This window comes from Sminthopsis crassicaudata, chromosome 1 (genome assembly GCF_048593235.1).
Source record: "Sminthopsis crassicaudata isolate SCR6 chromosome 1, ASM4859323v1, whole genome shotgun sequence".
Classification (NCBI taxonomy): domain Eukaryota; kingdom Metazoa; phylum Chordata; class Mammalia; order Dasyuromorphia; family Dasyuridae; genus Sminthopsis; species Sminthopsis crassicaudata.
In genome coordinates this window covers 390,501,476-390,573,564 of record NC_133617.1, presented here as the reverse complement: position 1 = coordinate 390,573,564, position 72,089 = coordinate 390,501,476, and the positions used below count along the sequence as shown (strand labels likewise).

Genomic DNA, 72,089 nt, shown 5'->3' with positions numbered 1-72,089 from the left:
ATACGGGGTCTGCCTCCCACTTTCTATAACAGATGGTACACAGATACCTGCTGTGTTTGCGTAGTAGATTGGGAGAGGAAAAAAAGAGCAAGATCTTTGATATGGTGGTGATTTGGAAATCACAGAATAAAATCCATTAAACCCTCCACTTCAGAGAAGGGCCCCATAGTAGATATAGGTCCACTCATCTCTGTTCCCTCTTCTCCTCTAGATGCTATCTTTTTTGTTGTCGAGTCTTCTCCTCTTAGAGGAAAAGGGTAAGTGTTATTCCCATCAATCAAGTTAACTCTCAGGTCTAAGTCCTTGGGATGAAGGGAAAGAAGGATGACAGAATACACCTCAGTAGGTCCTGCTCTCCTGTTCATAGGAGTGGGCTTCACATCTGGAACTCAGATGTCCTGCCTCATCCCTTCCCATCTCACATAAAGTTGCCTCCAACCCCTGTTAGGATTACTAAGTGAGAACTCGGGTTGTCTGGACAGTGACAAGGTGAGAATTCAGGTTTTCTGGACAATTACAAGGTGAGAACTCAGGTTGACTTGATAGAGGGGGCAAGCTCATTGGCTGGGGTGGTTCTTCCCAGAAGCCCTTGCATTATCCCACGCCCATTCTCTGGGAGAATAAAAGAGAGGACTCTCAGAGAAAGAAGAAGACTCTCTGCATTACATCAGGCCTGACGGGGCTCTCTGCAGGAAGGGAAGTCACTTCTAAGGATAAGAGTTAACAGCAACTGCCTGGAGACAACGGTTCACTACAGGAAGAAGAATCTGTTTTAAAGATTTGAGTAGACACAGCAGATCTCTTCCCAGAGAGCGATCCGGCAGCTTCTAGAGACGACAGCTCGCTACATTTGGCGTCCACACGTGGGGCAAGGACTTTTGCTTATCCTGACAAGAGGAGCTAGACCAGACCTTCGCAATTTGGCGCCCGAACAGGGACAGACACAGTCCTGATTCCAGTGGAAAAGCTTCTGATCTAGATCTCAGTCTCTCTGACCCAGAACCGTGAGTAACGAGGAAACTTTGTTAAAGATTAAGTGAGCGTGCTAATAGATAAATAAGGAACTTAACTTGTTAAGGGCTAAACCAGGAATCTCTTATAGCTGAAATGGGGCAGATGTTAGCTATATTCAATCCCTGGACCTCAGCCGACTCATCCCCAGCCCCAGAAGCAACCTCAGCTCCACCCCCATTCAGGAGTGGTACTATAGAGAGTATAATCAACATAATTGAGGAGCAGAGTTTACTTGTAACCTGGGTACAGATTGCTAAACTCTTGGCTGCATTAAGACGCACATCCCCTTGGTTCTTAGAGGAAGAAAAGATAGATGTAGATAAATGGAAGCTAGTGGGATATGAAATGAAAGAATTTCAAGCAAAAAATGGGCCTCGTTCAATTTCTGCAGAAGTATTTTATATCTACAACATAGTTCAATTAGCCTTAAACTATCAAGCAAGTTGTAGGAGAAGGAAAAGTTCTAAAAATGAACAGAGGAGGAAGTGTGAGGAAAAAAGGAAAGATCAAGATCTTTCCCTAGAGCAAGAGGATTTAAATGAGGAATTATGGTATGATTCTCTTGAAGAAGCTTCAACCCTGCCTAGAGAACAGATTATTGACAGGCCCACATCAACCCCACCTTCAGAGATGGAGGAAGAAAGAGGGGAAGAGGCAGAAACACAAACAGAATTGCCTGTGAAGAAGCCTAAGCCTATGACAAGATTAGAAAAAGCATTGGTTAAAGCTAAGAGAGAAGGACAGGATATAAGTGATTTTATACATGCATATCCTGTGATTGAAGAGATTGATTCTGTAGGTAAAAAAAGGAGAAGATATGCACCTTTAGATTTGAATAAAATTAAGGATTTGAAAAAAGGTTGTACCCTTTATGGGGCTACATCAGCTTATGTCAAAATGTTACTAGATGGTTTGTCTTATGAAGTCCTAACCCCGAATGATTGGAAATCCATAGCAAGGACATGTCTGGAACCTGGAGATAATTTATTATGGCTTTCGGAATTTCATGAATTATGTAAAATTCAAGTCAGATGCAATTTGGAAATAGGAGTTAACACACAATTCACTTTTGAGCACTTGGCTGGTGAAGGTCGGTATGGAGAGAATTCAGAACAGACTGATTATACCATGACAATATATGAACAAATTGCTAAGGCTGCAATAAAAGCTTGGGGTGTCCTTCCTGGACAGAAAGATCATGGAGAGGATTTCACTAAAATACAGCAAGGTCCCAATGAACCTTTTGCAGATTTTGTGGGACGTTTGCAAACTGCTGTCAAAAGAACTATTGGAGAAAATTCAGCTACAGAAATAATGACCAGACATCTGGCTAAGGAAAATGCCAATGAGATTTGCAAAAGAATTATATGGGGATTAGACAAAGATGCTCCTTTAGAGGAGATCATAAGACGCTGTGCTACAGTGGGAACAAATGCTTTTTACACCTGGACAATGATGAATGTGGAAAGACAGGGTCCCTCCTGGCAAGGGCCTTCTAGAGAAACTCGGAGATGTTTTCAATGTGGAAAAATTGGACATCTAAGAGCTCAGTGTAGGTATGGAGATACAGTGAGAAGACAGGGTGAGAGAAGACCTAAAACCCCATGTCCAAAATGCAACAGAGGACTCCATTGGGCATCAGAGTGTAGAATAATTCAGGGAAATGGGATGAGGGGCCCAGGTCCAGGGCCCCAGGCAAAAAAGACTTGGGGCATGATGGCAGCTGATGTTACACCTAAAGAGCCTTTAGAAGGCCAGGACTCTGATTTAATCAATCAGCAGAAAAGCAATCACATGGTAGAAAGGGATTACCTGATAACTGAGCCAAAAGGCAATCAGATTGCAAAAATGGATTACACTTGGGGAGAATACAGGCCTTTTAAACCAACAGGGCCGTGCCCAGTGCAAACAACTCCAATGTAATTGTCAGATGATGAGAAGAGATTTAGAAAGTGGTAAATAGAAGGAAATTAGATAGGTTAACTGCCTGGGAGAGAGGGTTTGCTTGTATTTCTTCAGCAGGAGAAGGAATCAGATGGGTGCCAACGAGTCATATTCGCCTTGTCCATCAGAGAGAGACAGAAAAAGAGAAAGATCTCAAAATAAAGGAGAAGATCTAAGAAACATCTGACACTGAAAGAGCATGGATAATAAGAAGACTGTTAAAGAACTTTAAAAACCAGCAGGAATCATTAGACTTCCTCACACAAGATGAGACTAATGGACAATGGACTTATGGACATTTATAAATTTTCAATTTATGATTATGTTATATACTTCTAGCATGTGTTACGTTACTATGTTACTATGTGCTTATGTAATTTATGTAATTATCTGTAATACTTCCCATATTGATGGATTTATGTTTCAAGGTCATTTATGTAATTATCTGTAATACTTCCCATATTGATGGATTTATGTTTCAAGGTCATGACTGTCCTATGTTCTAAATCAAAAGAAAGGGGGAGATGTTAGGATTACTAAGTGAGAACTCGGGTTGTCTGGACAGTGACAAGGTGAGAATTCAGGTTTTCTGGACAATTACAAGGTGAGAACTCAGGTTGACTTGATAGAGGGGGCAAGCTCATTGGCTGGGGTGGTTCTTCCCAGAAGCCCTTGCATTATCCCACGCCCATTCTCTGGGAGAATAAAAGAGAGGACTCTCAGAGAAAGAAGAAGACTCTCTGCATTACATCAGGCCTGACGGGGCTCTCTGCAGGAAGGGAAGTCACTTCTAAGGATAAGAGTTAACAGCAACTGCCTGGAGACAACGGTTCACTACAGGAAGAAGAATCTGTTTTAAAGATTTGAGTAGACACAGCAGATCTCTTCCCAGAGAGCGATCCGGCAGCTTCTAGAGACGACAGCTCGCTACAAACCCCCTAAACACCTGTTCATCCAAGCCCTGTCCCAACCCCTAAAAACTATCCAGATACTCTTCTTCCCTAAATCTAGGGATTTTCCCCAGGACCATAGGTAGTGCTGGGTGGATGGGAAATGGTAATGGAAAAGTAATCCCATGGGGATTCCAGAATCCAAGAGAAAGGGGATTGGGAAAAGGAAACCAAAAATATTTAGGCAGACCTGGCTTGTGTCAGTCTTTCCTGGGGGAGGAAGAAGAGTGGGAAGAAGTGGAGAAAGCCAGTTCCTCTCATTTGTTTCCCAATTTTATGCTTTTCTAAATTTGTTGGACTCCCAAATCAAAAGACTTGGGTTTGGGTCCTGATTTTGCCACCAACTAGCTGTGTGATCCTGAATATATAGTCATTACCTTCTCTGAGGCTCAATTTCCTTAAATGAAATAAGGGAAATAGATGTTGGCTCTAATATTGTGTGCTTTACATCCACTGTCTCTCATATATGAATTAAGCAGTACAATGGTTCTATGTGACAGATTAAAAATTGAGTTACAGACTATAGATGTGGCTTGTCAAAGATTCTACTGTGAATCGGTGGTAGAGTCAGACAAGAGCCCAGGATTCCTGACTCCAAGCCCTGTAGTGAGTCTTCTTAGAAGAAAAGGCTAGACAAGGTGGCAGAGAGGGATCGGGAGCGTGGGTAGCTTCGTGGGCTGCTCTCATGACCTCATGTTTATTGGCAGTGAACAGCATTGTCCCAGAGCCTCGCATTGTGGGAGGCTGGGCTTCCCAGTGGGGAGAGTGGCCATGGCAGGTGAGCATCCGGGAGCAAGGTCAGCACGTGTGTGGTGGCTCGCTCATCAGCCACCAGTGGGTACTTACTGCTGCTCACTGTGTACCTAGGTGAGTTACCCCTTTCCCAAGCAGAGTGAGCAAGGCAAGGGAGTACTGGTCCTTAGCAGGAATTGCTCCTCATGGATTATCACTGGATAGGAGAGATGGGAATGACATCAGAGAATGATAAACTGCCGGGACTGAACATCAAATCCAAACCTTTCATTTTACATCGGGGGAATTTGAGGACCACAGGTTGGGATGCATACACAAGGTGACACATACCTGTAAGGATTCCATTCCATCTTTTCTTGCCTTCACCAAAAAAAAAAAAGGGCAAATCTTGTTTCCATTATAGCCCTGCACAATTCTTACTAGAGGTCCCAGGAGCCAGGAACAGTAAGGATCCAAGCTAAAACAAAACAAAACAAAACAAAACAAAACAAAACAAAACAAAACAAAAATGGCATTTTAACCATCCAGCACTCTTGTTTATGTAGAAGGGAACTGAGGACCAGAATAGTGAAAGGAACTGTCCAAGACCCTACAAGTAGTAAGCAGTCCAGATCATCTGACTCCAAGTTCAGTGTTCTTCACACTGTGCTGGTAAGCACAGCAGAACTTACAAATCCAAGGGAGCGTTGTTCCTTTGAGCTGCTTCCTCAATGTGGTTCTGGATTCTACCAGACAGAATCCTTGCCCAGGAGGAGAGATATCTGGAATCTTATCCTGACTGTACAAGTTATTGTCCTACCTGGGTCTCAGTCTTTCTATTTGCAACATGAATGGATGGAATTTGGTGACATCTTAGTTAGGTGCCCTCTAGCTCTGAGATTCTCAGAATCTTTTCCTTAAAAATTTCCTGAATGAGCAGCTTTGTGGGTATCTACCTGTAGTCCCCATGGTAACCACTGGCAAAGGGTCACTCCTTTAGGAGGGTAAATTTATGATCCATTTGTTAGGCCATCATCATCATAATTACAATCATTTATAGTGACTGGAGCATTTAAAGGCATCCAAAATATTTTCCTCAGCAAATCCGTAAGTTAGATAATATAAGGGTTATTTATTCCCATTTTACAGATTATAGTAACTGAAGCTCAGAGGGGGCAGGGAACATACCTCAACTCCTACAAGAAGGGAATATCAGGGCTGTGACTTGACCTCAGGTCTTGTGACTGCAGACCTGCCTGTTTTTGCCTGCCTATTGCTTCCTGACTTTATTACTCTCCCCTAATAGTTCAGAGAATCCCAGGAACCTGCAGATCCAACTGGGGGAAAAGTTCCTCTATACCAAGCCCCGCTATTCCATCTTAGTTCCTGTGAGTCAGATACTGTTGCACCCCCAGTATGATGGGGATGCCCTTCATGGAAGAGACATGGCATTGTTGAAGATGAGACGACCTGTGCCTTTCTCCAAATTCATCAAGCCCATCACCCTGGCCCCACCTGGGACTCAGGTCCCACCGAACACCCGGTGCTGGGTGACCGGCTGGGGGGATATCAGGGAAAATGGTGAGATAGAGGGAGGTGGGGGCTGGGGTTGGAGCGGCCCATTCATAACCTTGGACAGAGTAAACGAGCCCCCTGCCTTACTCCCTAATGACATATAAGGAAAGACCTTCTTGAATTAAAAGGCCTCAAGGGAACCCCTCTGATTCCCCAAAGGAAGCTTTCTTCCTCCTAGACCTGGCATAGTACCTAAAATTATGTCATTAGTTTCAATACTTTATTTGTTCCTCCTTTCTAAGTTTGTCTGAGTATAACCTTCCCTGGAAGAAGGACTTATTATAAAAGTAGAAATCTTCAGTTCCCTAGTACATGTTAATAACCAGTTCCCTAGAAACAGAGAAAGGGTGAGGGATCACTCTGAAATCAAGACCTGGAAGAGAATAAAATATGAGGAGGCCGAAGGTAGCCACCAGTGCTTGTGAGCTGGCTCTGTGCCCCTCCTCCAGCATGAGCTCCTCCCTGCCAGCTATCCCCATGGTGGTCACGGAGGACCTTGCTCCACATCTCCTGTCCTTGCCCGCAGTGCCCCTGCCTTCGTCCTATCCACTGCAAGAGACAGACGTGCACATTGTGGACACGCAGAGATGCCGAGAGCTCTATGACCCAGAGCCCATTAGGAATGAGATGCTGTGTGCTGGCTATCCCCGAGAGCGCAAGAACTTCTGTGATGTGAGTCACCCCAAACCCCTTCCTCACCATAAAGCTCAGCTCTCAGACTTTACAGGGAGCCAGGGGTGCTGCTATGGCGTTTCCAGCTCATCTCAACAAGCCCCCTGGAGGCCGTAGGACCACAGACCACAGAATCTCAATGGAATTTCAAGGCCATGTAGTCCAATCCCTCATTTTTCTGAGGGGCTGTGCAGGCCAAGAGAGAGGAAGGGGTTCTCATTCAAGAGCACACAATAACTTAGCGGTACAAGTAGACTCACTTACAAGTCTTTTTATTCCTCATCCAGAGATCTAGTCACTTCACCACAATTCCTCTAACCCTATAATTAATAATGATTAATTAATATCTGCCTAATCTCATTCAAGCCAGTTTGTAATAACTATTTAAATGATACTTCAACATTTATGGAGCCCCTTCCTCACAACAATCCCTTGAAGTAGATAGAACATCTATCCCATTTTGCAGATAAGAAAATCTCTACATATACCCCTTCTTAGCATTGTGAGTGAATTGGTTTAGAAATCAGGAGACATGTTCTCCAATCCATATTCCACCACTTACAAAAACCTAGAATACAAAGGAGACTCAGCTAGACTGCAGACCCCCTTCATTTCTCTTCTGCCTAACTTGACACTGACCCCTAGAGCTTTGGGGATAGGGTACAATCTCTCTCCCTGCAATTACCACCAATTCTGGTCTAAATATCTCCTTCTTTCTCCTTAGCTCATCTGATGATAGAGAATTTTTTTTAAGCTTAATTAGCATTTAAGGGAAATAAGATAAATCCAAATTAATCTATCATAAGGGAAATAGGACGGTGGTAGCTGGTACTAATAATATTTTGCCCACTCTGAGATTGCAGCACATAAAGAAACAAGAGACCAGTTCTTTCCGCTAATGTTTCTAAAGTGGTCTAAAGATGACTGTGTGGGGCGTTGTATGAGGATCTTGAGTCGGTTCTTTTTTCATTCTCTTGAATCCTGCAGCCAGACTCCCCTTCTTTCTATGAAGCATAGAATGGATGAATCACAGAACAAATGGATCTTATTCTAAGAGCTTTCTGAGTTGGAATTTTGCCCACATGGCTCCCATCTATCCCAGTCTTTTGCACACAAACACCTTTTTGTTCTGAATCAAGAACAGCACTCTTATCCTCTTTGCTTCTTGGTTCTATGCCCTTGGGAAGCTTCTGCCTTACTTACTGGTCCCTGCCACCAGGATCTGCCTTCTGACACTTTTTGAGGTTCTATTTGTCTCTGAGAAACATTGCTCACACTTCTTCCTTAAGAGAACTATTCACTACGGTCCTCACAAATTTACAATTGTCTTTGTACGTATCCCCTCTCTCATTCAGTCGGACCCAACTACAATTCTTGCAACACTTAGGAAAGCACCATCTCTTCAAGCTGACACGAGGAAGTCCATTCCTCTATGAGTCTTATTTCCTTCTGTACAATTATCTCTGCCCTGTCCATATCTTCAAGGGATTTGGATGATGGTTAACAAAATGGCTGGAGCAGGGTGCTACAAACTGAAATGCTGATGCTATCTTTTTCCTTCTCTTAGGGTGACTCTGGGGGCCCTCTTGTCTGTCAGCTTGGAGACAGAAGTTGGATCCAGGTGGGGGTGGTGAGCTTCACCAGAAGCTGTGCTGACCCCCTGCTTCCAGGTGTATATTCCAGGGTTTCCTCCTATGTGCCCTGGATCCGTCAGTCTGTACCTCTGCCCTGAGAGTCAGTGTGACTTCCCCCTGAGCTCTGGTGACCTCGGAATCAAGACACGGCTTCCCAACTCTTACTGTGTTTCTACTGATTCAAAGAAGTTTTCCTTCACCCCATCCTATTCTCTGCCTTGACCCCTCCTGTTTTCCTCAATTCTCCTTCTGTTCTCTCTCATGTGTCCCCAGTTCCATGTACTCAGCTCTATTATAGCCCTATTCCTGCCCTGGCTCCAGACTTCATGAAGGGAAAAAAATAATTAGATGGAGGGGTTCTCAGGATAAGAAAAATCTGGCATGCCAGCATCTCACTGCTGGTAGGGGAAGGAACCATCCATAGGTTCCCATCCTGGGAATAGGATGAAGCAGGAAGAGGGGAAAGAGTCAGGACAAAAGGACTATTGATGGAGCCGGTATAAATATTGCAGTCCCATTATCTTCTATAAAGTGAATAAACTGTTTGCAAAGAAACTTCCCTGTGGGTCAGCCCAGTTAGTCATCTCATAACTAGCTCTTTCCTTAACACTCCCAACAGTGACGGTGAACCTCATCTGGGAAGACCCATAGTCTGGGAAATCTCCTGCAGCTTTACACTAGTTACTGTACCCTTCCCTCCGCAATGAGCTCTGGAGAGCTCATGTTGTCTCCAGGAACTTTTCTTAGCCATGGCTCTATTCCATTGATTTATAGACTCAAAATCTCAATCCAGGCTCCTCTTGGTCCTGTGGAATTCTGGAACTGCTCGCCCTTGGGCTCCCTATTCAACCCCAGAGAGGACTGGAGCATCAAGAGGCATGGAAGGTAGAGAAGTAGGTTCTTTCAGCACGCCTTTCCCCAGTTCTTCCTGTGTATCTAACCCTGCTGCTGAGAGAACTAACTTCTTCCTTGATATAGGAAGACCTTCAGAATAACATTGTCATACTCCTGGCTGAGACACAGCCAGGCAGCATTGTAGATAGAATACAGTCTGTGAAGTCGGGAGGACCTGCACTCAAATCCCACCTTAGACAATTAGGAACTGTGGGACCCGGGGCCCAGAGCATCTAAGTGGTATCACGATGCATAGAGTGCTGGGCCTGGAGTCAGGAAGATTCATCTCCCCTGAGTTTCAAATCTGACCTCACCCATTACTAATCTCCCCTCGGAGAAACCTCAGGACCCAACATGTCTTCTCAGTGCCGGTGCCAAGGGCTCTGATCCAATGGCAATCACACAAGTTCACACAAAAGGTCAGTCCGGGAAGGCCTCCCGGATGCTCAGGTGGTGATGCAGCTTCTGGAGGGGTCCCAGAGCCTGAATCCCACAGAGCCTTCCCTTGGAACATACGCTTTCTGGCATGCTAAGAAACAACTACTGATCAGATTTCCAGCATCAGCCAGCCCCTTTCCTGTTGCTGGTTGACATAGTCTAATCTCACACATGGCGGGAACTTTACCTGGTCTCTGAAAGATGGAGAATTGGTTAAAGCAGGAACTCTGACATGGATATTCCACTTGGGGAAATAATCCAAGGGATTGTCAGAAAACTAGCTAGTCTGAAGGAGAGAACACAGGGGCAGAAAAAAAAGGGGGGGTTAGAACATGGTCAATTTAGAATTCCAATTAACCTAGGGGAGGAGGGACAGATTTGGGATCAAAGGTAATTAAATTCATTAATTTATTCAACAAGTATTAAAAATTGGCTCTGTGCTGGGCTCTGTACTAAGTGCAAGAGAGTTGCAAACAAATATGAAAAAGTCCTGCCCTCAAGGAGCTTACATTCTATTAAATAACAAACTGAATTATCTGGCTCCCAACAGCAGGCCCAAGAGGAGATTGGATTAAGGTTTGAATCTATAATCAATTGAACAGAGCCATGGCTAAGAAAAGCTCATGGAGACAAAGGCCAGATCACTGAGTCACAGCTATTCCAGAAGGAGGGGTATAGTAACTAGTGTAAGGCTGTGGGAGATTTCCCAGACTATGGGTCTCCCTGGTTATGCTTATGTGGATGTCATTCCTAGAATAAAGGTTCTGGGTACTTTATCCAGGGAGATTTCGTCTTTCATGGACACATGCTTCCATACAGAATACTGGGAAAATCTCTCTGGAAAGAAGACTCATTTAATTACTACCAATCCCTGCACTAGCAGGCTCCCTAACTCCAATGTATCAGAAGCAAGATCAATTCAATTCAACAAACACTAAGTATTTCCTGTGTACAAGGCCCTTTTTTAGGGGCTAAGGAATACAGAGAAATAGGACAAAGCTCTTACTCTAAGGAAGTTTACAATCTAAAAAGGAGAAAAAGACATTTCCATACATAGTAATAATACAAGGTCAGACTTTACATCAGGAATGCATAAACATAATGGTATGTCATGAAGTATCATTTCCCAGGTTGTAATCAGAAAAGCTTCCTGGAGAAGGTATTATTTAAAGTTTTATTTTATTTATTTATTTTCCCTGAGGCTGGGGTTAAGTGACTTGCCCAGGGTCACACAGCTAGGAAGTGTTAAGTGTCTGAGACCAGATTTGAACTCCTGTCCTTCTGAATTCAGGGCTGGTGCTCTATCCACTGCACCACCTAACTGCCCCCTGAAGTTTTATTAGAAGGAAAAAATAAAAATAGTTTGTCTTCCAGATTTCCATACCTCTCTCGGGGACCTCTGGCACAATATTTTTATATTTATTTAGTATTATTTATTATTTTTACTACTACTTATAAAATAGAATCTTAGCATTTCAGAACTGGAAGAGAAGCCATCTATGACATCACTAATAAATGGTCATTCAGTCTTGAACATATACTGGAGAATTCCTGTGCTGGAGAACTCAATGTCCTAGACTCATGAGGCTAATTCCAGGGACTGAAAAGGTGTCTCTCTACCCATTTTTCCATATTTGACCTTAAATGACTCTAATGAATAGTTATATGATAAACTCTTCAGCACTGAAAGATAAAAGCAAAGGTCAATCTACAATCCACATCTATTCCAATGTGTTTTATTGAAGTGTATATTTCAACTAGTGGGATTAAAGATGGACAACAAATCCAGGAAGCCCAAAAGCTTCCAGGATCTTCCCATGCACTTGCTTCTAGGTGAGGGATACAGTTCTCTGGACCTGCTGAGTTGTCCATCAGCCACTGCACTATATGAGCATCATCATCCATGCAATTGTCACAGGAAGAATTTTTGGTAGTTATACTCTTGTTTCCCCCAGAGAAAAGGCTACTTCTCCACAATTTATCAGTAAAAGATTGTCTTCATGATTGGTCTTGAATATCTGGGAGCACTAATTGGCCAGGGTATGTGTGGCTGAACTTATGACAGTCTGTTATGAATTCATGGTTAATCTTTAAGACAACTCAGCTTTGGCATAAATTCAATAACTTCATTAACCTCAAGAACAGGTAGCTCTTATCTTAGATGGAGGCTTAAGATAAGTTTAGGCACTTTCTCAAAATTAGCCTAAGGATGGCATGCATTCAGCAATCTTAGAAGGCACCTGCTATTTCAGGAAAGCAGGCTGCTCAGTTTAGGAATTAATAATTATTCTGATAATGACCTTGGAAGAAGCAATTATTATCCTAGAGTTAGAGGAGAAAAGGAGCAGAATCTTCTTGAAAAAGTTACAAAAGGAACCAAAAAAGGAATGATGACTACTTACTATGCAAGATATGAGATTATTAAGTGGCTATTCCTCAAAAGAAATAACATGCAAGGAAAAGGAGAAAAAAATATTTATTATACATGTTTCTTCTACTTAAGAAAGTTGTTTTCCAAAATACAGGTGGTACTTCTTCCGTTATTAAATGGCTCTTCCTGTTAGGAATGGCATCCTTTTGTTGACTAGAAATCTGCCTCCTTGTAATTTTCCAAGCTCTTGCCCCATGCTGCACATTTGCCCCAGTTCTTCCTTCTTCCATGTAGAACAAGTTTGATCACTTTTGACACTTAGAATTCTTGAAGACTGGCCTATAGTCCTAATAACTCTGTTAAGTTCCAGGATAAACATATTTGGTTATCAGATTCAAGCCCACTCATCTTCCTAGGTTTCCCTTCTTTAGGAATGTTCTTTCTTGCCAATGTTCAGTGTGGCGGCCAGAATATAATACAATACCCTAGATATGCTCATCACAAGAAAAAAGCTGAGGGATTATCCCCTCCCTTATGCTAGGTAACTATAGTTTTGTAAGGAATCCAGCAGGCCTGAGACTTCATCGAAACTTGCAGGTTTCCTGGGAATTTCAGTTCCACCTGAAGTCAAAATATCTTGGTTCCAACTCTTTCTCTTTTAATAAATTTGTAAACAAGCAGGAATTCAGGAAAGGAAGCAGAAAGATAGCCAGGGAGCCAGACTTATGGGGAAAATATGTGGGTAACATGCCAGCCAGATGGCATGGACATATAGACAAGTAAGCATACTGGCAGGCAGAGGGACAAGCAAGTAGACTGATAGACACATGAGCTGACAGGCAGCCACAGAGACAGGCAGTCAGTTAATCAATCAGACACACATTTATTTGGAAGGACAATATGGTGGTCAGTCAACTAACATCGATTAAGTACCTACTATATGCCAGTCACCGTGGTAGCATTGGGGAGACAAAGAAAAGGAAAAAGAACACAGTCCCTGCTCTCAAAAAAACTGACAAACAAAACAGAATGAGAATGAAGACCAATGGACAAACAGACATATAGACAGGGAGGCAGACAGAAAAACTGTAAAGTTGGCAAGCAGAAAGCTGTTTTGTTCATGTGCAGCTTTCCAAAAAGTTGGGTTTGTCTTTTAGCACAAATCTTGACTTAGCAATCTCAAGGACAGTAAAAATTAAGGTGTCTCTAGCATCATTTTCTACTTGTTGAGACTGAATGTATGCTGAATCCTAGTGCCTCACCCACAGAGATATTCCAGTTCTTAGAACACTGATGAGACAGCTGTATCAGCTGCTTTCCTGCAGGTAAAGACTAGGGAACAGACTCACCAGGAGCAGCTTCATGAAAATCAGTGGCCCCCCAATTTCTGAAGCATGCACATGTGTGCATGTCCCTCACGTGAGTGCCTTTCTACATGCAAACACTGGCCAAATGCGTTCCTTGCACATAGGCCTTTTCCCACTCGTGATGTATGCATTTGTGAGAGAGCATGTACCAGGTTAGCGGTTCCATTTTTCCATTGCCATTTTTTTTACTATTCCATTTCATTAAAAGTCTTTACTTTGAACTGATTATTTCTTCTGGCCAACTAATGAAGGTAAATATATCAGTGGGGGCTCACGAGTTGTGATTTTTTCAGCAGAATAAGAGAGTGAGGCAGAGAAAAGGCCCCCAGAGAAAGTACTTTGTGTCCTGTTCTGTTCATCCTGAGGCTGAGCTACAGGGTCTCATTTCTTTTAACTAGACCAAGTTAGTAGTGCCTCTCACTGGGAACTAAGGGCTCATAGGGTGCCAGATGTAATAGGTCAATTCCCAACTCCAGTCAGGGAAGAAAAAAGCTTGGGCTTGGGAATGGTCGTGGCCAAGAGCCTGGGGGCAGGGTATGTGGGCTCTGAGTAAGCTTCATAGGGGTGCCTGGATTCTACGCTGGGGTCATACAGTATGACATGTGATCGTTCCAACGATCCTGTAATACAGGTTTTATTTCCCCCCATTTTATAGCTGAAGAAACAGAGGCTCGGAAATATTAAAAGAGTTTACATGCTAGTGTCAAATGATAAAAACCCGGTCATCTCAGGAACAAATAATGATGAATGTTGGAGGGGATGTGGGAAAACTGGGACACTGATACATTGCTGGTGGAGTTGTGAAAGAATCCAGCCATTCTGGAGAGGAATTTGGAACTATGCCCAAAAAGTTATCAAACTATGCATACCCTTTGATCCAGCATTGCTGCTATTGGGCTTATATCCCAAGGAAATACTGAGGAGTGGAAGGGGACCTGTATGTGCCAAAATGTTTGTGGCAGCTCTTTTTGTAGTGGCTAGAAACTGGAAAATGAACAGATGTCCATCAATTGGAGAATGGTTGGGTAAATTAAGGTATATGAAGGTTATGGAATATTATTGCTCTGTAAGAAATGACCAGCAGGAGGAATACAGAGAGGCTTGGAGAGACTTACATCAACTGATGCTGAGTGAAATGAGCAGAACCAGAAGATCACTAAACACTTCAACAATGATACTGTATGAGGATGTATTCTGATAGAAGTGGAAATCTTCAACATAAAGAAGATCCAACTCACTTCCAGTTGATCAATGATGGACAGAAACAACTACACCCAGAGAAGGAACACTGGGAAGTGAATGTAAATTGTTACCACTACTGTCTATCTATCCAGGTTACTTATACCTTCGGAATCTAATACTTAATGTGCAACAAGAAAATGGCATTTACACACATATATTGTATCTAGGTTATACTGTAACACATGTAAAATGTATGGGATTGCCTGTCATCGGGGGGAGGGAGATAATGTGGAAAAATGAATACAAGAGATAATATTATTAAAAAAAATTACTCATGTATATATACTGTGAAAAAAATTATAAAAAAAATTTAAAAAAAAAAGAAAGAAAGCTACCAAATAAATCTTTAATAAATAAATAAATAGATGAATGAATGAATGAATGAATGAATAAAGAACCGGTCATCTCACTTCACTAATCTGACTTAGTCCTCCCCTCTCTTCCCCTCACCCTGCAACAATTAGACTATAAGTTTTTTGAGTCCAGGGTCTTTGTGACTTGTTTTAGTTGCATCAGACTTAATGCATCTGGTACAAGTGAAGGGGTTAAGTCAGGTGATCTCTAAGGTCCCTTCCAGCCCTAACAATTCCATGCCTGGTTATGCACCTCATGTCCTAGCCCATGCTAGACTGTGAGCTCCCTGAGAACAGAAATGTTGTGCCACAATTCCCTTTCATTGTCCTGCCTCAGTTTCCCTAGTTGTTCTGCCTCAGTTTCCCTGGTTGCAACCCCTCTTTTCTGCCCATTAGAATTGGAATAATTAGGGCTGTGGAGATCTGACATCCCAGAAGATAAGACTCCAGATGTCCTATCTCAGATACCTAATTAGCATTGTTTATACTTTAAGTTTCAGACTTCCTGCCTCTAGCTGGACACCTCCTTAATTCCCAGTTTGTAAGAATTTATGGTCTTACCCCCAACCTGTCAGAACCCGATTGATGAACCCCTTCCTGGAGATTCCCACTCACCAGAGTTTGGACTTCACAACCTCCCCCTCCACCTTTGTTTAGCTACCCAAGCTTGGAGCTACGTGTGTGTGTGTGTGTGTGATTGAGAACTCTCATTTGCTGCTGAATGCTTTGGACATCAGTCTTGGAGGCAACATGCTCCCAGCACACTCTCTCCCTCTCAGAAATCCAAATAAAATATTAAAAAAACTCTCTAATCTCTATCCTGCCTCAGTTTCTCCAGCATTGTAGGAAAACCATTTATTAATTTCTGCATGCCATTCATAAGTCATAAGATTAGAGATTTAGAACTAGTTATGTGCATAAATTCCTCAATTTTACAGATGGGGAATTAAGGCAAAAAAGGATAAATGAATTACTGCTCAGGGTCACAAAACTAGAAAATGTCAAAAGCAGGATTTGAATTCAAGTCTTCAGTGTTCTATCCACTAAGCCTCATCCTCCCACTACCACCATCAAATTTTATAGAAGGTGTTAAATAAATACAACATGTCCCCAAAGCTAAAGTACAAACTGCATTAAGATTTTTGGGACATCCTGTTGTCTTTAATTGAACTAATTTCCAGTAACATAAGTATTTCACTAATAAAATCCCTAAAAATCAGAGAAAATGAACTGTGGCTAGAACAAACCTCAAAAGTCTTTTTCTCCCTGCTTCTCATTAGCCTGCTGTCTCTGCTCCCTAAATGGGGAATACTTCAGAATGCAAAAGTTATATTTCCATTCCTGCTTTGACTGCTTCTCTAAATGTCTGGAAGGAGCTGCAATTCCTTTGAGGTTTAGTTCATGGCCCCAGGCCCTCCATCAAGCCAACCAACAGGAACTATTCACAGAATCTAAGTGCTTTGAAGCAAATACCAACAAGGCTCCTCATATCCCCAAAGCTCCCAATCCTCAATTTATCACAGAAAACATGAAGTTTCCCTCCCAGGCTTACCAAACCCAGACATCCTACCCTGCAAAAATGACCAACAGGAACTGCTAATAGTTCCCAGGCTTCCTGGTCCACAGTTGACCCTGACTCTGACCTAATAGGAACTTTTTATTGCACTCAGGATGCTTGCCCTGTTGCCTCCACTCAGGTTATACTTCTTCCCCTGCCTCCAAGCTGAACCATCAGTTCCCTAGTGACTGAAGTGGCCCAAAGCCCAGGAGCACCCAAAGATGGAAGGAAGAGGGATACTATAAACTTAGCTCAAGTTTTCCCCTTAGCAATGGAACTCTGGGAATAAATTATTTCTGCCCCATTATTCAGTGCCTGAAATTAATATCCTAAACCTAAGAAACTGTGTACCTCAAACTGGTACCTTTCCTCCATGTTTTGTACCTATCCATTATTCTGGGCTCTCTCCAAGAGGCATTGTTATATTTCAATGGATGGATCCTCTGGTATGGCAGAGGTGAGGGGTGTATTTGGAAATAAAATATAAAAGAAGGAAAGGAAGCGAATGAGCACTTATGTGGAGTCTATCATAAGCTAATTAGGCAGTTGTTACAACATCTAGGTGAGAGGTGAGGAGGCTCTGAACTAAGGTGGTGGCCGGTGAGTGGGGAGACGTGCTATGAAGGTAGAAATAGTAAGATGGAGTCACTGATTGGATCTGTGGAGTGAGAGAGAGTGAGGAATCCAGGATGATGCTGAAATTATAAACCTGGGAAAAATGAAAAGTCTGTAAATGGGGGAATCTTTAGGAAGGGGGAATGAGTTTAGTTTTGGACATGTCAAATTGAAAATGTCTTTGACACATCCAGTTTGAAATAAACTGTAAGCAATTATTTGTGATAGAAGACAGACACTGAAGAGAGAGAGAAGGGATAGAGCGGAAGGAAACAGGAGGAAGAGAAAAGGAGAGAGAGAAGGGAAGGAGGGAAAGAAGAAGAGGGAGAAAGAGACAGTGAGAAACAGAGAGACAGAGGCAGAGAAAGAGATGGTGGAGATACACACGCACACATATATAGAGGTATATAGGTATCCATGTGTATGTGTTGAATGTACAAATCATTAGCATAGAAATGACAATTAAACCCAATGCACCTGATGAGTTACAGAGACAAAGAGAGAGAGTGGGAGAACAGGGAAGGGAGAGACCAGAAAAGAGAGCTTTGGGGAACAGCCACATTTAGAAGGCATGGAAAATGAGAATGAGAGGGAAACTAGAAGTGGTCATCACTAAAACCCAAGGAAGAGAGAATGGACACTAGGGTCAAATGCAAGAGATAGGGAGGAAAAATGAAAATTGAGAAAAAGTCTTTATCCCCCTCTACTGGACCACAAGCTCCCAGGAAAAAAGCAGGAATGAAGTTTAATCATTTCTGTCTCCTCATTCATAATTCTTTAAGTCCCCAATTACCCAATCCTTTCAAGGCCTTAATTTTCCACCCTTAGGCAGCCCACCTTCGCCATAGATCACTCATCTATATGCCAGATCTATATCTTTTTTTTAAATACACCAAGATGAAGGACTCCTACTCCACAACATATTCAACAAATGGTTATTCAGATTTTGAGATGTCTATACCATCTCCACAAGCAACCCATTCTAGTTTGGGGTGATCATTGTTAGAAACTGCTGGAAAATTCTTTCTCACATTAAATCTAAATTTGTTGTTGTTAGATCATTTTAGTTATGTAGGATTCTTCATAACCCCATTCTTGGTTTTCTTGACAAAGATACTATGGTTTGCCGTAACTTTTTCCAGGTCATTTTTACAAATGAAGAAACTGAGGCAAAGTGACTTGCCCATGGTCACATGCTAGTAAGTGTCTGAGGCTGGATTTGTCTTCAGGTGTAACTGGCTCCAGGCCTGGTGCTCTATCCACTGCGCCCAAAATGACAAACAGAAATTTGCTTCATCAATTTATTTAGTCCCACCTATGTGCCAAGCACTACATTAGGTGTTAGCTATCCCAATACATATAAAAGCAGGCAAACTGTGGCCCATGAGGAGGAAGAGGTAGGGAAGAACTCTGATACATGCTGGCTATATGACCCCAGGGTAGTTATTAGCTTGTCAGTACCCTGGCTCTGATATCTATGGTTCTATGAAAAAATGATCCCAAGTAGCACTTGTATAATACCCTTCCTTAGTTCAAGAGCTACAGTAGCTGTAGTGCCTTATTATGCAACAGAGTCCATCTAAAATTCTCAGCCAAAACCTCTACCATCACACTCTTATATTTTTTACCTCTTCTTTCATTACTCCCAAACCTTTCATTATTCCCAGGTTCTATGCAACTGAAGTATCCTGTATCACTTCATTCCCAGTTAAGTTTTTTTTTTTTCCCATTAGCTTTGCTGGATGTTATTCTTGGTTGCAAACACAGCTCCTTTGCTCTTTGGATCAGCATATTCTATTCCCTTCAGTCTTTTAATGTAGAAAGTGATAAATCTTGTGTTATCCTGACACTAGATCCACAGTATTTAATTTTTTTCTTTCTAGTTATTTGTAGCATTTTCTCCTTGCCCTGGGAACTTTGAAACTTAACTATAATATTCCTATAAGTTTTCATCTTGAGATATCTTTCATGTGGTGATAGGCATGTTTTTTTTTCAATTTCTATTTTATCCTCTAGTTCTAAAACTTCAGAACAATTTTCCTTAATTTCTCTTTCTTGAAGTATAGTGTCTAGACTCTTTTGTTGATCATAACTTTCAGATAGTCTAGTCATTCTTATATTGTTTCTCTGAAATCTGTTTTCCAGGTCAGTTTTTTTTTAAATTAATAGTATTTTATTTTTCCAAGTACATAGTTTTCAACATTCATCTTTACAGAATCTTGTGTTCCAAATTTTTTCCCTCTATCCACCCCTCTCCCCCTCTCCTAGATAGTAAGCAATACAGATTAAACATGTGTAATTCTTTTAAACATATTTCCATATTCATCATGCTGTGCAAGAAAAATCAGATCATAAAAGGAAAAAACAAGGAAAAAGACAATAAAAAGGCAAAAATACTTTGCTTTGATCCATATTTGGTCTCCATAGTTCTCTCTTTAGATGTGGATGGTACTTTCTATCCCAAGTCTATCTATAGGAATTGCCTTGAATCACTCTGTTGTTGAAAACAGAGAAGGCCATCCCCATTGATTATCACATAATCTTGTTGTTTCTGTGTATAATGTTTTCTTGATTCTGCTTACTTCCTTTAGCATCACTTCATGTAAATTTTCTGAAATAAGCCTATCATCCTTTTTTATACAACAGTAATATTCCATTCCCTTCATATATCATGATTTATTCAGCCATTTCCCACTCCATTTCCAGTCCATTTCCACTATAAAAAAGGGCTGCTACAAACATTTTTGCATATATGGGTTCTTTTATGGTCTCTTTGGGATACAGACTAGGTAGTGACCCTGATATAGCAAAGGGTATGCACGGTTTTATAGCTCTTTGGACATAGTTCCAGATTGCTCTCCAGAATAGTTGGATCATTTCACAACTCCACCAACAATGTATTAGTGTCCCAGTTTTCCGACATTCCCTCTAACATTAGTAAAATTCCCTGTCATCTGAGCTAATCTGAAGGTGTAAAGTGGTCTTAATTTTCACTTCTCTAATAAATAGTGATTTAGAGAATTTTTTTTCATATAACTAGAAATGGCTTTAATTTCTTCCTCTGAAAATGATCTGTTCATATCCTTTGCGCAGTTCTTTTTTAATGAGATGTTTCACATTCCCTTCTATTTTCTTTCAGTCTTTTGAGCTTAAATTATTTCTTGTTTCTTATAAAGTCATTAGTTTCTCCTTGCCCAATTTTAATTTTAAAGTGTTATTTCCTTCCATAAGTTTTTTGGATCTCTTTTTCCAATTGGTTAACTTTTTTCATTTTCTTGCATTACTTTTTTTCCCTAATTTTTCCTCAACTTTTCTTATTTGTTAGAATCCTGTTTAAGATCATCCAAGAAGTCTTTTTCTTCTTGTAACCATTTTATGTTTTTCTTTGAAGTAGCTGTTTTGATTTCACTGTCTTCTGATTTTGAACCCAGATTTTCTCAACCATGGTAAGTTATCTACATTCAGGTTCTTTCTTTTTCTGCTTACAATCTTTTTTATCATCTTAGCGGCTTATTTCTTGACTGTTAAATTTGTGTTAGAGAGAGTAAGGCTCTAGCCCCAAGGTGTGGGATGTCTCAAGCTTTGGATTTTCTCCTGCTATTGTTTTCTGAGCTCTGTCTAGTGCCATATTTTAACATATTTAACATGTATTGGACTACCTGCCATCTAGGGGAGGGGATGGGGATGAGGGGAAAAGTTGGAACAGAAGGTTTTGCAAAGGTCAATATAGAAAAATTACCCATGCATGTGTTTTGTAAATAAAAAGCTTTAATTAAAAAATAATTATATTACATAGGGGATGTTTGTGAGAAGCTGCCAGACAATTCATTAGATCTTAGATTCCTGCAATACAGTCTGGGGCAGCAGGTAGAATATTCAGGGGATTCCCACAAAGACCCCCCAAAAGTCCATTGGTAATTATAGAAATCAAACAAAAGAAGAAGTTGCTGCAGAGTCATTACATATGTCATTAGGGATTTGTGTTATGCTTAACAAGCAGTTCTAATTTTGGTCCTGGGTCCCAGAGCTTGGGCTTCATGCCAGTATCCTTGGATGAGTGCCTAGATATCCAAAGCTATGTGGTGGACACAGTGAAGAGTATGTTCTGGTCATGGTGTCCAGTTTGCTTTAGCTTGCACCTGGTTACTATATCCTTGTAATGGTTTTCAACTCAACAGGAACCTCACAAGGCCATGAGCTGCTCAGTTTGAATAAGTTCCCAGACACAAAGAAATTTCCTAGGCAATGTCTGAATAAAGCTTTCCCCTCCCCCACCAATTGGGACCCCACAACAATTATCAACATCACTTGTCTCCAAACCCTGCCCTGTCACACAGATTTAAATGCCAACATGGAAGAAATCTGTTTGGGCGGGGGTCGGGGGGGGGGAAGCCATCAGTAGAATAGAACTTTGGGTACGGGTGGGGTGGAAAATGATTCAAATTGATGAAGTTTTATAGAGTTCACAGAGTTCTAAGCAAGTTGAAGGCCCAGCTGGATGGTGAGTAAGAATTGGGATATATGAGAATACTATTGCCTGGAATAAGCAGACAATCCATAGATTATCCTAGAATGATTAGAATGAAAGGTTATCCTAGAATGATTGGTTTGGGAATTAAAATGTGGACAGCATCCGCCTTAGAAAGAAGGCCCAAAGTCCCCAAACAGAGTGGTGGCCAAACTTAATACCAAACTGGCAAAATGCAGAGGGGATGCCAGTTCAAGCAAGGTCCCAATGTATTTCCCAGACAAGATTAGATCTTGGATCTTTGGAGAGACAGATCCAAAGGCAAAGCTTTAAGCAGGAATTTATTCACCTCGGATAAAGACGACAAATGATTCTCAGGGCAAGTGACAGTTGGAGCATAATGCTGCCGTGGGGAGCCCACAGTTGTGTGATAGAGGTTCCACAGGAAGACCATTTGGGTTCTAAACCCTATGACAAAGCCTGTAGCCTTTTGCCCCACTTAAAATTCTTTTCAAGAATGAGGCTAAGTGAATACCTGACCACAGTGACCACAGTATGGGAGAGTTTGAGGAGGATGACAAACTATTCACAATCTACCAATCAGGGCAGACAATATTCCCAATAGTCTCTTGAGCACATATAGGATGTCTTTCTTTCCTAGAGAAACAACTTCCCTCATGAACTGTGTTGGGAGTAAAAGAAAAAGAACCAAACAAATGGTTTCATCCCAGTTTTATTTTTATTATAGTTTAATATACATAGATGTTTTGTGTGTGGTATGTATGTGTGTAAATTTAAGCACATTTATGTACTTCAGGGGCCAACTGCATGTATACTTCATATGTTTCCTCATTAAGAGAGAAAGAGAGCACCAGCCCTGAATTCAGGAGGACCCGAGTTCAAATGTGGTCTCAGACACTTAACACTTCCTAGCTGTGTGACCCTGGGCAAGCCACTTAACCCCAGCCTCAAGAAAAAAAGAGAGAAAGAGAGAGAGGAGACAGAGAGAGACAGAGAGAAAGAGTGTATGGGAGGGGGAGAAGAGTATAATACATGACCTTTGCCTTTAAGGAGGTTCCAGTTCCTCCCCCCAAACCCCAGGCAGGGTGGGCCAGAAAGAAAGCAGCAAGCTCTTAGCTTTATTAGGGATCTGTATAGAATTCAGCTTCCAGCAAGGCCTTCATTTATGCACAAAATTGGAACCCCTTTTCTGGGGTTATGGAGCAAACCCTAGAGTGGGAAACTAGGATCTTGAGAGAAGGCAGAAGGTTATTTTGGGTTTTTTTTCCCTTTTTTCCCCATTGCAGAAACAAAAGAAAGGATGATGAAATGTTTTGTTTCCTGGAGGGAAAACCCTTTTACAGATTCAGCCTTGTCCCTGTTGTTTCCTTGAAACTCTTAGCTATCAATGCTCAGGTCCCCAAATAAACCTCTGACTTTGAGTCTAAGACTTTAAGCAAAGGTTCATGAAGACAAAACAAAAACAATAGAAGGAGGAGGCATGAGAAGCTAGAGTTAAAAGTTAAAAGACTACTTTTCTAAGAGAGAGATTTGGCTGTTCTCCATTTAGGTTTTAACTTTTAAGAGTCAAACACAGCCTGCTTGAACTACATCCCAGAGTACAGAAAGGACTTGTGGATGTGATTGCTGGGCTGCTGTTAGCAATCTTTAAAAACTATGAGGAAGAGCAGAGGGATCTCAGGACTCAGAAGCAAGCATATTTTTAAAGAACGAAAAAAAGTTGACTCTTCTTACTAGAAACCAGTGTTCATTACAATGTCTGACAAACTTCAAGAATAAAAAAAATTAAAGCAGTATCTTCTAAGTTGTTGGGACAAATCACTCTAATATAAATAGAGTAACACTTTTTGGAAAGGGTCAATAAGGGGAGTCTTGTGAACGGTTTACCTAGATTTCAACAAATTATTTATTAAAGTTTCTCAGAGCTCCTTCTGGTCACTATACAACAGTGTGGACTAGATGACAAAACAATTATGTAGATTCAGAACTGGTTAAATGATGAGATGCAAAGCCTTATGATGCATAAACAGAGGGAAAACAATCATTCAGAGGACATCTGCAAATCTTCTGAATCATATATTCTTGTTTAGAAGGTTGCTATAGGGTTAATACCAGGTAGGGCATGTAGAACATACTTTTAAAGAGGAGACTCTCACTGACCAGTCGCCCTGTTAAATGTATGAAAACAAAACTTCAGAAGGTCAAAGAGATAGTCTTTTACCTGACCAACAAGAGACACACAAAAATTTTGTTTTCTTTTGATTAGTAAGGGATTAACATGATCAGATCTGTACCTAAAAATAATAAAAGAAAAGGATATTCATTTAGGTTACTACAATCCTTTTTTGTTTCATATCTCTATCAATTAGAGGAACAAATAGATAATGTTTGTGTGTGTGTGTGTGTGTGTGTGTGTGTGTGTGTGTGTGTTAAGTTCTGCACAAGAACGGGAAACAATTTTAGGGAAAAAAAATTTGTAATAAATTTCTCTGGTAAGTATATGCAAGATTCATAAGCACCAACAGAAATATATAAGATCAAAAGCTATTCCTCAAAAGATCAATAAGTAGTTTTCAAAATATAGTCCAGGGAACTTTGGGGTTCTTAACATTCTTTCAGAGGGTCCATGAAGTCAAAACTATTTTCATAATACTGAAATATTTAAATTCCTCATACAGTAAATATTAATACATAAAATTCAGTTTCCTTGGAAGCCCTAGATTTTGATGTGTAAAGGGGTCAAAGCCCAAAAAGTTTGAGAATTACTGAAAAGTGAACCAAGAATTATTCTCAGAATATGAATAGGAAACTATGAACTATAAAGACTAATTCTCCAAGTCACTAAAAAAAGATATGCAAATCAAAATTACTGAGATTTCACATCACAAACAGCAAGGAAAATAACAAAAAGATGGGAACAGTCCATGTTGGAAGAGTTTCAGATAGACAGGCACACTAATACACCATTGATGGAGCTGTGAATTAGTAACATTATTCTGGAAAAGCAACTTAGAATTATGAAATTAAAGTAGCTAAACTCCCTTTACACAAAAATATTTATAGCAGCCATCTTCCATACCTGGGATGTTATTGTTCCCCATCTATACCTTTTGGCTTTCTTAGATACCTTCAAGTCCTGGGTAAAATCCCACTTTCTAAAAGAATCCTTTCCCAACCCTCCTTAATGCTAGTGATGTCCCTGAACTAACTATGCTCAATTTATCCTCTATCTTTTTTTGTGCATAAAATTTTGCATGTTGTCTCCCCCATTAGATTGTGAGGATCCTTGAGAACAAGGACTTTGCAGTGTCTGGCATATAGCAGACTCTTAATAGATACCTAGTGACAGCTGAATGACTGCCAAAGAACTGAAAACAATACATGTCTATCTACTAAGGAATAGCTAAACAAATTGTGGTATTGGAATGTTATGGAAAAGTACAGTGCTGTAAAAAATAATTATAATAGAGACACAGCTGGGAAATTTTTCATAAGGATGTTTATTTTGATGTCCCCTCCCAAAGTAATCTCCCCACACTCTGAGATAATTATAGATCATACACATTGTTAAACCCAAGACAGAATTTACATTATTATCAATTAATCATTCATCGCTGTAAAGGGTTTTTTAATATTTACCTGTTGAAGTGTGTTTCTGGGTTGGTGTGCATATCAAAATCCATAAAGGCTTTCTCCTGCAGAAATTCTTATAATAGCTGTGGGAGCTCCAAATGTCCATTTTTAGAGGAAAATATAAAATAGTATATGAAATTTAGCAGAAGAGTACAATAAATCTTGGGATGAAGTCCAATTTCCTTTATTTTTTTAAAATGTCATATTGAAACTCTTTCTTTTCTCATCTTAGGTAAAAACTGTGCAATTCAAACTGGTGTTTCTTGAAGGTGAGTTTTTTCTACTTACTTTCTTGTAAAGTCATGTTATCCCTGTAGCTCTATAATTCACAATAGGTCTAAGTAAGTTTTGTCTGGAACTGGTTCTCATTAGCATCCAGTGGATTGTGGTGAAATGCAGTCTATTTGACATCCAAAAATTCTAAGAAATTTTCATACCTATTTTCTTCATAATTTTGAAAACTACAACTGAATGACCAACAGATTCTATGGCCTCACTCTCCCATACATGTCAGTTGTTACACATTGCTGGGTAAAGTTAAACCTTAACTGCACACACTTCTAGTTAGAACCAGCTACAGAAGCTCTCCCACAAACTTGCTGATACAACACAGCTAGAATTCCACCTTCCTCATCCTGAGTGGCCTTCCTAGTTAATTTTTAGAAACTATGTTCCTTGACCCTAACACCTTACCAGCAATGTGACACAGCCAAAGCAAGTATTTGTCTGGAAATTCCATGTAAACCCAGGGCCCTAAAGGTGCCATTCCTTTGAGCATGGCCCAAACCCCTCTTTTTGTCTGGGCTATCACCCACCATGTTACCCTACTGTAGCTCAAGATGGAAGTGAGGGAGCCTGCCAGCCAGCCCCCATAGAATGCTAGTTCTGACTGAAGGCTTCTCTGATGAACTTTGCTGTATCATAAACCACTTTGAGGGATCTTTTTTTAATCCATTTGCCACAACTATACCTTAAATTTCCATGACAATGATTTTTGAATTACTTAAGCTCCATCCTTCTCCAGTTCTGCACTTATTTGTAAAGTTGTAAATGAGTGTCATAAGACAAGAGCAAATGCTCCTGATTTTCAAAAAAAGAGATGAGACTGAAGTCTGCAAAAACAGGACAAATAGCTTGAATTTTTTTTTCCTAACAATATTCTAAGACACTATTAAAGAGATAATTCACAAACACTGATAACTAGAGAGTACTAAAAGGCAGCATAGCTTCATCAAGAATAAATAATGGAATTTTGCCAGCCTAACCTCACTATTTCTACTGAAGGCAATTAGACTGGCAGATCAGGAGAGTGAAGTAGATGCAATTTGTTAGAATTGCTAGATTTAAACAAAGCATTTAGCAAAGGTTCTCACATTATCTTTCAGAACAAGATGGAGAGGTATGGACTATGTAATAGTATGGTTACTGAACAGATACAAAAAATAGTCACCAATGGAAGATCAATCTGAAAGGACTGTCCCAGCTATCTGTCCTTGACCCTTAGCTCAACATTTTGTCAGTAACTTAAAAGGTGTCAAAGAAGGCATGTTTGGCAAATTTGTTGATGGCAAAAAGTTCAGAAAAACATTTAACCTGTTGGGAGACAAACTTAATTTACAAAAAGACCTTTGACAAGATAACATAATGGCCCAAGTCAAATAAGATGAATCTTCATACGGGTCAAAGTAAAGTTCTACACTTTGTTCAAAACCATCTATTTCTCAAGTACATGACAAGGAGGCATCAGTTCACATACACAAAAATCTGAGATTCCAATGGACCACAAGTGCAGTAATTGTCAACACAGTGACAGCAGTCTAAGACGTCAATGCTATTACTAAGCTTCACTAACAGGATCAGTGCCAATCAAGAGTAAAGGTCCTAATGCCCTCAAATATGACCAGACCACATGTAGAGCATTATGTTCAACTCTAGGTACCAGCATAACTTTATCAAAGATCAAGAATGGAGTCATGCAAGCCCAAGCTCCTCTACTGAACCCCAACAGGGTTTGAGGACACAGATAAAATGTGGCCCAAACTGAGGAGGACACCAAGACAGAAAACTGAAGTACTCAGGAGATTTTGCTGTAGTATAAAATAACTGTCTTCAAGTATCTAAAGGCCTATGAGGTAAAAGGAGGATTAGATTTAATCGGCTTAGTCTCAAGGGCAGAACCAAAACCAAGACAGGATCTGCACTCAAATTTACATTTTATATCAGTAAAAATTTTGGGAAGTGCAAAAGTAAAAAGGGTTACCTCCAAAGGTAATGAGTTTTCTCTCACTAGAGGTCCTCTATTTTAGTGAGAATTCTCAATCAAGTATGGATGGGACTAATTTCTGAGGTGTCAAACTTTTAGGTTCAGTGATTCTATGATTTCTCTAAGATGCCTTATAGCTCCCACTCTCTTATTTATATCTCACCTGTTTTCTTCACAGAAAATCACATGTTGGGAGAAAGTCCAGTTGACTCAGCTTCTAAAAGATGCTTCATAACTCTTTACACCCAAGAATTAGATTAATAGAGCTAAATATAGGACATACTAAACCCCAAACCTTAGTTCTCCCAGTAGACTCCAACTGCCACTAACTCCTCCTCAGCAAAAACACTATGGTAGTTCCTAATTCCATAGCAACTCAGAATTTGGCCATAACCACCTTATAGTTTTTCCTTTGGTCTTATGCTTGATATTTTCATGTCCTGGAGAGGTACTAATGATGTGGACTAACTGATCTAAGAAATATTTCTAAATTCAGAAACTGCTAATCATTCCATCACAGTCACTATGATGTACTTCCCTGATAATAGAGGGATGCTTTCCTTATGTTCACTCCCCCACTCCCCTACTCCAAGTTCAGGACTTATCAGTTGCCACTGCAAATATGAGCTCCATTCATCACTGAGCAAGTTGAGCTCCACTAGTGTGATTACCAAATTGTCCACTTCTCAATTCACAAGGCCATCACCTCCTAACTTTACCAACATGTAGCAGAAAGATTGAACAATGGCAGGATTATGTCAGGATGACAAGTCATGTTTTAAAAAATTAGATCTCAAGAGAAGACCTTCCATTGTAGGAATAAAGATAAGCTTTTATGGTAGGCAGTGGAAAGAACAAAAATATTGGTCAGCAAAAATACACATGTTTACAATACATACATGCATACAGCATACCCACACTCCTTACCTCAGTAACCATAGCTTCTGGGGCACTGACTTATCAAAGAAGAGGCACAAAGTAAAACCCCTTTCTAATACTGTGGTTAAAAGTCTACAATGGGAAAAGTGAAGACACTCAAGCCAAACACATAGCAAGAAGGAAAAATGGGTCTTCCTGTAGCAGGGAGCTGGACACCATCTTCTCTACATTCTCAGGGAAGGGCCCAGCATTTTTATAGACTAAGTACCTATTCCAGGAAATAAGCCAGTGACTCCTCTTCGAAATTCTGGTCTTTCAGCACTGACCTGAAAGAAAACAGAAAATACCTCAACCACCCTCTCCCTGAAGAAAGTAGAAAGAAAACAAGTTATTCCACTAGGCCAGAAAGACAAAAGGATGTGCTCTTCAGGACAAAAGGATTTCAAGGCCCGAGTTTAGTTAAGTTTCAATATAATTTCTGACTAAGATAAGGAGTGAAGTGGGGGCATCAATAACTGAGATTAGAACTATTTATTAAATTGAACATCTTTTCTGGCTCAAGGTCCAGTGCCCTCTTCTCAAACAAGAGTTAAAAATATTGTAAAGCCCTACAGTTATCCCTCTACAGTTCTCTGATCCAATAGCTTTCTGTTTGAACCCTCTTAAAAAGATGCTGTCCTCAATTCATCTCAAAGGACTGACTTTCTTACACTCAACAACCCGAGGAAGGGACTCTGGGCACCCAAATCTTTCCTAATCCCCTTAATGACAACTCTCCTTTTCTTGGCATATTAGCTCCACCTGTGAAATAGCAAAAATCATATACCCTGCCCTCCTAGAAGATAACTATTTACAAAAATAACCGTAAATACCTTACATGTCAAATATTAATAAGCTATGTGTGTGTCTATTTCCTTTCTTTCCTGGCACACTAATAGCCCCTCCTCATTGTCAGATCTCATCAAAAACATGGAGACTATTTGTATTTATTCCCACGGGAAAAAAAAAGGTTAGAATCACTCTCATGTGTAGTTTTGTTCCTTAAAGATAGATGCCACTGGAAGTAGGGAAGGAGGTAAGGGATGATCACACCCAAGAGAAGAGTCACTGAAACTATACAAATTACCCAGATGTCAATGACAAAGGACCACAAATACAGGAATTCCTTAACAGTGGCTAAAGAGGCAAAGCAAATCAGCTGTATCCAATCCATAGTTTTTTGGAGTGACTAAATTCTAGCTCAAGACATTACATTTCCATTTATTTCACATTCCTTGAGTTTCCTAAAAAGTAAAGGGTGGAGGTAAATAACTAATGTTTCCTCCATTCATTACTTAATCTATCACAAAATAAACCTTATTTCTCATAGGCACATGGCACTCAGGCAAGGACCAAACACAATTAGACAAACATAGATCCTGCCCTTGAGGAGCTCATAATTAATTTATGGAGTTATGATCCCAGTATATTTTTCCAAGACTTAACAAAAGTTACAAGTTGTCTGAAAAATCTGTCATATTCAGAATATGCACATGGTCAAAGTTTGGTGTGTACTCTTCGATGTGTCATAAGGCCAGACCAATGCCTGAAGGGTTTCCCACATTCTTTACATGAATAGGGCTTCTCTCCAGTATGAATTCTCTGATGTTGAGTAAGAGCTGAGCTTTGATTGAAAGCTCTCCCACATTCATTACACTCATAAGGTTTCTCTCCAGTATGAATTCTCTGATGTTGAATAAGGGAAGAAGTCTGATTGAAGGCTTTCCCACATTCTCTACAATGATAGGGTTTATCTCCAGTGTGAATTCTTTGATGCTGAATAAGGTCTGAGCTCCCGCGGAAGGCTTTCCCACATTCACTACATGAATAGGGTTTCTCTCCTGTATGAATTCTTTGATGTTTCCTAAGATCAGAACCACGGCCAAATGCTTTCCCACACTGAGTACATTTGTGAGGTTTAACTCCCATATGACATTTCTGATGTTTTCGAAGTTCTGAGTTCTGCTTGAAGGTTTTCTCACATTCATTACATTCAAAAGGTTTCTTGACAGTCTGATCTCTTTGATGTACACTAGAAGACAAATTCTGGCTAGAGTTTTGGTCATTTGTATTAGATATGTGGGGTTTCTCTCCTCTATGTTGTATAAGTAGGTCTGGGCTCAAATGACAACTACTTAGACTTCCATCATATTCATCACCATTCTCTCCTAAGGGAGTTTTTTCAGAAGGAATAGTCACTAACATAATTCCATCCTGGGAAAAGGATTCATCTACTTTCTCCATTTTGTTTTCTTGCTGCTCATCTAAAATGCTTTCACATTTATATGTTTCTCTAATCTTGGGTCCCTTGGAAATATCCATTGGGAATCTTGCAGGTATCTTCTCCTTTGATTCTACTTCTTCAGAAAGTTCCTGTTTTAGAAATGACCACTTAGTACTAGTCTCAAAATCTGAAATGATCAAGAAAAAACACAAATGTCACATGTGCTAGGAAATAGAAATCTCCTTAAAGGAATACTAATTAGAGTCTGCATCTTTCCCAGCCCTTTATATACATTAACTGTTGCATTTATTACAATTAATTTAAGTAAGGAGGAAGTATGATTATCTTTATTTTTACATATTAGGAAACTAAGAATAAGAAAGATGACAAAATCATGGATTTAGAATGGAATAGATCCTCAGAGGTCTTCTCTTTTACAGAAGGGGTGGAACGATGCTAATAGAAGAAAAAGCAGACAGGGAGAAAGAAGTCAGAAGCAAAACACTTTTGAGGAAGGACAGGGTGAATGAGAGATAATAAAATATATGGAGGAAATAGAGGGAATACAGTTAGCAATCATAACTGTGAAACAATTTTTAAAATAAGTTTCACTAAGAAAGGCTTCATTTTGCAAATATGTGAACAAGTCAAAAATATAAAAATAAGATCCATCCCCAAATGATAAATGATCAAAAGATATGAACAGTGAAGTTTCAGATAAAGTAATTAAAGCTATATATAGAAATATGGAAAAATGTTGTAAATCAATGCTCCTTAAAACTATGGCATGACTTCAAATGGGTGTTATAACTGAATGTGGGGGTTGTGAAATTATGATTTGTTATCAGTAAATGTTTGATTTGTATACCTATTTTATATAAAATAAATATTTTAAAATAAATTATATATAAAATCTACAAAACCAGGATTGCATAAAAATTTCTCAGGCAAAAAGGGGAAGAAGTGGGTAGAGAGTGGAAAAAGCTCAAAAAGTTTATTTATTGCAGAAATGCAAATTAAACAATAAAATACTATCTCACACCTATTAGAGTGGCTAATAAGATAGAAAATGAAAATGACAAATGTTGGAGGGGATGTGAGAAAACTGAAATAATAGTGCACTGTTAGTGAAGTTGTGAACTAATTCAACAATTTTACAGAGCAATTTGGAAGTCCAAAGGCTTATCAACTGGGGAATGGATGAACAAGTTGTGGCATATGACTGTGATGGAATACTATTGATCTATAAAAAATAAGGAGATGCTCTCAGAAAAATCTGGACTGATATGAACTGAAACAAAGTGAAGTAAGTACACATATTGTAAGATATTTTAACTGTGAATGACTCAGTTATTCTTAGCAATACAATGATTCAAGACAACTCTGAAGAATTTCTGATGAAAAATGCTATCCATCACTTCAGATGAAGTCTTCTGTTTATTTTTCTCGGGGGGAAGGGGAGGTTGATTTACAACATGACTAATATAGTAATATATTTTGCATGACTACACATGTATAACCTACATCAAATTGCTTGCTTTCTCAGTGAGGGGATAGAGTGAGAGGGAGAGAATTTGGAACTCAAAATTTTAAAAGCAAATTTTGAAAAGAGAAGATCTAACTCAGATCCAATTGATCAATGATGGACCAAATCAGCTACACCCAGAGAAGGAACACTGGGAAATGAGTGTAAACTGTTTCCATTTTTGTTTTTCTTCCCAGGTTATTTTTTGCAACAAAAAAAAAAAAAAAAAAAAAAAATTCAGTTCTGCACACATATATTGTATCTAGGATATACTATGACATATTTAATATGTATGGGAATGCCTACCATCTAGGGGAGGGGGTGGAGGGAAGGAGGGGAAAATTCGGAACAGAAGGGAGTGCAAGAGATAATGTTGTAAAAAAAATTACCTATGCATATGTATTGTCAAAAAAAAAGTCATAATTATAAAATTTTTTTTAGAAAAGCAAATGTTGAAATCTGTTTTTGTAATTGGAGGAAAATAAATTAAAAAAAAAAATAGAGTTAAAAAAGAAGAAACCAGGGTAGTTACTGCAGCTTATTTTTTACTATCACATTTCACTGTAAAATTTAAACTGCTAGCAATCAAAAGGGTAATAGTGGGCTTGCATTAGCTACTCAAATATCATACTAGGTTTCTGCCTATGGAAAAGATCAAAACAATTGTCCGAGGACTAAATACAGCATACTTACACGTGTTACAAAACAATCCATTTAAAGATTCCTTGATAATGAGTCTCATAATGAAATAGTGTAAAAGAGTTTTTCTTTATATATATATATATTTTTTTAAATATATATATATATATATATATTTTTTTTTTTAATATACTGAACGTTAGAAAAAAAATAGAGTTAAAATTAGGAGAGGAAAACACACAATAATCACAACTGTGAATGGGATAGATTCACTCATAAAATTGAATTAGACAGCAGAGTGAACTACCTATTTAGACAAAGAATGGTTTCAGAAAAACCTGGAAAGACATGAACAGATGCAAAGTGAAGGGATCAGAACAAGAATACTGCACAGTAATAACAATATTATATGACGATCAATCATGAATGGTTTAGCTATTCTCAGTAATAGAACTCCAAAACTAATCCAAAGGACTTATGCTGAAAAATGCCACCTATAGAGAAAGAACTGATGACATCTAATGCAAATGCTTTTTTAATGCTTTATTATTCTTTTTTTTATTTTTTATTATTCTTTTTTTTAAGGGTATATATAAAAACAATTTTTAACATTTGTTTTTAAAATTTTGAGTTCCAGACTCTCTCCTTTCTTCCTTCCTTCCCATCTTCCCCCCAATGAAATGCAAGCAATTCAATCAGGTTATATCTTTATAGTCAGTATGCTTTAATTTTCTTCAGGTTTGTTTTGTCTATGTTCTTTCACAACATGATTAATATGGAAATGTTTTAGCTGACTGCACATGTATAACCTATATCAAATTGTTTGCTTTCTCAATGAGAGGAAAGGCAAAAAAGGGAGAGAATTTAGAACTCAATTTTTTTTTTAAAAGGATGTAAAAATTGTTTTTACAGGCCATTGGGAAAAAAAATAAAATATTAAGGCAAAAAAGTATATGCCTAATTTCCTATAAATCTAATCAAAAGGGCTTGTTTATTATCACCAAAAGAGAACTTCAGAAGGAGAAGAAATATTCAGAATGTCACCCCTGCAGTGGCTACACTCTCCTTCTGTACCAAGCAGGTGATCATTTTGGTTCTGAATTGGCTAAAGCAAGGATTGTCCTGTCACCTAAAATCCATTTAGTCCTCCCTTGAATCTCTTATCTTGATTTGTTAGCACCCATTCTTCAAGGCTCATCTCAAATGTTTTCTCCTCCATGATGCCTCACCAATTCAATACCTTAGAAATCATATCTCCTATCTCTGAATTCCCAAAGCATTTGGTTTATACCCCTCCAAATCATAGAACATAGACTAGCTGATATGGGAGAGGCCAGATGATTGATGATCATCTAATACAATTTCCTTCTGAAAAAATGAAATCCCAAAAAATGTAATCCCTGTAATCTACCTCCCTTTTTTTATGGCTTTGCCCAGGCTATCCTCCAGGCCTGAAATGACTCTTCCTTTTTACATACTAAAATCTGCAACTTTCTTCAAGTCTACTCCCAACACTAAGCCCTTCCTGCTATCTCCAGTACTTCCCCTCATTTTTTTGTATTAACAACTATCTTACTCTCCTCTGAGATAGTTCATTCCAAAACTGGACAGAAATCCTAATTAGGAATTTCTTCTCTCATAATAAGCCTAAAAATTTAGCCTTTCTACAACTTCTACCCATTTGATTGAATTAACCTAATCCCTCTTTTCATATAAGAAGTCTTCAGATATTAGAAAATTACTGTCCATGGCCTCCTAAGTCTCCTTCTCTCCAGACTAAACACTCCAGTTTCCTTTAACTGATTTCTCCTGTGGCATGGTTTTGAGTCTATTCAGCATCTTGATTCTTCAGCACTTTTTTAGACTTGCTCCATTTTGTAAATGGTCTTCTTAAAATATGATAGCCAGAAATAAACACAATACTTCAGTAGCCTGACCTGGACATTACAGAGTAAAACTATGAGCTCTTTCACTCTAGTCTAAACTTAAATTAATTCTGGGAGCAGGAATTTTCCTTTCTCTGCCACCACAGGTAAAATTTGGTGGCAAGGTCCTCCTGATCTTTGTTTAACAAATGCTCATCAGCATCTCTCTGTGAGAAGAATGTTTTATTCTGACAGCAGCTCCCCAAAAGAAGGCTGAGTTCCTTCCAAAACAAAGGATGGTGTTCTTCTGCAACAAATTTGCTAATGGGAGAGGAAGACTAAAAATTTGCCCCTCTGAACTCAAATTCATTTTCCCATGGAGGAAAAGAGCTTTCAGATCCCCTTGAGTTGTACTAATTCAGTAGTTTGAGAATGAGGCTATTTTGGACCACAGTGAATTCCTGTGAGCAGCAGGCATTCTATAGCCACTTCCTCTGTGAGAAAGCAGTCTGACCATTCTCAGGAGAAATGAACCAGAAATAGTGGAAAAGCTTGGTCTTGTGGATCCTAGAATTTGGAAAGAGGAAGAATGCTAGAAAAGATAAAGAATGCCTATTGGTAAGCTTAAGTTTCATAGGCCATAGAGAATGGTTGGGTAAATTATGGTATATGAATGTTATGGAATATTAGTGCTCTATAAGAAATGACCAGCAGGAAGAATACAGAGAAGTTTGGAGAGACTTACATGAACTGATGCTGAGTGAAATGAGCAGAACCAGGAGATCATGATACACTTCAACAACGATACTGTATGAAGATATATTCTGATTGAAGTGAATATCTTCATCATAAAGAAGATCTAATTCAGTTCCAGTTGATCAATGATGGACAGAAACAGCTACACCCAGAGAAGGAACACTGGGAATAGAATGTAAACTGCTTGCACTACTGTCTTTCTACCCAGGTTACTTATACTTTCGGAATCCAATTGTTACCGTGCAACAAGAAAATTGGTTTTACACACATATATTGTATCTAGGTTATACTGTAACACATTTAATATGTATAGGATTGCCTGTCATCTAGGGGAGGGAGTAGAGGGAGGGAGGGAGGGGAAAATTTGGAAAAATGAATACAAGGGATAATGTTGTTTAAAAAAAAATTATTCATGCATATGTACTGTCAAAAAAAATTATAATTATAAAATTAATTTAAAAAAAAGGAAAAAAAAAGTTTCATAGGCCAGTCCTGCTAGACTGTTATCTGACTTTTGTTTACTTTGCTTACAATTAACCTAAGCTGCTAGCAAGTCTAGGGTGATGCATCTATAGGTAATGGCTTTATAATAGAACCACTATTCCTATAAGCAACATTATCTGAGATGGAAATTATCATTTCAAGAGATTACAGGGCAATGGAACAAGTCTTGGGTCTAGAATCAGAAGCCCAGAGTTCAAAGATTAATTGTGTTACTTTCTACCTGTGTAGTGACCTTGAGCAAGTAAATTAACTTCCTGAGACCTCAGAGTCCTCATTTTTAAAATGAGAGGGTAGTATTACATCAGGGATTTTTAATCTGGGGTTCATGAACTTAAAAATCAAGTTTTTGATAACCATATTTTAGTGTCACTGGTTTCCTTTATAATCCTAAGTATTTCCTAGGCATTATTCGGAGAAAGGGTCTATAGTCAAAAAGAGTTCGTAACACAAAAAATGTTAAGAACCTCTATACTAGGTGGTATCTGAGGTCCTTTTAAACTGTGAATCTCTAATCTAATGAGTTTCTACTGAATTATGCTTTCAAAAATTTGTATAGAATTTTTTATTCAAAAACCTAAGAATATAAATATTAACTAGAATCACTAACTGTGCTATCAATTTCATTATTAAGGCAAGACTTAATGAAACAGAGAGACATGTGAATTGTGCTTTTAATATTTCCAAAGTGCCTTTAGGTCCATCACTTCATGGTATTTAAATTGTTTCTCTTTCTTGTTCCTGGAAGAGCCAAGAAACTGTCACTAGATCAGAGTACATAGTGGAGAGTAAGGTATAAGAGCCACTGGTAGGCTACTGCAATTGTCCAAATATAAGATGATAAGGGCCTACACTAGAGTGGTAGCAGTGTTAGAGAGAAGGAAACTTATTGACAAATATTACAAATGTGAAACTCACTGGCAAGAAAACAGATTATGGTGTGATGTAGTGAAGAGAAGAAACTCTAGGTTGTAAGCCTAAGAGATTGGAAGGATGCTATTGCTGTCTACAGTAACAGGGAAGGGAAAGTTTAGGGGGGGAAATGAAGAGTTCCATTTTGGACATAATGAGCTTAAGATGTCATGTCTACTGTACATAGTTTGAGACATCTGAAAGACAATGGGAGAGGAAAGATAGAAGTCAGCAGAAAATATAGGGAAGGATAGGCAGATATAGGAACCTTCAGCATAGAGATGGTAATTAAATTCATGCAAGTTGCTTGAATCATCAAGAAGAGAAGAGAACCCTGAATAGAACTTATGGTTAGAAATTTTACTTGAAAGAGGATCCAGCAATGAAGACTGAGAAAGAAAGTCAGAATCAGGAGAGAATAGTGTCTCAAAAATCTAGAGAGAAGATTATGAAGGACCAGAAAATGTTCAACAGTGTCAAAGACTAAAGAGAGGTCATTAAGAATGAGGACTGAGAAAAGGACACTGGATTTGGCAACTAAGAGATTAATAACTGGGAAAGAAAAGTTTGATAGACTGATAAGGATGAAAGCCAAATTGTAAGCAGGTAAGGTAGAAAGAATAAAGGGGAAGCACCCATTGCAGATAGCCTTTTTGAGGAGTTCAGCTACAGTCAGAAGAAATACAGGATGGTAATTACCAGGGATAGAAGGATCAATTGAGAGTTAGTTTTTTGTTTTTAAAGATAAGGGAGACCTATTTGTAGGCACTAGAGAATGAGCCTCTCTTAGAGTCTTCAAGATCAGTAATGATGATTGCATTTATTGGATGTGTTGGAGAATTCCTCAGCCTAATGATCATAATATTCTCCTGGGGATTAGTTCCTTCCTCCTTTAACTGGATTAACTGGAGGCCAATAAATCTAGAGATAGGGCTAAAAGATAAGTACTTTAATTAGCATCAGCTGTAGGGCAGTTCCCAGGTAGCTAATATTCCACAGAACTCTTGCACCTTTGGTGGGAGTGCTTGCAGAGCCTTTTTAGGGATGCTCATGCACCTCTGGTATCCACTTTCACCTAGTTCTCATTTATGGCTCTAAGAAGCTATAGCATGTGTTGTGGTCACAATTTGGTAAATTACCAAGGCAGACGGGCTAAATAAGGTTGAGGGTAACCAACAATCCCTCAAAACCCATGAAAGTGGCTGAAACAAGTGCTATGGAGCACTTGGAGCACTGCATCCTGGACCATCACCAGTCACTTTTGTTCTGCCATTGGACTCTGATGATTCAAGAAAAGTGAGGCAACTTTGTGCAATTCTGCCTCACTTAAATTCAATTCACTCAAAAGCGAAGATATCACTAAATCATTGGTCTTCTTCAAAAAGGAAGGATGAACAAGATCATTCTCCCTCCTTCCATATCTTGACTAATACCAAGCACTCTTCTCTCCATTTAATCTAGCTCAGTTTTGAATTGCTCCCATCATAACTTCACTATTATTCAAATGTTCCTGAATAATGGGTGGAAAAAAGTGAAATTGCGAAGATCCATTAAAAATTTATGTTCCATAATCTCAACTAGGCTCTCATTGCAGCAAGTAAATTCTTTTCTATTTCCCCTTAATCAATTCACTATCCTCTGTCCTTACCCCACCACCACCTATCACCCTCTCTATAAAGAGCCTAGCTTCCTATTTCCCTGAAGAAATCAACCTACTCCACAAGTGCTCCTTATTTCCATACCTCATTATCATGCATCCACTTTCCCCTACAATTGCTCCCTTCACCTCAATCTTTCATTAGAAGCGGGTCCTTTTTCTGGTCAAGGCAAACCCCGCTATGTGAACAAGTGATTTCAGTCCATCCTTTCTTTTCCAGCAACTCAGCCCCACTATTTATCTTCAATGTTTCCCTGCCTATTGGGTGTTTTCTTCTCATATTAAAATCATATAGTCCTGAGATGACTGATCTTTAAAATAAAAATCTCTTCATGAAATTATAGGCTTTAAGTAGAAAAGGGATCTGAAAGGCCATCTAAACCAATTCCTCACTTTAGATAAGAAAAACTGAGGCCTAAATAAGTTATATGACTTGCCTCAAATCACATTTATTGGAATTGACAAGCAGCATTTCAATAATGTCCTTTAATCTCAAATTCTATACATCACACTATGAAGACAAGAAACTCATGAGCCAGACTCTGTTCTAACCCATTTAAAAATAACTCCCTCTCCCATCACCAACTCTGCTCTCCCTTCTTCCCCTTCTGATTTTCAATGTTGTTCCTCACCTCTTTCTTGTGGGAACTGGGACTCTGGAGACCCACACTTGATCTGGGCATTCATAGGCTGAAGCTGGACATTCAGTGCATCCTGTGCTGCTCTTAAGGATGCCATCTTCTCCCAGGGCCCTGCCTCTCTTTGAGTACTTGATGCAACCTAGAGATAATGAGATATGTTTGGCTTTGTGGAAACTAAAAAGAAAACATAGAAAGAAACACATTCCTTCAAGAATACCGAAAAATGGAAGAAGAACCAGAGTCTTATTTATCAGATTCCAATTGGCTGTATTAACAAAAACCATAAAACAGCCCAGGAGGCACTTTTTCTTAATAAATAAATAATCTGCTGCCTTTCAGGAAAATGGCTGACTTGGCACACAAAAAAATAAATCATGGGAAATTTTGTTACTGATACATAGGAAATCTCATGAAATTTGTGCTAATGTTACCATGATGTGGATACATGAACAATTAATGATTTAGTGTTTAGTAAGATGAATATACAAGAAAAATGGCAAACAGTTGTGAATAAATCTCTATTAATATTTATCCATTTTTGCCAATTAAAAATAAATGTGGGGCCATTTAAAGACCTACTAAATTCACAATGTTATTTAAACTTTTAGAAATTATGAGAAGCTATGTTATCACAAAACAGTTGTTCTTTTTTTAAATATATTTTATCTTCTCCCCAATATTTATTTTAAAATTTTTAATTTTAAAATATTTTTGAACATTTTTCTTCGTTTTAAGTTCCAAATTCTATCCCTCTCTCCCTCCCCACTTCCTCCTTTCTACAGTAAGCAATCAGATACAGGTTGTACATAAAAGAATTGGTCTTAAACACAAAGCCTAACTGTAAATGTTAGGAAGGATTTTAAGTATAGAACATGCTAGTTGAATAAATTGGGAAATCTGATTATCTCTTTTGTTATTGTGATGGAAAATAACAGATTTAGAGCTGAAAGGAATCTCAAGATTTATTTGATCCAACCTTTCATTTCATAGAAAACTGAGGCCCAGAGAAGTTAAAAGGCTTGCTCTAATAAGAATAAAACCATGATTCATGCCAAGGTCCTCCCAATTCAAATTCAGCACACTTTATACTATACCAGTCTCTCTCCCACTCCATGCTTATTTTCAGTATCTCATTTGATCCCCTTCTCTTTGGTTTCTATAACTTTACATTATCCTTGTTCTCCTATATCACTGATAACTCCTCTATATATTTCTATGGTTCTTTTCTATATGCTTATAAATAGGCCTCTCCTAGGATTCAGCTGTTTGCTCTCTACTCTTCATTTTCTATACTTTTCCTCAGAGATATCATTCTCTATTAGGCAAATTTGTCAATTAAGTCAACCAGGTCCAAAAACTCAGTCATCCTTTATTTTCTCCCTAATATTCCATATCTAGTCATTCAACAAGTTCAATTGAATTTGTCTATCCACATCACTTTACACAGTTCCTCACACAAAGAAAATGTTTAATTAATGTTCATTGACTGACTGATAGTGCTTTCTAAAATGATCTCCCTGCAATCCAGACCTTTAAAAAAAAAAAAAAAAAAAAAAAAGGCAATATACAACCAAAATAGCCTTAGTAAAACTGTTTTTATTCAAAAAACAAATTAAAAACAACAACCACCCTTCACTGGCTCTTCCAATAATCCTGAAAAAAAAATTCAAATTCCTTAACCTGCCTTGTTAGATAGACCCTGTTCCTTTTTCTAGTCTCATCTCAAACTATTAGCTTATAGCAATCCTCCATTCCAAACTAGTTAATCATTCCCTAAATACTTGAATTGGTTCACCAAGGACTAATATAGTTGTATGTGTCTCCAGCCTCTCTTCTGGACTGCAATTGACTTACCTGGGGCTTCCCAAGCTCAAAAGTCCCTAACCAAACAAACAAATTCTTCTCACCCCCAAAGACTTCCATTTCTTTCTGAAGAAATCTTAACAATAGCTCTATTCATCTTATTCTCGGGCATAAAAAAGCCTTTGGTAGTCTCTGACCTATTCTAACATTCAAAGACCACTTCCTTGCCCTAACTGCTTGTTATGGCCATCAATCACCTATTTTGTACTCATACCTGGAATACACTAACTTCCTACTATCTATCTTTTGAATTTCTTCCAGTCACCCTTTTCCAGTTTACAGCTCAAGGGCTACCTCTCCCTTGTCTCCAAAATCTTCCTAAGTATTGGACCCCTCCACCACCACCAGCGGGGAGCAAGCACTTCCTTCTCTGAACTCTTCATAGCATTTTGTACCTCTTGGTTGTTCAGTGATTTCAGCCACATCTGACTCTTCTTGACTCCATCTGGGATTTTCTTGGCAAAGATATACAATGGTTTGCCATTTCCTTCTCCAGTTCATTTCACAGATGAGGAAACTGAGGCAAACAGGATTAAGTGACTTGCCCAGGGTCAAACAGCTAGTCAGTGTCTGAGGTCATACCGAACTCAGATCTTCCTGACACTGGGGGCAGTAGGTAGAGGGAGTTAGTTTTCTGAATTCAAATCTGGCCTCACATTGTATCTTTTTTGTAGTCTTCACATTGATTAACACTGACATAACTATATAGTAGACACTCAAAAAATATTTATTGAATGTTCTACAAACATGTTCTCTATAACCCCTACCGTTAAGAGGGAATTCTTACATCTCATCGCTTCCAAGAGCAGCTGGCAATGAGAGACTGGCGTTTACTCACTTTCTTTTCACAACTATTACCTTTGTCAACAAATCAAACCCACATTTATCACATGGCTATCATGTACATGGCACTGTATTAAGCACCTTCCTGAGCAGCACGAAAAAAGACAAATGAGGCACAACAACGGAGGCAGGCAAAAAGGACAACAGAGCACTGACTCAAAAATCTCCCGACGGAGGAGACAAAAGAACACTCTTTGCCCACGATAAATCCCACCTGCCTCGTTCCCACCTGTTGTCCCGGTTCAAGAAGTTCTCTCTCCAAATCTTCCAGCACCGTTACCACCTCCTCTCCGCTCTCCGGATGCTGCTCTCTCACCCAGCTCTGCAGATCCTCCGGCAAAATGGTCAGGAACTGTTCTAGAACCAGCAGCTCCAGAATCTGCTCCTTCGTGTGTATCTCTGGCCTCAGCCACTGGTGGCAAAGTTCCCAGAGTTTGTTCAGAGCCTCTCGGGGTCCGGGCGTGTCATAATAGCCAAACTGCCTGAACCTCAGGCGGAAGACCTCCTGGGTGGAAGGGCTGCTCCGCTCGTGGCTGCCTTTCTCCCCCCACAGGTAATCCTCTTCTTCCTCCATGTTTACTCCCTGAAGTCTCTCTTTCACGGTTGGATTCTGGGGGTCTAGGGCTACAGCCTCTCTAGACTCCACAGCCATTAGAGTTCGTTCAGTACAGAAAAACAAAACTCCGCTAGGGTCCACACCTCAAAGATGTTCTCCTAAGGATGCTCTTCAAAGGCGCCCTTAAAGTACAAAAAACCAAAGTTAACAATGAATGATTGAAACAAACAATTCTATTAGAGGATTTACACAAGTTAAAGAGGTCGTTTCTTAAGTTCATTCAATGAACCTAAAATGTAAAAGGAAAAAAAACCACTAACGAATTACCCAAATGATTCCTAAGCAACTTTTAGATAGCTGGGAAAATAGAAATTAACACAGAGTCCACACGCCCCCTGGAGGCTCCAGAGATCACTAAAGTGAGACCCCAGAGTCCGAGTAATGCCACCGAGCATGCGCACACACCCAGACTCTTCCCCCGCCCCCCAGGAATGCAAAATCTCTTCACCCAACCGCACCCCGCCAAGGCTCCCCGACCTCCCTCACCACAGCTCCATCACCCTTTCCTCCTACTCCAACCAGTGAACAAGACACTCAACTGCCAAAATCATAGGCCTGAGGTGTGAGCATTCTCAAGTGACGCAAGGACTTGCAGCCATCAACACAATCTCTTTGGTGTCCCCTTCCTCGCCTGAGGCAAAAGCGAGTTAGTTATTCCCCAACCCCGCCCCTCCGCCCTCCGTCCGACCCTGTCCGCACCTCCACTTCCAGATTACGTTTCCCGGAACCTCCGGGCCGGGTTTCCGCCCTTTCCGGGGTGATTGAGGCCGACGGACCACTGTCTAGCGGTTGCTATAGAGACAGGGTTGGAAGACACGTGACTCCGAAAAAGAGACAAGTGTCTTCTCCGCAAGGGCCTGGGGTTAAGTTTAAAAGCTCAGTCTACACAAGCGTACAAGAGGCAAAGCTGTCCTCTGGCTTCGATGGGTGAGGGAGCTAAAAGCTCAGAGTCCAGCAGAGAAAGGAAGTTGGCGTTAGGTCTCTCGAGAACTTCGCCGCTCGGATTTTTGGGAAATGTAGTCCGGAAAATGGACGTCCCTTAGGCCTTGGGGGCCTCTGGGAATTGTAGTCCAAAAACAGCTTGTACACTCTTCCGTGACATCCTGTTCTATAGCCGGAGAAGCGCGCTCACGTCTTTCTCCCTCTAAAGGAATCCGACTGGCAGGACTCTTAAATGTTTCACTGAGTGTGGCTCTTTAACCTAGATATTCGGACCCCCTCTACCTTTTTTCTTTCCGAATCTTCCCCTCTCTCCTCCTTACCTTCTTGCCCTTAGGGAAGATGGCGGTGGGGATGAAGTCTAGAAATTCCAGGATGGAGTTTGGCGCCGGGAAATCGGGCAGATCCCGCGCCGGTGACGTCATTACAGAGTAGTAGCCAGAGAAGGGAGGGGAACGGGGACCCTCGGGATCGGCCTGCCTCTGAGGAAGGCGGAGGAGAAGCAGCCGACTGGCGGGAAACGACCCTCCGTTCCGCTCTGCCCAAGTCCCGTAGGCGCGGGAGCAAAGTCCGGTTCATTGTTGGGACCCGACCTGGCCTGCGGTCTTCCGTCTTTCTCCAGGCTTTGGGGACCGGGGTTCATCCCACACCGACCTCTTCAGTGCCGGGGCTCGCTGCGTTATCCCAGTCTCCTTTTTTTTTTTTTTTTTTTTTTTTTTTTTTTGTCTGCACCCAACCCCCCACTCGGGAGCAGACAGCTTTCTTACCTATTTACTTACCTAGTACGTTTCAAAACCCAGCAATAACCACTTGTAAACAGTGTCTCATATGTCCCATCCTGGCGTGGAGGGAGTGCTATTACCCCATTTAACGGATGCAAAAACTCAGGCAGACTTTAAGTAACAGCCCAAGAAGTGGCCGAGGCTAGATCTGCACTCAGGCTTCCCCGACCGTGGGCGCTGCACTGCTCCCCACTTCCCCACCCTGTGGGAACAGCTTTTCCACACTGTTTACTTTTCTTACGGATTCTTTCCTGCCTGCTGTCCAAATCGGTTTCTCTGTGATTCTGGGAAGTGGCCTGTTGTTATTTGATGGCGCCCAGAATTACACAGACAGTAGAGCTCCACAGATAGGAAAATTTATCGGGCTTCTTTAATCACCTCACACGTCTAGAAATGAAAGGCCACCTTTTAGTTTGGCTTAGTTTTATTAGTGTTGTGGTACGGCTTCCAATTTTGGAACCCCATAATGACTTGATAATCACTCAATTCCTCAACCTACTCACCTCCCTTGACCTATCCAATCTCAATCACACATAAAGATATCCTTGATCTTGCCCTCACAAATATACCACCTCCTTTATTGAAGAATTCAGAAATTCCCTTATTCGACCATAATCCATTGACTTTTCACTTCTTCTGCCTTCCCAAACTAAATCCTCCTCTTAGTTCACTTTGTGATTTCCAAACCCTTGCCTACTTGTATTTAGTTTTGCAATTTTAACATTCCTCTCTCCTTTTAACATTTCTTTATAGCCAAGGGTTAATCTAATCAATGGAATTTCTTCCATGCCCCAATCTCATCACAAAGCCAGAGAATGAAATTTCAGAATGTAAAGAGAAAGGTAAAAGAGAGAGATTTTTTAAAAAATAATTTTAATTGATGCTTTCTATTTTTTTACATCACTATAGTATTCCACATATCTTTCCCCTTTCCTTCTGAGAAAGTCATCCCATATGACAAATAGCATGTTGTTGGGATTTTTTAGGGAAAAAAAAATCAGAGTAACTAACGGATACATTGAGAAAGTCCAAAAAAAAGATACAACAGGTATTATAATACCTATGGACCTCCTTATCCACACTAAAGGATAGGTTGAAGCCATCTTCTTATATTTCTTCATTTGAGTGTTTATCTTTATAATTTTGTTACATTTGCTTTTGATGTTTTGGTGTTATTTTCATTTACGTTGTTGAAGTCACTGTGTTTAATGTCTTTTTGGCTCTGCTGACTTCTACATCTGTTCATGTAGCTCTTTCTATGTAATTATACACATCATTTCTCAAAGTAGAATAGTATTCCATTCATTTATGTTCCTTAATTTGTTTATAATCATTCCTGAACTGATGGGTATCTATTTTATTTCTAACTCTTGGCTCTCACAAAAACAGTATGTGCAGACTTTTTTCTTGTCGGTAGCTTCCTTGAGGGATAAGCCCATTAATAATATTTCTGGTTCCAAGATATGCACATATTAGTTATTTTATTGGTATAATTCCAGATTATTTTCCAGAATGATTGAAATATTTCACAGTTCCATCAACAATATATTAGTGGGCCTATGAGAATTGTTTTGATTTTCATTTATCTTATTATTGGTGATTGGGACCATTTTTTCATGCAGTTTTAAATACTCTGCAGGGTTTGGTTTTGTTTTTCTTTTTTGAGAGAGAAAGAGACAATGAGATTAAAGAATGAGACCCTGGAAGACTTAGTGTGACACCTTATCTTTATAAAGATAAGACCTTGATCTTTTGCTGAAGAGTGAGAAATAGGGTTTAACACTTGAGAGTATAGGAATAAATGGACTATTCCTTAAATAATCAGGAGCATATATTTACGACCGTCAGTAAGCATAATATGCAATGGAGATAAAATGGAACCTTTCCCAGTAAGATCAGGAGTGAAACAAGGTTGCCCACTATCACCATTACTATTCAATATTGTATTAGAAATGTTAGCCTCGGCAATAAGAGTCGAGAAAGAGATTAAAGGAATAAGAGTAGGTAATGAGGAAATCAAACTGTCACTCTTTGCAGATGATATGATGGTATACTTAGAAAACCCCAGAGATTCTAATAAAAACTTATTCGAAATAATTCACAACTTTAGCAAAGTTGCTGGATACAAACTAAATCCACATAAATCCTCAGCATTTTTATATATCACCAACAAAATGCAACAGCAAGAGATACAAAGAGAAATTCCATTCCAAACAAATGTGGAGAGTATAAAGTATTTGGGAATCCATCTACCAAAGAATAGTCAGGAATTATATGAGAAAAATTACGAAACACTTGTCACAAAAATAAAGTCAGATTTAAATAATTAGAAAGACATTCAGTGCTCTTGGATAGGCCCAGCAAATATAATAAAGATGACAATACTCCCCAAACTAATCTATTTAGTGCTATACCAATCAGACTCCCAAGAAACTATTTTAATGACCTAGAAAAAATAACAACAAAATTCATATGGAAGAATAAAAGGTCGAGAATTTCAAGGGAACTAATGAAAAAAAAGTCAGATGAAGGTGGTCTAGGTGTACCTGATCTAAAGCTATATTATATAGCAGCAGTCACCAAAACCATTTGGTATTGGCTAAGAAATAGACCAGTCAATCAGTGGAACAGATTAGGTACAAAGGACAAAAAAGGGTACATCTATAGCAATCTAGTGTTTGACAAACCCAAAGATACCAACATTTGGGATAAAAATTCATTATTTGAAAAAAACCGTTGGGAAAACTGGAAATTAGTATGGCAGAAATTAGATATGGATCCTCACTTAACACCATATACCAAGATAAGATCAAAATGGGTCCATGATTTAGGCATAAAGAATGAGATAATAAATAGATTAGAGGAACAGAGAATAGTCTACCTCTCAGACCTGTGGAGGAGGAAGGAATTTATGACCAGAGGAGAACTAGAGATCATTATCAATCACAAAATAGATTTTGATTACATCAAACTAAAAAGTTTCTGTACAAACAATACTAATGCAAACAAGATTAGAAGGGAAGTAACAAATTGGGAAAATATTTTTACAGTTAAAGGTTCTGATAAAGGTCTCATTTCCAAAATATATAGAGAACTGACCCTAATTTATAAGAAATCAAACCATTCTCCAATTGATAAATGGTCAAAGGATATGAACAGACAATTCTCAGATGATGAAATTGAAATTATATCCACTCATATGAAAGAGTGTTCCAAGTCACTACTGATCAGAGAAATGCAAATTAAGACAACTCTTAATTACCACTACACACCTGTCAGATTGGCTAAGATGAAAGGAACAAATAATGATGAATGTTGGAGGGGATGTGGGAAAACTGGGACACTAATACATTGTTGGTGGAGCTGTGAAAGAATCCAGCCATTCTGGAGAGCAATTTGGAATTATACCCAAAAAGTTATCAAACTGTGCATACCCTTTGATCCAGCAGTGCTGCTATTGGGCTTATATCCCAAAGAAATACTAAAGAGGGGAAAGGGATCTGTATGTGCCAAAATGTTTGTGGCAGCTCTTTTTGTAGTGGCTAGAAACTGGAAGATGAATGGATGTCCATCAATTGGAGAATGGTTGGGTAAATTATGGTATATGAAGGTTAGGGAATATTATTGCTCTGTAAGAAATGACCAGCAGGACGAATACAGAGAGGTTTGGAGAGACTTACATGAAATGATGCTGCGTGAAATGAACAGAACCAGAAGATCGCTGTACACTTCAACAACAATGCTGTATGAAGATGTATTCTGATGGAAGTGGTTATCTTCAACATAAAGAAGATCCAACTCACTTCCAGCTGATCAATGATGGACAGAAACAACTACTCCCAGAGAAGGAACACTGGGAAGTGAATGTAAATTGTTAGCACTACTGTCTATCTACCCAGGTTACTTATACCTTTGGAATCTAATACTTAACGTGCAACAAGAAAATTGGATTTACACACATATATTGTTATACTGTAACACATGTAAAATGTATGGGATTGCCTGTCATCAAGGGGAGGGAGTAGAGGGAGGGAGGGGAAAATTTAGAAAAGTGAATACAAGGGATAATGTTGTAAAAAAATATTACCCATGCAAATGTACTGTCAAAAAATTATAATTATAAAATTAATTTTTAAAAAGAGAGAAATAGGGTTTAAGATTAGTCAAAACTATGGACCTTTGACCAGTGCCCATTTCTCCTACCACTAACTGATGTGGATAAAACAAAAAGGTCTGAAAGTTGAAAAGGGGAGGTGTCAACCCTACTAGAAATTCAATATTTCTTAAGAGAGATCATTATAGGGAAAGAACTCAGCCCTTGAGAGTTCATCATCATCTTTTCCCTAGTTCATTTTGTGACATGAAGTAAGCCTAAGAAGATTTGTCTCTCTTCTCCTTCCATTGATAATGGTTTGAGATCCAACCCCATAGGAAACCACAGAGGGGAAGGAGTCAGAAAGAGAGTTATAGGGAAAATAATGGGAAAGACTAGAAGTAACAAACATTTCAGGAAGAAGGAAATTCAAAGACCTTGAACATACAAGAAATACAATAGCAACCGAAGGAAATGTGGGTTCCCAAGCTAGTAAACAAGTGTAGGCATTTCTGTGCATACAAAGGGCAAATGAAAGAAAATAATCCCACCCTTGATGAGACTAAAGACCCTGTAGAATTTGAAGAGAACATGAAGCTATAATACACTATTCCTGAGTTGTTTAAAAAGGAAATGAGAATTATAAAAGTAGAATGTATGTTCTGCACAGCAAAACTAATAATCACAAAAAAAAAAAATTGAATCTTCAACCTATGGTCCTTCAATGTAATAGCTGGCTAGATCTTGTGTAATCCTTATTGTGGCTCCAAGAAATTTAAATTGGTTTTATTCCTTGTTATTTCCACCTGGTTCAGTAATGAGGGGTAGGGACCCTGTAGGCTGTAGGCATTTGTAGGAGAGTAGAATCCCTGATTTCAATTCTGGGCAGCTATAGTTTGAGGCCACTGGAAGGATCATAGGAAGCAAATTCATTTGTAGGATAGTATGGCTAGGAGCTGTAGCCATGGTTTAGGAGCGGACAGGAGAGCACAAGATTGGACCCCAAGATAGACTTCAGAAAATAACAGTAAAAAGGACTTGAGGCTTGAGGCATCATTCCCCATAACTTAAAGCTACAATCTGATTACACTAATAGCTGCTAAAAACAAATAAGATTTAAAAAATAATAAAATGAATAAGCAAAGGAGAAAGAATCCAACCATAGATAGTATGGGGATAGAGCAGTCCTAAGTTCATAGTCAAAGATAATGGAGCTAAAAAGTCACTCTTTTTTCAGTGAAATAAATGATCCCAAGCACAAAAAGAGTTCTTGGGAAAATTTTAAAAGGACTTTAAAAATCAAATGAGAGAGATCAAGAAAAATTTAAAAAACAACTGATCTTCAGAATAGAGTAAAAATAATATAATAGTTGGATTCCCTGAAAATTATGATTTAAAAAAGTATCTTGACACAATATTACAAGAAATTATCAAGAAAAATTTCCCCCCAAGTTCTAAAATAAGAAGGCAAAGGAAAAATAGAGAAAAAAAAAAAAACTACTGATCTTAATCTGAAAAAAATCCCTGAAGAAAAATTTACAGAAATGTAATAGCTAAGTTTCAAAGCCCCTAGATTAAACACAAAATATTGGAAATAAAAAGAAAAAATGTAAATATCATGGAGCTACAATAAGGATTACACAAAACCTAGAAGCTATTACACTGAATGACCATAGGTCTTAGAATACTATATTTCATAGAGCAAAAGATTTGGGATTACAAAGGTAATCGGGGCAGCTAGGTGGCGCAATGGATAGAGCACCAGCCTTGAATTCAGGAGGACCCGAGTTCAAATTTGATCTCAGACACTTAACACTTCCTAGCTGTGTGACCCTGGGCAAGTCACTGGGGAGGGGGGGGGGAAGTAATCCAGGAAAGTTAAGTATAATCCTGCATTTAAAAAAAAAAAATAGGACAAAAGATGGACATTTGATAGTTAAAAAAAAAAAAAAAGTTGAAACTTTTTTAGAAAGAAAAAAACTGAAGAGATGATTTGTCTCTGACACCCCAAATAATAGAAAATTAAGAGGAACAAATAAATGCAGCCAGCAAGGAGAGTAATAGCAACAGTATGATGGCAGAAAGACACAAAAGGAAACACTGTTGAAGATAGACATGTGGTAGAGGTAATAGTGAAGAAGAGGACAAGGAATATTATGGACAAAACCTAACAACATTCCACCTACAATCAATGATTTTTATGAGCTTACATTAAAACATGAGAAAATACATTTAGGTGCAGGACAGAGATGGAACAAAGGAAGAAAGAAGAGTGTTGCATTAGTATCAAATCAAAGTCTAACAATGAGGAAAAGGGAACTCTGTAGTCTCAGAAACAAAAGAGCCTACAAAGAGAGTGAGTGAGTAAGAAAGAAGGGGAAAAGGTTAAAAGGAAGGAAGGAAGGAGGACTTATTTGGAGGTGAGGGAGATTCAATTGATGAATACGTCTATGAATGAAGAGAGATGATAAATGGAAATTGATACTTTATACTGGATGAGGCCTGGAGAGATTGATGTTTGAAAAGCCTACTTGTTCTGGGAGGCAGGGAGTTTGAATGGATGAAGGCACTTAGCTCCTGGAGGTGTAGGAGAGCAGGGATATACAAAGATTTCCAAACATATATAGGAAGTGAAGGTCAAGAAAGGCTATAGATTAGTAATGGGCTATATAAGCAGGAAGACTGGAGGAGCTTTTCTATAAGGCAGTATGGTCTCTGACACCTGCAATAATTAGCACAATGGAAAAGAGAACTAATCCCTACCAAGCAGTGACAGAAAGTTGACTAGAGAGGAAAGCCTAAATTGGATACCTTGGAAGCTTTGACTGCATGGAAAATAGAGAAAATAGATTAGATAGAGGCATCATGAATAAGACAATGAGAGTCTAGAATAAAATGGAAAGAGTAAATGGATGATGAAGAGAGTGAGAAAAAATGCTTTTTGGAAAAGGACACAAAAATGAAATTTAAAAACTAAGGACTAGAACTAGCTAAAGTTGAGGAGAGGAAGGGAGAGCATCAAACAAGAAGAATCCATCAGTGATGAAGGGAAGTAGAACTGGTGGGCACAGGGTTACTTTAAAGCAACTGAATAAATATAATACAGCAGAAAACTTCTGTATAGAAAGCATTAATGCATTTAGAAGAAGGGAAGTGATCAAATAGAGAAAAAATATCTTTGCATCATGTTTCTTTGATAAGGATTTGGTATCCAAGATATATAAGCAATTAATATATAATTAATTATATTAGGGAAATCATTCTCTAATAGATAAATAGTCAAAAGATATAAACAAACACTGCTCAAAAGAATTACAAATTATTTACTATCATATGAAAAAATATTCCAAATCACTAATAAGAGAATTGCAAATCAAAAAAACTCTGAGGCTTCACTTCATACCCTGAAAATTAGCAAAGATGACCAAAAAGTGGCAATTAGTGTTGGAGGATCTGTGAAATGGTTTGACCATTTTGGAAAGCAATTTGGAACTATGTCAATAAAATAACTAAAATGTCAGTACCTGTGGAAGCAGAGACTCCATTAATGAGCTTATACCCTAAGGAAGTCATTGATAAGGAAAAAAGTTCCCACATATTTATAATGGCACTTTTTGTGGTAAGAACTAGAAACAAAGTAGATACACATCAGTTTAGAAATAACTAACAAATTATGGTACATGAATATACTACTGTGCATAAGAAATTATATATGTGATGAATACAAAGAATCATGGAAAGATGTACATGAACTAATGCAGAGCAAAATAAATAGAGCCAAGAAGCTAATGTATACAGTAACTACAACAATGTAAAGAGAAAGAATGACAGACCAAAAAGTCAATATAACAAAATTATCAAGATCAAGTGGGGCTTAAATGAAGAAATAGGAAAAAATATCCTCAACTTATCCTTTTGTGGAAGTAGAAGGTACACAAATGTTACACATTGCACATGTTTTCGAACTTTTTCAACATACCAATTAGTTGTGCTTTTTTTCTCTCAAAAAAAAAATTATCAATAGTTTTTTAAATTATCATTTTATTCTATAGATTTGAGTTGCTTTTTAAAAACATATTTTGTTTTTCTTCTAGCTTATCTTTCATTTGTTTGTATTTTCATTCCCAAACAGTTGTTCTCTCCTTTGTTTCTCTGAGAAATGCCTTTGTAGAATTGTTTTCTATTCTGTTAATTGCTTCTACTGGACATCCCATAAATTGATTTCATGATTCATATTTTTTTCTTGAACCATTTGAGAACATCCTACTTTGGTTCTGTGCTTTCTTAGAGATCCACAAATTCCCCTGTCTCATTTCATGTGGATTCATTCACCTATGTGTTATAATATTTATTGAAAGATATTGACTCATTTAGTTGTCCTCAAGACCATCTTTCTTTTTGTTATTCATATCTTCCCTATCGGTTTATCTGCTTTTGCTTAAAAATCAATTAATTAATTTAATTAATGAAATGTTTTTTCTCTTAAGATCTGTTCTAATTTCAGAACTTTTTTATATTCTTATATTGATAATTTTCTGATTTCTTTCCCATTGATGGCACATCCTTTAAGGGTTTGACCTGAAATCTGTTTTCACTAGACTGTCTCTGTCCCCAAGTAACTTTTGAGGATAGAATTGGCTCCTTTTCTTTAAGCCGAGTAAAACCCCACACATGTGTTGGAATCCTACACCAGTTCCCACTGCTCCCTAGGTCTCTAGCTGGCATTGCTACAGCCCAGAATTGTTGCAGCTCAGCATGCTGCTCCCCAGACAGGGTAACCTTCCACTTCCCCTCACCTCCATTCAGAGTAGAGAGAGGGCAGAGTTCAGTTCAAGTGTTTATTGCCAGAGAAGGCTGTGATGAGAACAAGGGCTACAGAAGCACTGAGGGCATTACTAAGGGGATCTCTGACCACACGGTTGTGAGTCTTATTATAGACCTCTTAAAGAATGTGAGGGCTGCTAGAGGAAGGGATGCTGATGTGTTAAGTAGCTTTTTTTTTTCTTAGTTCATCAGAGTTCTTGCTCTCTTAGCCCATTGGGACAGTTGCAATTAGCTTACCCTTTGGCATAATGCTTATATTGGAGAGGTCTGAGAGGTCCTGAAGATCTTGTTAATCACATTACTGGAAGTCATAAGAAAAATGAAAATAAGATGAACCACAATGGTGAGCTTCTCCCCAACCCTAATGGTGATCGGAGTTATTTATCTGGACTCATAAAGTAGCATCCCATCCTTCCCTCAATCAACTGAGGATGGTTTTTATAAAGCTCACCCAGAACAAAGTAAGTACATCGTCCAGTAGCAAAATAAAAACAAAAACAAGATACCTCCTATAGTTCTTTGGAGTATAATAACAAAAAAAGCAAGAAGAGATGGATGATAGAAATGAAGAAATTCTCAGTCTTTAGCCCCAGATCTATAGAATTATATATACCCTAAAGACAACAAAGGGTATCCTAGACTATGAGAAAACAAGTTCTTCAAAATGCTTAATTTTAAATTCTATTCAATTTGCTTATACATCGTATAAAAGCACTAAAAGGCTCTATAGAAATCTCCCATCTTCTACAACTATCCCAAGCTATAGTTTCTATAGTTTCCTTATTAAATTACTTTTACAAAAAAAAAAAAAAAAGGAATGGAGAAGGATGAGGAAAAGGAAAAGACTTTTCTGTTTTCATTCCCACAGTTCTATTCCTTTTTACCTGTGTTTACTTGTACTTTGCTATCAAATTTCACTCCCTAAAACTGCCAAACATAACAGTATAGGCGAAAGAGCACTAAATTCTTTTACAGAATTCCTAGAATTACTGGTCCCAGTAATAGTTCTAATAACTAGATTATCTTAGGCAAAACTTTTACCCTGATTAGAAGCTTCCTGGGCTATAAAAACTAAAGGATTACAATTAATTTAAATTACTTTTCAAAGCCAATATTTTAGAATCCTCATGAAATCATTTCCAAAACAAAAATCTCCTTCCCCTCACTAGGAATGGATCATGTTATTCCATACTTTCCCCAACCTACACCCCACCCCATTCCAAAAAAAATCCCACTGACTCAAGGAACCCAAGCCCGAGATCTAACGAAAATTAAAAAGCAAGAACCTGAAACGACAGAATTCTAAGAATTCAGACAGCAGGGCTAAGAGAAATAAGTTGGGAGAAAGAATCACTATCACCAACTATTTCCTAAATGACAAATATTTACCAAGTAGTCATTGATTACCTGGTCCTGTATCAACACTTTGTAGGATTCATGGAGTTTGGGTGAGACGTCCCAGATCTCACAGAACTACAAAAAGGAATCTCATATTGGAGATATTTCTCAGCAGGGTCTGAGGAATTAAAATGCTGCAATGTATTTGTTGCAGAAAAACACTGCAATGCCTAAAGTATGTTTCTGAATGGAAGAAGTTAAGCAAGAAAAAGTGAAATTGTTTAAGAAGGGTTGGAGCAATCTAAGAGGCAAACAGTGCTGGCAAATGCACACTTTGGGAACTAAGCTAAGACCAGTGGTCTCAAAATTCCTTTAAATAATAGATTGTACTTCCACTTGTCCCTTCCCTGTTATTTCACTTCTCACTCCACCACAAACCCAATAATACATCAATATGAAAACATTGGGTTTTTGCCAGAGGGAAGGGAACACCTTATAGTATATGAGTTAAAATACCTTTGCTATAAAGCTTTGAAATAAAATATACTGGGGTGACCTTACCTTCTTATTCTTTTTTTTTCTTTTTCCTCACTCCAAATTTATCTTCACCTCATTTGGCTAAGGAAAGGGTCCTTTCAACTGCAAATTCTTAGTGTCTAATCAATCAATATTTCTTAAGCACTTAACTAAGTCCAAGATACTGGTCTAAGCTCTAGGGTACAAAAAAAAAGCAAATATAGCCCCTGTCCTCCAAAAATTGAGGATGATCATGCTCTATACTGGTGTTTATTTTTATGTATGGGTGTGGCTTCTGGGACTGGCAAACCAAGGTAAAACTGTGATTATAGATCAGAAGAAAGTTAAGAATCTGGAAAGCAATAAGTGAAGGCAAAAGGGGAACCATATCATTTCCTTAGGATGCAAAAAACCATCAGCGGTATTCACTGTTGTTAATTCTATTGGTGTTTACATCATTTGGGGTGGGGTTAAAAAAACAAAATAAGGTTTAATGCCTAGATAGACTGAGTACCGAAAAGTAAGCATCATTGGACAAGAAGCCAATGTCAAACAATCCCTAGGTGAGACCCATTAGCTTCCTAAAGGATGGTGAGGGACAGTGTGAGCATAGACCTATAACCAAAAATACTAGAACAATAGGAGCCAGTCCTGGCAGAGCCTGGAGGCGACAGCAGCATCAGCATCATGAGGACATTTTGAAGAAGCTGAAATACGGATTGTACAATGAATAAATAAGCAATTTTTGCAGTCCCAGGCCAACAATGCCTACAGGGTAATAATGTTTTTTTCTACATTTCAAGCAAGTAATATTGATTAAAACTAAAAACTACTGCAGCTACACACACAACCTTTGTATATATTAAAGCATCTGGAATTATATGTAAACAGAAGCATCATCTTAAGATTTCTACAGCTAAAGAAACCCTGACAGAATCTAAGTCAACATGTAAGAGGTCCTGTTCAATCACTGTCTGTGGAAAAGTATGTGAGGTCCCAAATAATTGTTTATTGTAAGAGACAGGATCAGCCTCTAGTAAAGTCTGAAGATTTTACCAAAAAAAGACGACATTGATGGTCAATTTCCTTTCTGTTCCTCCAAAAAGATCCTCCATCTCCTTACATCATGCATTTTCTCTGACTGCCTACCAGGCCTCCTGTCTCTGATTTCCTTCAAGACTCAGCTAAAATCTAACCTACAGAAAGCCCTTTCCCACTCTCTCTTAATGCTAAAGCTTTTTCTTTCAAAAATTATCTCCAAATTATAGTATTAGATTCCAGAGGCCAAGAATTTATTTAGGAATGCTTTGGCCTTTCTTTATATCCCCCAAGACTTAGCACAATGCCTGACACATAATAAAGCTCTTTATAAATGTTTTTTGACTTGGCTTGCCTGAATAAACAGTTAGAAGCATTGAGATATATATTGGGGATCATAAAAATTAAAGTTTCTACTATAGATTACATCTTATATACTAACATGCTGCTAGAAGTCATTGGAGCCTTCTTTGATGCTAACATTAGAGGGACATTTTTAGGCTGAACCTTTTAAGAGATGGTATCCAAGCCAACAGATGTGTTGATATTAAAATATCTAATATTGAAAGAGACAACTATCATCAGTGTTTTTCCTCTTTAATGATATTGTGTGACATTGTCATATTATTCATCAGTAGACTGTTCTTGGTCTCAAATGCGTTTAGCTCAAATGTTATTTTGGGAAGATTTGATAACAAATTATAAGGTAGAAACCTTCTAATTCATGTAGAAGTGAGAAACTTTTTGTCTCCTCTCCATTATCAGGCCAGGGAGAGGACATACCAATGTCTTCTTACTTCTGCAATCCACCTTAGACTAGTTCAAGGTAAGGTTATTGTTGTGTTTGATTTTTATAGGCCACTTAAATATATTCTAGAAGTATGTGTTCATTCCAGCATTAATAGCATCATTTTTAATTCTTTCAATCTAGAAGTTTTCCTTAATTCTATCAGTGATTCAAAAATCCAGTCCATCTATATGATTTATCAAATTACAAAAAGGTGGACTGACAAACCAAAAAAACAAAACAGGAAGGGTGGAAACATGGACTGTTTTCTAATCTTATTCAACAAGTATTTATTATATTATTATATAGAACTAAGGATACAAAGGGAAAAAAAATGAAAGAATTCCTGTCCCCGAGTAGCTCAATTTCTTAAAAATGGGGCAAATCACAAGACACAACTTACTTCTTTATGGAAATTTATTTGGACAACTCAAGAGTTTGGTGCCATGAATACTATTTTTAAGGGAATTATGGAAATAGAAAAATCATTTTTTTATTTTTCTGTTAAGTACAGAAATGCAATTGCAAAGATTACTGTTCCTTGATATATGACAATTTTTTCTACTTATTTGCTTATAAAATTTTATTACTGTATTTCTATAATTAAGAAAAATAGTTTTGTGAGATGAATCTGGGATGAGCTCTTGTTGGCATCCAAGGACTCTAGTGATAAAGTGGTCTGTCCCAATAATACTGAGAAACTTTATTATGCAATTTCTTCACATTTTTTTTGAAAGAATAGCCAGCAAACCCCATGGTCCTAATCTCCCAAGCATGGCATAAGTTACACAATGCTGAGTAAGGTTAAAGTTTAACTACATACAATTCTAGTTAGAACTGGCTGCTGGAACTCTCCAATAAGTTTGCTGATACAACATAGCTAGAATTTTACTTTCCTCCTCCGAGTTGACTTTCCTGGTTAATTTTTAGAAATCCTACATTAGTTGCTGTTCCATGTTCCCTGACCCTTTCACCCTACCAGCAAATGTGAGTGACAATCATCACAGCAGGCACTTTGTCTGAAAACCCTACATAAATCCAGGTCCCCAAGGAACTCTACCATTAGCCAGAGCCCATTCCTCCTCTTTGTCTGGACCACTATCCACATTTTCTGACATTTCAGAAAACTTACCTGCCTATATTCTATATAAACATATATAGATATATAGATATATAGATATCTTGAGAAGGCATTGACCACCCAAATCTGTCTTGATCCTCTAAAGTACAGCCCTTATTTTTCTAGGATATCAATTTTTTTTAATCTTTACTTTTGTTTTTTACAGATGACTATTTGAGTTCCAAGTTATTTTCATCTGATATTACAGATGGATAATATGTGATACAGATGTAAATGTGGAACCATGTAATTCATACTTCCATGGTATCAGTTGCTTCTCTGGAGGTGGATAACATTTTCCTTAATAAATCCTTCAGGGTTGATTTGAATGTTCATATTACTCAGAATAGCTTAGTCATTCACAGTTACTCCCTAAATAATATTGCTGTTACAATATACAGCATTCTAGTGATTTCACTGCATTATATCATGCGAGTCTATGTTTTTTGGATTTTTTTTTTTTTTTTTTTGCTGAGGCAATTAGGGCTAAGTGACTTGCCCAAGGTCACACAGCTAGGTCACATTTGAACTAAGAACCTCCTGACTTCAGGGCTAGTGCTTTAACCACTGGGCCACCTAGCTGCCCCAAGTTTTTGTCTTTTTCTAAAATAAACCTGCTCGTTATTTCTTATAAAATAATAGTATTTTATCACAATTATATGCCATAACTTAGCTATTAGTTGACTTTTTCATAATTTTCTTTCATGGCTTATTTTTTCCAATTTTTCCTCTACCTCTCTTATTTGACTTATAAAGTCCTTTTTAAACTCAAGTCTTTTTGGGCTTGTGACCATTTTATATTTTGTGTTGAAGTTTTACAAGTAGCTGTTTTGATTTTATTGTCTTCTGAGTATGAATCCTGATGGCTACCACAATAATTATCTCTGGTCAGGTTCTTCCTCTTTTGAGGTTGTTTTTGTTTTTTTGTTTTTGTTTTTGTTTTTTTTAAGCAGCATGTTTTTTCTTGTTTCTTAACTTTGTAAGAGTCAAGCTCTGCTCCTAAGGATTAGAGGCAATGTCTCAGGCTTTGGGTTTTTTGTGCTCTTCTCTTGATCATCACATGGCTGAAAAGAGCTAAGTCTGTCATAGTAGAGCATCACATAACCTTGCTCTTACTGTGAACAATATTCTCCTGGTTCTGTTCATGTCACTCACATCAGTTCATTTTTTTTTCTAAAATCAGATTGCTCAATATTTCTTATAGGACAATAATATTTTATTACATTCATATATATAACTTATTCAGCCATTCCCCAGTTGGTAGGCATCTACTCAATTTCCAATTCCTACTCAATTTCACAAAAAGAAATTCTACAATCATTTTTGTACACATGTGTATAATTTCTTTAGTTTAGACATTTAGTTGTCTAAATCATATATTTACTTGTATTTTGTTGCTATATGGTATGTGATATTGATCTAATCCTAGTCTCTGCCACTCCAATTTTCATAACTGTTTTTGTCAAATAGTGAATTCTGAAACCAATAAAGGGATTCATTGGCTGTATCAAACATTAGGCTATAGGGCTCATTAGTCAGAAGAAGAAAAAACTTTTTTTTTTTAAAAAAAGACACCACATTTGGGAGATGCAACATTTAAAAAGAAAAGGAGGCAAAAAAAAAAAAAAAACAAGAAATAAAGTATAAGAAAATAAGATAGAGAGAAATATACAAGTAATTATCTCAGATAGGAATGGAATAAACACACTTAAAAGGGGCAAGTATAGCAGAATGATTACAAAACAGAGTCCAATAAAATGTTTATAAGAAACACACTTGAGACATGAAGACATAAAAGAAAGTTAAAGTGAGAGGCTGAAGCAATTTATTTTCCTTCACTTGAAGTAAAAAAGGCAGGGGTTGCAATCATGATATCAGATAAAACAACAACAAAAACAGACCTAATTTTAAAAAAAGATAAAACAGGAAAGCTACATTATACTTAAAGGTACCACAGACAAATTTATGTTAATACCCAAGACATATACATCATATACCACAAGATCTAAATTTTAAAGGAAAATTAAATTAATTAATAAGGAGAAAAAATTAAACTATAATAGTGGAGGAGTTCAATTTCCACCATCTCATAACTCTAACTAAAAAAAAAAATTTTTAAAGAAATGAAAGCCCTAATATCACTTTAGAAAAGTCAGAGGGGCAGCTAGGTGGCACAGTGGATAGAGCACCAGCCTTGAATTCAGGAGGACCCGAGTTCAAATCTGGTCTCAGACACTTAACACTTCCTAGCTGTGTGACCCTGGGCAAGTCACTTAACCCCAGCCTCAGGAAAAAAAAGAAAAAGAAAAAGAAAAAAAAAAAGTCAGAGATAATACACCTTTGGAAAATATCAATCTGGAATAGAAAAGAGTATTCCTACTTTTCAGCTAAGTATGGCATTTTCCCCAAATTAACCATGTATAAACATAAAAACCAGATAAAAATGCATATAATCAAAAATATTAAATTCAACTTGTATGACAAAGCAATAAAAATCATATCCTATAAATGAGCAAAAGTAAAAATCAATTAGAATTAAGTAATTCAAATGTAAAGAATAGACGAATCAAAAAACAAATCACAGAAGCAAAATAAGATAACAATAAGGAAAGAACATAATAAAATTTGAGGGATGTGGCCAAAGAAGGACTTAAAGGAAATGTTATGTCTTAAATATTTTCATCAATAAAAAAGAAAGCAGATCAACAAGAAGCAAGAAGCAAGAAAAATAACTAGAAAACTAGCAAACTTAATACATCTAATTAAAAACCATGATAGAAATCTTAAAATCAAAGAGAAAACAATTGAAAGCAAAACCCCCAATTAACTAATAAATAAAACTGTGAACAGAAAAAAAGGAAACTGATAAGCTATTAAATAATTACATTTAAAAAACAAAATTACCATTATCAAAAAGGAAAATATAAATTCACAATCAATGGAGAAAAATTAATAGGAACTTATTTTGCCCAATGTATGTCAATACAACTGACAACTCAATATAACAACTCCCTCATCACTGTCATATTGCTTTTTTACTGTGGAATTTTTTTTTTAATCTCTCCATGTATTTTTGTTCCTCAGAGAGATGTCAGTAGAGGTCAGATACAGAAGGACAATCCAAAGACAATATTCAAAATAGCTTCCTATTAATGACAAATGATGACAAATATAGGAAATCATAAAGAATGGATAAAGGAACAGAACAAATTTGCTCTAATTCCTAGTTTATTGGAGTGACTAAGCTCTGGCTTGAGATTACATTTCAATTTATTTCAAGTTCCTTGAGTTTCCTAAAAAGTAAAGGAAGCAATGAACAATATTTACACTCCCTACCTCTTGATAATACATATTAGTCTATCAGAAAATAAACCTTAATGAATGTCTCATAGGCCTATGAAAATAAGAAGAGCGCCATACAAAAATAAGACAAGCACAGGCTCTGCCTCTGAAGAGCTCACAATTACTTTGTAAGGTTTTGATTCCAGGATACATTTTCTGAAATTTAATAACAGTTACAAAGTTGTCTGAAAATCTGTCATATTCAGAGGGTCAAAGTTTGGTGTGTACTCTTCGATGTGTCATAAGGCCAGACCAATGCCTGAAGGGTTTCCCACATTCTTTACATTCATAGGGCTTCTCTCCAGTATGAATTCTCTGATGTTGAGTAAGAGCTGAACGTTGATTGAAAGCTCTGCCACATTCATTACACTCATAAGGTTTCTCTCCAGTATGAATTCTCTGATGTTGAATAAGGGAAGAGTTCTGATTGAAGGCTTTCCCACATTCTCTACAATGATAGGGTTTATCTCCAGTGTGAATTCTTTGATGCTGAATAAGGTCTGAGCTCACCCTGAAAGCTTTCCCACATTCACTACATGAATAGGGTTTCACTCCAGTGTGAATTTTTTGATGTTTCCTAAGATATGAACGGCGGCTGAATGCTTTCCCACACTGAGTACATTTGTGAGGTTTCACTCCTATATGAATTCCCTGATGTTTTCGAAGTTCTGAGTTCTGCTTGAATGTTTTCTCACATTCATTACATTCATAAGGTTTCTTGACAGTCTCATCTATTTGATGTACACTAGAAGATGAATTCTGCCTAGAATTTTGCTTATTTGTATTAGATATGTGGGTCTTCTCTTCTGTTGGAATTCTATGTTGTGCAACTAGATTTGAGTTCAAATGACAACTACACAAACATTCATCATATTTATGGCCATTCTCTCCTAAAGAAATTTTTTCAGAAGGCAAAGTCACTACCATAAAATTTCCATCCTGGGAAAGGGATTCATTTTCTTCCTCCATTTTGTTTCCCTGCTGCCTAGCTAAAGTGCCTTCACATTCATAGGCTTCTCCCATCTTGGTTCCCTTGAAAATATCCATTGAAAGCCTTTCTGGTATCATCTTCTGTGACTCCCCTTCTTCAGAAAGTTCTTGCTTTGGAAGTGACCACTTGGTACCAGTCTCAAAATCTGAAATGATCAACAGAAAATACAAATGTCGTGTAAACTGGGAGAAAAGAAATTTCTTAAAGGAAATATTGACAAAAGTTCATATCTCTGAAGCCCTTTATATATACGTTATCTATTGTAGTTATTACAACAATCCTTTCAATACGCAGGAAGTATAACCATCCTTATTTCTACCTGTTAGGAAACTTAAGCATATGAGAGGTGATATGACTATAGATTTCAAGTGGGAAGGGTCTTTAGAGGCAATCCATCTTAACCCTCTTTACAGATGAGGAAACTGAGGCTAAAGAACAATTCAATTACTTGACAAACTTCACACACCATGAGTAGGTTGTGAAGCTGGAACTAAAATCCAGATATATTTTAATTGTATCACCATTTCAATGAAGCCATTTTGCCTTTTAGAAAACAGAATAATCAAAATTAAGCTGTAAAATATGCATACATGTTTCAATAGGCTTTCATGAACAGAATCCCAATCTAAAGTAAATGGTAAAAGGAAACAAGGGTGAAAATGCAGGTGCCAAGAGAGAAAGGCAGGCAAGAGGTATCTTGCAGAGAAGACAAGGTAGCCAAAAAAAAAAGTCTATAATAAAAAAAAAAAAAGGAAGAGACAAATTGGAAAAAGAAAGAAGCCAAGACAGAGGGAATAATTTCATACACAAAAATATAACAGAACTTTTTTATTATAACAAAAAACTTGGAGGAAGTGAACATTATCAAGGGGAGCAGGAGAATGGAACCAAGATAGCAAAGAAAAGGATACCAATGTCCTGGCTTCTTCCAAAAATCCCTCAAAACATCTTTTAAATAATGCCATAAAACAATTCCTGAAGCAGCAGGACCCATAAAAGGATAGAGTGAAATAATTATCCAACCCAAAACAGTCCAAAGATCAGCAGGAAAGATCTACCGTACCTGAGTGAGAGTGAAGCACAATCCAGCACAGGCCACGCCAGTACAGACCCAGCCCCAGTAAACCAGAAACTGGTCTTGGGAGCCACTGAAGCAGTAGCAGCAGCTGCTGCTTCCAGAACTCTATACACAATAGTTTTATAGACATAGTTCCAGGGCAAAAAAAAAGTGCTTGTGGTCACTCAGAGATCAGAGCACAGAGTAGGAGAATAATAAACACACCTCTTCAAAGATCATACCACCTTAAAAGCAGAATTATCTCTGAAAACAGCTGCACAAACCCACTGAAGCTTGGAACAGTGTAGCCTCTACTCTAGAAGGAGATTCCCATTTTAACAAAGAGTTACAAGTCAAGAAATAGACTGGAAACATAAGAATACAGCAGAAAAAATTCTGACAAGGAAGATCAAAACACACACTTAGAAGAAAACAAAGTCAAAGCTCCAACATCCAACAGAAGTTTTTGCAAGGGTAAATGTTGAAAAATTATCCATGCATATGTTTGTCAATAAAAAGCTATAAATAAATACATAAATACATAAATAAATAGATAGATAGATAAATGAATGAATGAATGGATAAATAAATAAATAAATAAATAAGTAGGCAGATAGATACCTAAATAAATAAATAAGTGGAGCTGCCCGTTAATTAAAAAAAAAGATCTCTAACATCCAAAGCCACATTTCATTTGAAATGTGAATGATCTTAGGCCATTGAAAGGGTTCAAAAAGGATTTTGGAAATCAAGTAAAAGAGGTAGAAGAAAAACTGGGAAAAGAAATGAGCTGTGCAAGAAAATCATGAAAAATGAGTCAACAGCTTGGTAAAGGAAACAGAACAAAATACTGAAGAAAAAAAAAACCTTAAAAAACAAAATAGGCCAAATAGTAAAAGTAATACAAAAAGCTAGTGAAAATTTCCTTAAAGGCAGACTTGACCAAATGGAAAAAGCATAAAAATTCACTGAATTAAAAAAAAAAAACCTCCTTAAAAAGTAGAATTGGCCAAATGGAAAAGGAAAAACAAAAGTTCAGTGGGAAAAAAAATCCTTAAAAATTAGAATTGAGCAAATAGAAGTCAATGACTTTCTGAGAAATCAAGAAATAATCAAACAAATCAAAGGAATGAAAAACAAGAAGATAATGTGAATTTGGAAATACAAATGACTTGGAAAATAGATCCAGAAGAGATAATTTAAAAATTGTTGTATTGCTTGAAAGCCATGCTCAAAAAAGGAATCTAAACATCATCTTTCAGGAAATTGTCAAGGAAAATTACCCTTATATTCCAGAACACGAGGGTAAAATAGAAATGGAAAGAATCTACCTATTACCTCTTGAAAGAAATCCCCAAAAGAAAACTCCCAGGAATATTATAGCCAAATTCTACAGTTTCCAGATCAAGGAAAAAATATTGCAAGCATCTGGGAAGAAGCAATTTAAATAGCATGGAGTCACAATCAGAATAACATGAGAATTAGTTTAAAGGTTCAAAGGGTTTAGAATATGATATTCTGGACAGTAATGGAGTTAGGATTATAACCAAGAATCACCTACCCATCAAAAGTTATTATAATCCTTCAAGGAAATAAACAGATATTCAATGAAATAAAAGACTTTCAAACATTCTTGATGAAAAGACCAGAGCTGAAAAGAAAATTTGACTTTCAAATACAAGACTCAAGATAAGAATAAAAAAAGGTAAACAGGAAAGAGTAATCATAAGAAACTTAATGAGATTGGATTGTTTGTATACATACATGGGAAGATGATACTTGTAACTCATAAGAATTTTATTATTATTAGGGAAGTTAGGAGTATATGTAGACAAAGGGCACAGTTGTGAGCTGAATATGAAGGGATAAAAGCTAAAAGAATTAAGAGGTGAAAAAAAAGGAATGCACTAGGAGAAAGGGAAAGTTAGAATGGGATAAATTATCTCACATAAAAGAAGCAAAAAAAGTTTTTACAGTGGAGGGCAAGATGGGGGAAAATGGGGAGGAGGAAGGGAGGGAGTTAACCTTACTCTCAACAGAACTGGCTAAAAGAAGGAATCACATTAAAACAATGCTGAGGTACCACTACACACCTCTCATATTAGCTAAGATAGCAGGAAAAAATAATGATAAATGGTGGAGGAGATGTGGAAAAACTATGACACTAATTCATTGTTAGTGGAGTTGTGAAATGACCCAACCATTCTGAAGAGCAATTTGGAACAATGCCCAAAGAGTTATCGAACTATGTATACTCTTTGATCTAACAGTGTCTCTACTGAGTATCTCCTAAAGATATCTTAAAGGAGGGAAAAGGACCCATATATGCAAAAATGTTTGTGGTAGCCCTTTTTGTAGTGTCAAGAAACTGGAAACTGAGTGAATGCTCATCAGTTGGGGAATGGTTGTACTATTGTTCTGTAGGAAACGATTTAGCAGGATAATTTCATGGAGGCCTGGAAAAACTTTCATGAATTGATACAAAGTGAAATGAGCAGAACCAAAAGATTATTATACACAGCAATAACAAGCTTATACAATGATCAATTCTGATGGATGTGGCTCTCTTCAACATTGAGATGATTCAAACCAGTTCTACTTGTGTAGTAATGAAGAGAGCCATCTCCACCCAGAGAGAACTGTGAGAACAGAGTGTGAAACACAACATAGCATTCTCACTCTCTCTGTTATTTGCTTGCATTGTTTTTTATTTCTGTGTTTTTCTTTTTCTTCCTTCTTGATCTGATTCTTCTTGTGCAACAAGATAACTGTATAAATATGTATACATATATTGGATCTATATTTCAACATATTTAACATGTATTGGATTACCTGCCAGCTAAGGAAAGGGGTGAAGGGAAGGAAGGGAAAATTTGCAACAAAAGGTTATGCAAGGGTCAATGTTAGGAAAATTACCCATGAATATGCTTTGTAAATAAAAAGTTTTAATTTAAAAAAAATCATTGAAGTACTGAATGCCAGAATAAAAAAAGAGCCTAGACATTCTATTTCAAGAAATCTTGAAAGAAAACCCCCTCACATCTTTTAGATCCAAAAGGCAAAGTGGAAATAGAAGGAATCTATTGGTCACCTGCTAAAAGAAAGTCCAACATGAAAATTTGAAATTACAGTCAAAATCCAGAGTTTCCAGATTAAAAAAAAAATACTGCAGATAGCCAGGAAGAAAAAATTAAAGTACCAAGAAATTATAATCAGGATCATGCACTATACACTATTTAGCAGCACCACTACTAAGAAATGGAAAGCTTAAAATATGACATTTCAAAAGCTACATATATGTATGGGGGAGGAGGGGGAGAAACACATACACACTCTCTCTCTCTCTCTCTCTCTCTCTCTCTCTCTCTCTCTCTCTCTCTCTCTCTCTCTCTCTCTCTCTCTCTCTCCCCCACCCCACTCCTTTGGCTTATAGCCAAGAATAACTTAATAAAACTGAGTACAATCCTAAAGGAGAAATAACAGACCTTTAATCAAAGAGAGGATGTCCAAGTATTCCTAATGAAAAGACAGAGCTGAGCAGAAACTCCAAAGTTAAAATACAGAAGTTAAGGGAAATGTAAAAAGGCAAATATAAATAAACAATGATAAAGGATTAACACGGAGAAACTTTATATTCTAATATGAAGAGATTAAGTGATCCCTCTGAACCCTATCATCATCAGGGAGCACATAGGGAATTGGAATTAGAGTGGAATCTAATTTGAATTAAGCTTTGGAGTGATTTTGTTATGTCTTGATAATCCAAGAAGAATGGAAAGGAAGGGGCAGAGAATAAGTGAGTGGGAGGGAGAAATTTAAAGAAAATTATCTCGCTAATTGGCATTCATAAATAAATATTTAATACTTGATAGGCACATAACACTTCAACCTCGCCCTTTAAAAATGCACGCAAATGTTCACATACACACACACACAGAGTTGGATATAGAAATACATATATCAGAACTACATATATGAGAGGGAAATGGAAGAAAGGAGAAATAGAGGAGCGCTGACTAAGAGAAGATTGGTTTTAAGTAAACCCCTAAGGATATATTTATAGCTCTTTTTGAGGTAACAAAGTATGGAAATTATGAGGAAGTGCCCATAAACTGTGTAATCAAAAACCATGGTGCTATAATAAGCAAATGATGATGGGAATAGTTTCAGAGAAACTCGGGAAGAATTGCATGAACTGAGGCAGCAGGGAATGAAAAGAACCAGGAACACAATTTATACAAAGACAACAATATAGTACAGTAAAGACAATAACTTTGAAAGAATTAGGAACTCTGATCAGCATAATGACCAACCAAAATTCCAGAGGACTAATGATGAAATGTGCTATCCACCTTCTAATAGAAAAAATAAAGGATTCAGAGAACAGAATGATATATTTTTTTGATATGAGAAATTTGTGTTGCTCTGGTCCTAAAATTGGGAAGATTAAAAAAAACCAACCCCTGGGCAAGTTACATTACTAGCCCCAAATCACACTGATTGGAACTAGCAAAGCAAAAACTTCAACTAATGTCCTTTAATACAAAATCCTGTACATCACACTATCTTTTTTTAAAATATCAGTAGTATTTTTATTTTTTCAATTACATGCAAAGACAGCTTTTAACATTCATTTCTGCAAGATTTCAAGTTTCAAAACATTCTTCTCCCTCCTTCTCCCCCTTGCCCCTTTCCAAGACCACAAGCAATCCAATATAGGCTATGCATGCCCAATCATTCCAAACACAACCTACACAGTAGTCATGGTATAAAAATAAATCAAAACAAAAGAGAAAAACCATGAGAAAATAAAAGCAAAGGAAGGGGAAAAAAGGTGAAAATAATATGCCTTAATCCATATTCAGTCTCCACAGTTTTCTCTCTGGATTCAGATAACATTTTCTATCCTAAGTTTAGTGGAATTGTCTTAGATCACTGCATTGCTGAGAAGAGCTAAGTCTATCACAGCAGATCATCACATAATCTTGCTATTACAGTATACAATGTTCTCCTGGTTCTGCTAGCTTCACTTACCATTAGTTCCTAGAAGTCTTTCCAAGCTTTTTGGGAATCAGTATGCTCATTATTTCTTATAGAACAATAATATTTCATTACATTCATATACATAACTTATCCAGCCATTTCCCAACTGAGGGGCATCCACTCAATTTCCAATTCTTGCCACTAGAAAATTAGCTTCTACAAACATTTTTCCACATGTGGGTCCTTTCCCCTCTTTTAAGATTTCTTTGGGATGGATACAGACCCAGTAGTGACACTGCTAATTCAAAGGGTATGCAGAGTTTTATGGCCCCTTGGGCATAGTTCCAAACTGCTCTCCAGAATGGCTGAATCAGTTCATAACTCCACCAATAATGAATCTTAATCACTGAAGACAAGAAACTCAGGAGCCAGACCCTGTTCTAACACATTTAAAAATAACTCCCTCTCCCATCACCACCTCTGCTCTCCCTTCTCCTCCTTCTGATTTTCAGTCTTGTTCCTCACCTCGTTCTTGTGGGAACTGGGGCTCTGGAGACCCACACTTGATCTCGGCATTCATAGGCTGAAGGTGGACATTCAGTGAATCTTCTGCTGCTTTCAAAGGTATCATCTTCTCCCAGATCCCTCCCTTTCTCTGTGCATTTGATGCAACCTGAAGATAGTGAGATATGTTTAGCTTTGTGAAAGAATCATTATGGAAGCTAAAACATAAAATATAGAAAGAAAACACATTCCTACATAGATACAAGACAGGAGAGGAAGAACTAGAATCTTGTTTGTCAGATTAAAATTAGCTGTATTAAGATAAATCACATAACAACACAGGAAATTTTATAATTGATACACAGGAAATCTCATGAAATTTCATGTAATTATCTAAACAAATTAATGATTAATATTGAGTACTGTGAATGTGAGAAATCTTAAAACAATTATAAAAATATTACTATTTATATTTATCCATTTTCACCAATTAAAAATAAATTATGGGCTTGCTTACCTTTTACCATTAATAAATCTAACCATAATGATATTTTAACTTTTAAAAACTGAAAAATCATGCTGTTACAGAACATGCATAAATCCTATATATAAAATATTAAGAGAAGATTTAGAGTATAGAAAAGGTAGTCAAGAGAAATCTGATTACTACCTTTGCTGTTGTGATAGAAGACAAGGGAACCTTAAAAGTTATCTACTCTAAAACATTCGTGTTACAATATAGAAACTGAGGACCAGAGAAGATAGAGTCTTGCTCTAACAAGTAGAAGACAAGATTTAAGCCTAGTTACTCTGACTCCAGCTTCCCTACCACTCCCTGCTTATTTTCAGTCTTCAGCCTCTTTGAGCTTTTATCAAAATTGGTACTGCCTACCCTCTTCTCCTTTCTAAAACTTTGTACTTATAGAAGTTCTTTTTGTAGTACCTAAGAATTGGAAATTGAAGCAATGCCCCTCAACTAAGGAATGGCTAAAGAAGTTGTGATATATGGTTGTGATGAAATATCACTGTGCAATAATGAGCAAGATGATTTCAGGAAAAACTTACATGAATTGATGGAAAGTAAAGTAAACAGAACCAGGAGAACACTACAGTATTAGCAACTTTGTACAATGAAGAATTGTGAATGATTTAGCTATTCTTAGCAATAAACAATCCCAAGGGATTCATGATGAAGCATATTATCTGCTTCCAGAGAAAAACTGATATTGTTTGAATACAAACTGAAGCAGGTGATTTTTCACTTTCTTTCTTTTCTTTTGAGTCTTCTTATACAAATTGACTAATACGGATTTCCATATTTTTTTTTACATTATGTGTATCTATATATCTATAATAATTGCTTACTGACTTAGGGACAGGACAGGAAGTAAAGTAGTAAGGGTGGGATATGATATAGATATCTAGATATAGATATGATTTAGAACTCAAAACAAAAAAAAAACTTTTATTTTAACATGTAATTAGGGAAAAAATAAAATCGTATGTATTTAAAACTCTATTTCCTTGATTTCTATAACACCACATCATACTTCTCTTACCTCTCTGACCACTCACTCCTTCTTGAGGTCTTATATGATTCTTTTCCCCATTTCCAATGTCTAACAATAATCATACCACAAGATACTGTTCTTTTCCTTATACTCTACACTACAAGATGGCACAGGAAATAGAGCTGAGCCTGGCTTCTGAAAGATCTGACTCCAAATATAACTTCAGACATTTACTAGGTGTGACTCTGAGTAAGTCTCCTCACTTCTGTCTGCCTCAGTTTCCTCGACTGTGAAATAGAAATAATAATAGTCCCTACCTCATGGAGTTGTTATGAAGATCAAATGAGATAATATCTGTAAAACATTTAGTGTTCCTATCAAGGTCCCTTTCTAAAGAAGAAAAAAGTCCCCCTAGACAGTAGCTACATTCACAGTCCACATTTTTCTAGTGCTAAAGGATAAACTGATAGCACAAATATGGACTCACATACCCCTTGCAACTATTCTGGAGGATCTGAAGGATCCAGGGCCCACAGACTAGAAAGTACTAGTACAGATCACTTAGCTGAGAATGAATAATGTGATATAGATTATGTCATATAAATTATAGTGCTCCATCTCCAAAGTCTTCAATTCTTAAATTCTCTTTTCTAATCATAATTCAACACTCCACCTTTCCATTCCTACCAAACCTGCTCCTCATAACCACAATTAGTCTCTCTCAATCTTGACTGCTGTTCTGGTTCTATCCAACCTTGATCCTCAAAGATCAGCTATTTCAGACATTTAAGAATCACTCTAGAATCTTTTACTGAATAACCTCGGCTAGACCTAAAATACTGGAATGCTACTGGAGAAAGTAAAAAAACTGTATTCAGAGAGTAAGAAGGTCCAAAACAACTGCCAACATCAGGCTGGGTCCCTCATTACAACTTGTTCTCTCTATCACATTCCCCAGATTTCAAATGTTTTCTACTTTCCCAAAATCTCCAACTTTATTTCTTAGCCCTTTTGCCAATCATACACGATGTTATTTCCTACTTACTCTGAGAAAACTGAAGTCATTTGACCTAAACCTCCTCAACTTCCCTCTTCCCCCCCCAATCAAAACCTCTCTATCATCCATCTTTTCTTCCCTCTTGACCCAAACAAACAGCTGGCCTTCCTCTTTGCCAAGACTAACTCTCCTTATCATTTTGATCCCACTCTCTTTTGCCTTTCTCAAGATTTTGTTCCCATGATAATCATTCCCATAATGAAATCAAGAAGATATGAGGAAGAATCCTGCTTCAGACACTTATAGCTATCTGGCAAAGTCACTAATGAGATGACAAGTGAAAAGAGAGCACTTGGCAAATCTGTAAATCAAGCAATCTGTAAATAATAGCTATGATTATTAAGTACCCCTTTCTCTCAGAAAGCTCCTTCCTCCCATCTACAAGCCATGTTTAGCCTCCCTTATCTTAAAAATAAAAACTTTCTACTGACATTGCTACCTCTCTCAAATGACTACTCCATCTTTTTTACTCTTCTTCAGTGTCAAGTTTCTAAAAAGAATAA

The 72,089-nt window shown here is 37.8% G+C and overlaps 3 protein-coding genes across 13 annotated transcripts in view; 1 reads left to right on the top strand and 2 right to left on the bottom strand.

Annotated features, from left to right (window-relative positions):
* LOC141549781 (serine protease 33-like) overlaps positions 1 to 9,249 on the top strand; it is a 9,466-nt gene extending 217 nt beyond the window's left edge. The window contains exons 2-6 of the mRNA XM_074279696.1: positions 212 to 257; positions 4,616 to 4,775; positions 5,947 to 6,221; positions 6,742 to 6,887; positions 8,455 to 9,249. Of these exons, the coding sequence (XP_074135797.1) occupies positions 212 to 257; positions 4,616 to 4,775; positions 5,947 to 6,221; positions 6,742 to 6,887; positions 8,455 to 8,619 (792 nt within the window). The 3' untranslated portion in view covers positions 8,620 to 9,249. The remainder of the gene's footprint in view (positions 1 to 211; positions 258 to 4,615; positions 4,776 to 5,946; positions 6,222 to 6,741; positions 6,888 to 8,454) is intronic.
* Positions 9,250 to 25,329: 16,080 nt separating this feature from the next.
* Positions 25,330 to 44,565, bottom strand: LOC141549780 (zinc finger protein 397-like). 5 transcript variants are annotated; one of them, XM_074279693.1, is made up of 4 exons: positions 44,423 to 44,565; positions 42,318 to 42,826; positions 39,374 to 39,521; positions 25,330 to 31,073 (listed from the first exon to the last, which is right to left on the bottom strand). In XM_074279693.1, the coding sequence occupies exons 2-4, from the start codon at positions 42,738 to 42,740 to the stop codon at positions 30,160 to 30,162; spliced, it is 1,485 nt and encodes a 494-aa protein (XP_074135794.1). In that variant the 5' UTR covers positions 42,741 to 42,826; positions 44,423 to 44,565; the 3' UTR covers positions 25,330 to 30,159. The 5 variants fall into 5 exon arrangements, with proteins under 5 accessions (XP_074135794.1, XP_074135793.1, XP_074135791.1 ...); XM_074279692.1 differs by lacking the exon at positions 44,423 to 44,565 and adding an exon at positions 43,967 to 44,254; XM_074279690.1 differs by lacking the exon at positions 44,423 to 44,565 and adding an exon at positions 43,404 to 43,891.
* Positions 44,566 to 59,949: 15,384 nt separating this feature from the next.
* LOC141549779 (zinc finger and SCAN domain-containing protein 16-like) overlaps positions 59,950 to 72,089 on the bottom strand; it is an 18,144-nt gene continuing 6,004 nt past the window's right edge. For 5 of the 7 annotated variants that reach the window (XM_074279683.1, XM_074279684.1, XM_074279685.1 and 2 more), the window contains exons 3-4: positions 69,040 to 69,187; positions 59,950 to 62,619 (exon numbers count right to left, since the gene is read on the bottom strand). In XM_074279683.1, the coding sequence (XP_074135784.1) occupies positions 61,694 to 62,619; positions 69,040 to 69,187 (1,074 nt within the window). In that variant the 3' untranslated portion in view covers positions 59,950 to 61,693. Of the gene's footprint in view, positions 62,620 to 68,096; positions 68,208 to 68,974; positions 69,188 to 72,089 lie in introns of those variants that run through there. The other 2 variants (XM_074279688.1, XM_074279689.1) reach the window with 2 other exon arrangements.

Excerpts from the sequence above, each read along its gene's own strand:
- LOC141549780 (XM_074279693.1), bottom strand. The coding sequence starts at position 42,740 with ATGGCTGTGGAGTCTAGAGAGGCTGTAGCCCTAGACCCCCAGAATCCA. Across the intron at positions 39,522-42,317 it reads TTCTTGAACCGGGACAACAG|GTTGCATCAAGTACTCAAAG; the intron begins GTGGGAACGAGG and ends CATTATCTCTAG. Across the intron at positions 31,074-39,373 it reads CCAGTTCCCACAAGAAAGAG|ATTTTGAGACTAGTACTAAG; the intron begins GTGAGGAACAAC and ends TGATCATTTCAG.